This window comes from Papaver somniferum, chromosome 5, assembly GCF_003573695.1.
Source record: "Papaver somniferum cultivar HN1 chromosome 5, ASM357369v1, whole genome shotgun sequence".
NCBI classification, from domain to species: Eukaryota; Viridiplantae; Streptophyta; class Magnoliopsida; order Ranunculales; family Papaveraceae; genus Papaver; species Papaver somniferum.
In genome coordinates this window covers 154,710,343-154,782,431 of record NC_039362.1, presented here as the reverse complement: position 1 = coordinate 154,782,431, position 72,089 = coordinate 154,710,343, and the positions used below count along the sequence as shown (strand labels likewise).

Sequence of the window (72,089 nt, the reverse complement as noted above, 5' to 3'; positions counted from 1 at the left end):
GAAAGGATAATGGTGCTTAAACGTTATATCTAACGAAAGAGTAAAGCATAGACTAAGGGGAGTAACGTATCATATGCTGATGGAAATAACAAAGACGTGCGTATTGAAAAGCTACCTATCTTACCTTTAGGAGGAGTATTAGCTTTGTTATTATAATGTCAACAACGGCATTTAAAGGATTGAATGTATACAGGTTATTGTGCTGTTGAATTTAGGAATCAAGCGTATGTGTAATGAATTCTTGTAATTTGTTTATCCATATGATGTAAGAGTTTTGTCACTAAAATTGACAAAGGGGGAGATTGTTAGAGCATAGCTCGGTTGAACCCACCAAGCGTTGGTACGTCAAGTTTGGTTGTCATATTTTAGTGAAGAAAAACTCATTTAAAGAGTCGCTTGATAATTTACTAGAGTCAACTTCATATAGGTTAGCTTGAAAGTATTAGGATATGAGACATTACAAGTATTACGTGAAGACTTGAAGAATGTGAAGAAGTAAGGAGCTACAACGACGACATCATCCTTCTACTTGTGGTTAGTAATATTTGACTTGAATTGTTTCATTCCCAACGTATCTTTTAAGTCGTGCATATTGAAAACATAATTGCGAAGCTGTGAATGATTATACTCTAGTTAGACGTAGTATTAAGGAATTACAATACGAAGTATAACGCTTATCTTTTGAACTTCGTATATAAGACATCGACATAATCGTATGAATGCTATTGTGATTATGTATGGGTATGGGTGAAGATTAATTTCGTCCTAGGAAACAATGTTTCATAAACTTGTTTTGTGAATCGAAAGGGAAATTGCTAGGCTTATTGGTATTGTTATTCATTGCAAATCTTTTGAATTACAAATATGTGTGTTTAGTATAACCGCTCATAACTTGTTTATGTATCTTGGTAAAACTGTTCACAAGGACTGACTTTTGTGTTGGTATGACTTTTATTAGTGAAACCGATCTTAAGTAATCACCTAAGATGGTAAGATCGATATCTTGTGACTAAATACTAGCCATTGGGTAACCGATCCTAGTATTTTCGGGTATTATTTACACCCCTACTTTGATAATATTCGGTTTTGTAAATTCCTTGGTGCCCAAACTTCCTTGGTCTATAAATATTGAAGTTTGCATTTCAAGCAAACTAATCCTCAGAGCCAGCAAAACTACCTAGTTGTGTTGTTACTGGTGGAGCCGCCTATTCGTAGAGGAAAGTAACCTAATTAGGAGAAATCTCTTACGGCCGCTCAGTTTAAAGACTTCTTTGGAATTGAGAATCTCTATTAGTACCGTTGGTGGGAAACTAGATAATTGCGGTTTATTATTAGTTTTCTATTGATTTTGATTGACTAACGGTGGTTGAACTTTGATTGCACCTAGTTTGTTTATGCTTGAGAATCTTCTCTTCTGATATAAGATTCACTTAAACTAGATCGAAGTTTCGACGGTGATCTTTAGAATGTTTGTAGATCTAAAGACGTCTTGTGATAATATATTGTTAACAGACTCCGTTCTGTGTGTGATTGATCACAAGAGATTCAAGTTGTTTGTGTGCAGGTGTTTATTGAAGATCAAAGAAGATTTGAAGACAAAGAAGATATTTTGGGTTCATAATCTTTGGTTTGCACAAAACTTGTTTCGGCTGGAAAAGGATCCAACTATAATCGGTTTATCTTTGTGATAGGTTGGATTGATTAGTTGAGTAGATAGGCATCAATACGTTTCTTTGTGATTAAAAATATTGATTGCATAATCTTAACAATTACTTTGGTAGTTGTTGAAAAGATAGATGTAAGGACCTGATAAAGGAGTTTATTGGGATAAACGGAAGTCCCTTTGGTCAAACTCATATCACTTGGTTGAAAAGAGTTGTTACCGAACAGATTTGTTGTTCCTTTACTGTTTGGACTACAAATCAAAGGAATTATTCCAAGTGCGTGACTTATTGCAAGTTGGAGGCGCAGGGATACAGAAGGAACTAGGTGAACTATAGGTTTAGTTGCTTGGTCTCAACTATACGAAGTTGGTTTAGATTTTGTATAGCGGCTTAATCCTGAGAGTATTCAATTCTAAACAAGGTCCCGGGGTTTTTCTGCATTTGCAGTTTCCTCGTTAAAAAAGTCTTGCTGTGTTTTTTACTTTTCTATTTCCACAATTATAATTGTTTTATTATAATTAGAAGTAAAATACACAAACTTTAATTCATGTTTACTTGATATTAATCATATTGTGTTTGGTTAAGTCCTAACATTTTATCTAGTAAACATACTTCGTTGTTGTATTGTCTCGATCTTGTATTCATAGTCAATCACACAAGTTATCTTGTTGTCGTATTCTCTCGATCTCGTATCCATAAACGATCACACGAAGTGTGAACCGATTAGTTGTATTGTCTCGACTTAGTCCATAGACAATCACTTTCGGAGAAAGGATTTATAGGTGGAAAAGTTTTAGATTGAGGTATATTTGGGTACCCTCGTCTTTTCAGTATACTTTCTTTTTACTTTTATTTATGTATAATTTCATTGTCTCCTAATTGCAGGATCATAAGAAAGTTGTACGTTGCCAACACCAATCCTCAAGTAAATGGCCTTTGGCTTTGGAATGTGAAGAGGTCCAACAATTAGTCAAGGACTCTGGGCTATATCCTTTAGTTGAAAATTATGTGGAGTTTTATTCTGTGATCAATTGCTTCATCGAGAGGTTTCATGGTGAAACTGATACCATGAACTTCCCATTTGTGGATATGACCTTGATCCCTAAATATACTCAGAGCATTCTAGGCTTATGGGTTGGCGGAAAATCAGTTGCAGAAGGAGATAACTGGCTGGACCTAGAATGGTCGAAGTTACATGCTTTGACTAATAAATTGTTTGGATGGGACTGAAGAATTGTAGGACAAAGACATTGGAACTAAAGATTCTTAAGGAAATGTTTGAAGGGACGGAGGATAAACGAAAGAATGATGATTGGGATCCCGTACAAATTCGTTATACAGCTGCTGCGTACCTGTTTTTTATCTTGGGAACTAGGGTATTCCCTAACACTAGTAGGAACATGGTGAATGCAAACCACCTAAAATACTTGGATCTGTTGGAAGAGGTCCTTAGTTATTCTTGGAGCACCGTGGTAATTGCACATTTGATGACGGAGATGATAAGGGCCTCTAAAGCTGTTACCAATCAATTTTTTGGGAATTTCACTCTACTCCAGGTAGTTTTTTTAAAAAACTCATGTTCTTATATATTGTTCACATATACCGTTATTATTGGAAAAAAAAATTACTGCTTCTTATATGTATCAATCTGCATTGGCATAGGTGTGGGCTTATGAACATTTCTCAACATTGTTCACGAAATACAAAGCCTTGACGAAAAAAGAAAATTTCGAACCGGATGAGCCTAGAGCTCAGAGATACGAGTTCAACAATACTATGAAGCCCAGTAACAACCGTAGACTGACATATATGAGATTGGCTCTGGATGCGATGACTACCAAAGAGGTTGTGTTCGACCCTTACAAGGAGGATAAAGAAAACCGCCACATGTTGAGGTTCTAACGCTACATATTACAATGGACCGTTGTTCCACCTAAAGGGATACGTTATGGATGATCCCGACGTGTGGCGACAACTTGGATATAAGCAACAAACTATGTTGAAGCAAGTCTCGTTTGAAAGGTACTTTGTTCTCCATGCTCAGTGTTATTCAACTGCCTTAAGGTTGAAGGTAGACTATACGCCAACTCCAAAACCAACACATTGGAGGGATAGGGAACAACATTGTTTGGTATATACGAGAAATTAGGAGATTGCGAAAGACGGTGATGAAGCCGATCTTGGTTACATGAAGAATTACCTGGAATACTCACATCCTTTTGTTATGCACCCTGATGACATTGAAATTCCACCGCAGAAAAACCCTCTTGTTCCAACTCCTACAGAGGAACCACCTACAATTTTTGGTGACTTCGGAAGACCGTTGGATTGCTAGTAAGTATCGTTATTTTCTAGTAAGTATATAATCTTATACGAATATATATATACTAATTATTTGTTGGATGTATGATACTAGCGGGGTCGGCTGGGCAAGTTGAGGAAGATGTTTCGTTGCAAGAATGAGAAAAGAGAGGTGTTGACCCCATAAGCAATGAAGTAAGTCAAGGAAAATCTGAAAAAAATGGAAGATCCAGATACAAAATCTTTGTTCGTGGAAAGGAAAAAAAGGTGACCGCCAAGAAGCCTAGGACCAACTTGACACTAGTTTTGGTTTGCGACTCATGTTGAACTCTTTAGTTGTTTGGTTTACGTTTGGTTTGTGGATCAAGAACATTTAAATACAATTCAGTTGTTTGGTTTACGTTGAACATATTTAGGCTTTTAGAAAAAGTTTTTTTCTATGTTTTCAGCACACAATTGGATATGCGCCTGTATTGTGTTAATATATGGCACTAGCGGAACTGCTGTCAACGTTGTTAAGGCGTTATACTTTTATGACAAAACAGATTCCGGCATTGAAATTCTTTTATAAAACTATGTCGTCAAATAAGGCTAAATGTCAGTCCAAATGTAATTTTCCTGTAAACAATTTGGACTGTGTCGGCATTGAAATTTGTATGCAATCCATGTCGGTAGTCTGATTTCTTAAAATAGGAAATTTTGCAGAATGACGGCATTGTAAAGAAGATTTTTATCAATGTCGTCATTTTGTGCACCCTTTAGTAATTTATGGTTTTCAGTTTGCCGTTGTTGATTTGGATAACCCTAGAATGCCAACTCACTATGTTTATAGATAAGTTATGAATGTTTTTTTTTATTTCATTCCTAGATAATCAATTACATTATATTTGAAACTTGAAATTACAATAGACTTAAAAACATGTAAATGAAGTATTTTTTTTGTTTAAGACGATTTCCCATTTTTTGGCCTTTTCTACAACTGCGGTACCTTTGAGCCTTTCGCGAATATCTTGGAAGACAGAGTCTGGAATCTTTGTGTCAAGGATCATCTTTGTTGATTCATCTGCTATTTCATCATGATATTTCCCCTTCATAAAACACCCATCACACCCACCAATAGGCTTGCATTGGTCCTTGTGTTTTTCTCTTATTTCAGCTTGTGCAACAGCTTTGTCTAACCATTGAAACTCATCGCATTGTGGGTGATTCAAACACCTTAGAAACCTTCTTCTATCGTCAGGATCATCAGTTTTTGCTACCCAAAACCAGCATGTCCCATCACATTTTCTACACTTTGAATAAGCATATGGACAGTGCACGGCTAAATGAGAAGATGACTTGCAAGTTTGAGGTTTGACAACTACAATGATAACTCCATAAATGAAGATTTTATTAGTGATACATCCTAACTATCAATATAGTATTAGTAATGTTGTGCATACTTACTTTAGAATTAGAGCTTGATGATTATTTGCAAATAGAGCTTGATGATGAATCATCCATCGCATGCAAATCTTGAACCGTGCTTGGTTGATCTGGTGTTCTACACTTGAGTTCGTGAAAGGAGGATTTTTGTTATTTGATGGATGATTTCAATAAATTTTTCCAAGATAATGGGGGGTACTATATACAATGAAACCCCAACGGTCATAATTTTTCAAAATACTAGCCGTTATTTTTTGAATTTCCCGTATGCCGGCATGGTCGTATTTTTTTTCCCATGCAGTTTCCATCGCCGACATTGAACTGGAATACACTACAATGACATTTATATTGCCGGCGTTGTATGTTGGTATAGAAAACAACGCTGCACCATTACTGGATAACTGTTTGGTTTTTTGTATAAAATAAATTCAGCACCGACATAGATATCAAGTACTAATCAATACCGACAGATTTTTGCCGGTATTCGCTCTATAACAATAACAGTGCCGTCTTGTGTGATTTCAATAAAACTAGCCGTTGGGGTATTTATATATATATAAATATACCTCATACTTTAACCCAATTTCCCCAAAATTGCTCATCCAAAACCGTATGTTATCTATATCCTAGATGTTAGGTCGGTGGAAGTGACCTTAACTTTTAGTTGGTTTATTATTTCTAAAGACTAGAACTTATTAGCTAAATTATGAAACCCTAAACCCTACCTATGTGTATATAAATAGCCTAGTAGAGAACCTACTCATTCCCTACCTCCAACAAATTACATTGTTTGATTCCGCAAAAGAATTGGCAATCACCAAAGCATGGTATGCTGAAAGTCGAGTTCTAGCTCACTCCTCGTACAAGTCCTTTTGGGCGAAGATATATAACAAATTTAGGAAAAATTATGGGAACCCGAAAAGAAGAAGTATTCAACAATTCGAGGATAGGCACGAAATCATCCTAGGTGCGGTAGTTTCCTTTATGAAAATCAAACACCAGATTTTGAACGCTACTTGTCCCCTCAACAAGTTGTAAGTATTTTTATGTTTTATTCTACACAATCTAATTTTACTAATTTGTAACAAAGTAAGTTTGTGTTGTGTTTTTGTAGCACGAAGATGTGGAAGCGCGCTACTTAGAGGAAAAGCGGGAAGCATTCACATTTGATGAAAACTATCACTTTATGGTATCCAAAGTTTCAGAGTACCACCAGCACTAAATGGTCGGTGAATTGGACTCGGATTCCTCGGAAGAATATTGATAGTTTTAAGAGTATTTCTGTAGGTTTTGTGGGTAGATATTTATGTAAACCCTCACGGGACTACAACTCGTCCACTAGGGTCACCTAGGGGTTCAAAGGCATGATGCACGTGCTAAGTGCATCCGTGATTCCTACGAAAAAGAGTAAATTTAAAATAAATTAGTTTCCGACATAATATTTGAAAGACGTGCCATGTCGTTATTGGTTCCGATGTGGTATTTATATATAAAATTGTTAGAGCACTGCTCGGTCGAACTCGTAAGCGTTGCTATCTCAAGCTTGCTTGTCAAGTTTAGTTGATCAAAACTATATACTTGATTTCTAGTCTACTTATAGCTATGTCTCGGATTATGATTGATTGTGTGGTTGAACTTTAGACTTCATGGCGTTCATCGATTGAAGACGAAAATCTACTGAGGAGAGCTTGGAGGAACTTCATCAACAAAAGGTGTGGAGACTAAAACTTATCTATCACTCAGAAATCTATTCTATTTATCTTCTAATGAGACTAAGTCGTATAGCTACCTAGACTTTTACATTATACACATTTGATATTTCGAGCTGAATTTGTCTCGCTTATCTATTTCTCGAAATATGTATTGGAAGCTTTTTTATTTAACTATGTTCATCATTATTCTTGACGAGTTTAGTTGGAGACAAATTTATTTGTTGGGAACTAAATATTAAGTCAAAAGATGATCATGTGAAAATTACCTTGAAACATCTTACATGATTTGCGTGAGACAATCATTTGATGTCGATTTGGAAAGTTTCGTATTGGTCATTCGATCACTTGAAAATTACTTGAAGCTAACGGTTGGTGTGAGACAGTCATTGTCATCTTCTAAGGATGTTCAATGATTGAAATGGGAGTTTAAAACAATTAACCATGTCTAGATACAACACGGTATGCATACCTAGTATGCGAACTGTATTATTATAATTCAGGTCTGGGAGCCTTGTTTGCGTACCTAGTATGTGAACGGTTTCACCTGAGTTAGGTCCGGGACTGTTGTTTGCATACTTGGTTTGCGAACGACTGGACAAGACCAAGGTCTGGAGATGTTGTTTTCATAACTGGTTTGCGAACACAGTGGTTAAGTTCTAAAATCGGTTAAGTATGATTCTCACATAGTGGTTAAGTTCTAAAATCGGTTAAGCATGATTCTCATACTCATGAACTAAACATGTATGAATTAAGAAATGCAATATTTGCAAACCGTGGCTTAATGTTCATAATATTGATTGTTGTATAAGTACTTTGTACAATTATGAATCAATCCGATTTTGTTTCAATTTGTTAATACATATTTATATGAGATAGTGAACAATTGAACAACTCTATTTGAAACACAATTAGATTCATATGATTATCTTTCATGATTGATTGATCATCATATTTGACATGGACGTGTTATATGAATGTGGTTAAGACAAAAGTGTTCATATGGCTAACTTCGGTTAACTGTTATTGATCCAACTCAATATACACGTTTAGGTACGGTTACCCATATCTAAATGAAGGTATATTTCATTTGTGTGTAACAAGATAAGACCATCTAATGTTGGAGATTGATTGATTTATTTTAAAGCAGACTTAGCTTGAATCTTAAATCAGGAGTTCATCTAACGGTGAATATCGAATGCTTTGTTACTAAGCTATCTTAGATTTGAATGTAAGCAAACCCTGATTTGAAAGGCTATATAAGGGAGAACTCTAGTAACTGGAAAACCTAATCCTGGCACTTTCTTGTGTCCTAGTTGCAAACTAGAGTCGATTCTTCTTTAATCTAGGTTTTTCCAAAACTATGTTAGGTTAACGACTTGAAGACTTCATTTAGGATTCATGAAGCCAGAACCAACTATTTCCTAGTTGCGTATTCCGATCTTACTTATTCTATCGTGTTGAGTAAGATCTTCTCTAAGATTTGCTCGAGATTTATCTCCGATAGGTAAGATATAAAAAGTAATCACAATAGTTCTTCGTCTTAGACTCTTGTGATTCCGCAATAACTTTTTCTGTTAATCAGTTGGGTTATTATGAGATGATTGATATTTTTGGGTTGCTCTTCAGGAGTATAAGATCAGATTATCGATTGGTTCATGTTAACCTTGATTTATCAAAAGACGGATTTTTTTATAAGTCTTCGACTTTGGGTCATAGAAACTCTTAGTTGTGGGTGAGATCAGCTAACGAAATCAAGTGTGAGAATCCGGCATGGTTCTAGAGGAATAAGGAACGTGACTGTACCTTAATCGGTGTGAGACTTGGTTAAGGCTCTACTACATTCCAGTCCGAAGTTAACTTGTAGTATGCTAGTGTCTATAGCGGCTTAATACAGTGTGGTGTTCAATCTGGACTAGGTCCCGGGGTTTTTCTGCATTTGCGGCTTCCTCGTTAACAAAATTTTTGGTGTCTATGTTATTTCTTTTCCGCATTATATTTGTTTATATAATTGAAATATGACAGGTTGTGCGTAGTTAAATCAGTTGGTAAATCCGACCTTGTTCGTTGGATATAACTTGATTGACACTTGGGCATTGGTCTTTGGTACCGTCCAAGTTATTTTTCTTATCAAACAGGCTCACGGATTTCTATTTGTTTGGTTTGATGATTGTATTGAGAGATAGAGATAAATCTCTTGATTGGTGCTCTCGGAATTATATTGGAGTTTGTCCAAACAGATTGCCGAACGAATTATTGGATGTGGTTGTTATACCCCCGCTTTCTCAAAAACTATGCCGTCAAACGTGAAAATTGTAATGGTTTTTTGTATAAAATAAATCTTGTCCCAGATATCAAATATTGATCAACGGCGGCTCAGATTTTCCGGCATGCTCGATATACTTATTACAATGTCGGCATTAATGAAAAAGTGAGGGATTTCTGTATAAAATGAATCAGGTCCTGGCATAAATGTCGAATAACAATCAACATCGGTACCTTTGCCGGCGTTGTAAGTAAATTTGATATCGATGCCGGCTATAGTATGGTGACATATAACGGTCATGTTATCCTTGCCGCTAGTGCAGCAACAATGCCGTTATATTAATTTTGAAAACGAGTCGTTGGGTCCTTATCTATCTATATTAAGAGAGATACCCATTCTAGTTGTTATCTAAAAAAAAAAAAAATTGTAAGCTCCACTCCCCTATTCTCCAAAGGAAAATCCATCACCGACTGCCGTGTTCATTATTGCTATGGAAGAAGAAAAACTTAAAATGAACAAACCATCGATGCCAATAAGAAATTCATCCTAATCCACCACCAACTCAATTGCCCTTATACAAGAAAAACTTACAAGGAAGAAAGAAACCACCAAGTCAATTGCCGTAATGGAAGAAGAGATATTCAAAAGGAATAGAGAAGAAGACGAGACAGGAAAATATCACAAAGAACCTAAAGAAATATATAAACGTGTAAGACAAGAGAAAATAGAATCGGATGTTGTGGAGGAAACCAAATGGATTAAAAATTTCTACATGTGTCGGATCTCCCGGAAAAACACAGTCTTTTAAGTCTTTTTTGGAATCCTTTTATTAGTGGTCCTTACATGCCCAGGTTTATAGACGGTAAGTAAAAGAAACACAAAATAGATTATGGGTGTGAGTTTGTGGCGGATCGAACCACTGCCCTCAGAAAATTATGTCATAATTACAACGAGTTTCTCGTAAAATACAGAGGGAACAGGTTTACAGCGCATGCAGCATATACCAAATGGAGAGGAGAGCCTTTTAGGCATTTGAAAGCTGCTTTGTTTAATGTATCTTGTTCCAAGAAATGATGTTTGTTGCAATTAGCTTAGAAGCTTTCATTTTGAGCATTTAATATTTTAGAGTTGCTTTAGTTTCGCGATTAATATGCAAGTTAAGACCATCATTATGGGAAAATTTCGGAGTCGGTGTTGTTTGAGATTTCAGTTTGGGTTAGTTGCAGTATACCTGTATTTGACATATTTCCGGCGTGGTTAGTTACCCCACGACAATACCGGTATCACTGTCGGCATTACATTTGACCAAAAAAACAACACCAGCATTATGTACATTATTTCAACTGAATCATCATACTACCGGCGGAGAATAGGAATATAAAACAATGCGGAAATATGACGGTTTGCCAAGAATTGATTGCCCCAGTAGCTCTACATGAGCTATGAGCCAAACTTTATTTGATGGAAAAAAAAAATCAAGAATTGATTGCCGCCGGCGTAGAATATGAATATAAAATAATGCCGGAATTATGACGGTTTTCCAAGAATTGATTGCCGAAGGTTGTTCCAATAGGCAATAGCTGATTTAGTTATGGGTTTTATTTCTAGTGTAGCTTTGAAAATGTTGCACTGCAGGCCCATAACTTTTCAGTTCTCTTTTTTTAATTGTTATGGCTTTTTTAAGAACTATAATTTTGGACATACCAAAATCTTCCAAGGCATACTGAATGAAGACAAAAAAAGGTTGTGAAATAACAAAATCAGATAACCCCTTAACCCAAAAAAAATTTAATGGCAAATCTGTCTTTTACGTATTAGTGTTAATAATCTTGATTAGTGATTAAATATTTTGTTTAGTGATTAAAATAATTTTCAGAATTATAAGAGTTGTTTAGATGAAAAATTTGAGGAAAAAAAAATCAAAGTTTTGGTTTGGTTAAGAAGGAGAGAAAGAGAAGGAGAAAGTGAGAAAATTCTAATTCTTGATTCAATGGAGGATGAGGAGAGTCATCATTCATCTAAAAAACCTAGGAAAATACATATCAACTACAACAATGATCCAGAAATGGCTGATTTCTTAGATTATGAGAATGATTTTACACCCACTCAAACTCAAACTCAAACACAAACTCAAGATGATGATTTTTATGAGCCAAATCCTGATGATGAAGACATTGATGAGGAACCCAATGCTTCTAATACACAGGTATACTTATATCCTATACTTAATCTCACTTCTATAGCTCTCAATTATCAAAAGTTAGGTTTTTTGAATCATGGTTCGGCGAAACAGGTTGAGGTTCGGCTCACATCTATGAGCCGAATCTACCAATTGATGAACGGTTCGGCTTACTGAATCTGTTTACTGCATGTGCCGAACTGTTTGCTAGACACTAGTTCGGCTTATATGAAAGTTTCATAGTAAGCCGAACAACATCCTGAATAGCTCGGAAAAAAAATAATTACCGGTTCGGCTTATATTTCGAAAATCGTATGAGCCGGACATCAATTTGTTATTTTTTGGGTTAAAATATTGTTATTGGTTCGGCACATATTGAGAATATCGTAATAGCCGAACCTTGTTAATGTGCTAGGTTGGGCACATATTATGATTATCGAATACGCCGAACCCCTATGCATCTCTATCTATGACTAGGTTCGGCTTGAAATTTCATGAAATTTCATGCCGAACTGTTCATATACACTTACAGGAAGCTTTTGTAAAGAACAGTTCGGCTAAAAACGCAACTCAATTTTGAGCCGAACCCAACACTGTAACCGTCATTTAATCGATGAAAAACAGCAAATAGGAGATTGGGTTTGTAAAACTTGCTTTCTTATCCTCATTTCCGGAGTTGGAGATGCAGTTGGTTCAATTTCTGGTTCAATTGGTGGTTGATTTTCAGTTTCTACACCTTCATCTTCAATTGGTTCTTCTTCTTCAATTGATGGATTAAAAGAAGATTTGGTTTGCCTAGTCCCTGCTTTTCTTTGTACGAGTCATTATGTGGTTGAGTTTAATCGACGATCAAATTTTTACGAATCGACAATTAATCACGATGATGAATTTTTTTTTTTTCGCAGGAGGGGGAAGAGTTCGGCTAGAGGAGGAGGAGAAAGAAGAGATGGTAAGGGAAACTGATTTTGATTTTTTAGAATACTGATTTTAGATTTTTGTATTAAGGGTATATAGGTAATTGAACTACCCATAGGGTACCCCTTATAAGGTCACCCAAGATGGGACTATTGTTTTGTATGCCTAGAAAGATTTTGGTATGCCCAAAATCAGGGTTCTTTTTTAATTGAGTTTATTCAACTTTTTTTTTTTTGATAGGCTAAAGCCGGACCCAGGCCCTACCCAAATCCAGCCAGCTGGACTAGCCCCACTGCTAGACCCAACCCGCCAAATCTCTCTATATACCTATACAATAATTAAATACAAACATCTACTACGGTGGGGGTCGAACCCCTGACTTCCTCCTTATTGGAGTTGATGCGATACCATTGAGCTATGCTCTTGCACCCGAGTTTATTCAATGTTTTGGGACACAAACTTACTGAAATTTTCTGATCAAAAAGAAAAACTTACTGAAATTTTTATTAGCTTTTGATGAAATTAATTTTAACACCTGAATCCCATATTTTGTAAACAAGAAACATGCACCTGTGAAAAACTAGTTCTATTCAACAATATAACGATTTTGTATTCAACAATATGACGATTTATTTCCACAAAGCTCAGTTATCTTTACTTCTCCTAAAAGAAAAGGAGAAGGAAAAGTACAACATGGGATGAAACACCTTTTGAAGGAGTGAATTACTGGACTGATTAGCCAAGGGTACATTCAATAGAATCATACTCTTAGTTTCAGCCAGTAGTTTTTGAACTTTAGAGAAATAAAAAGAAGAAAAGATGGGGGAAAAAAATAAAAAGAATTGACAACACATATTAAAGATTAGAAAGGGAGAACCTCAACCCTGTAATCATTCATACCCGTATTGCGGACGTTCTTGAAACACTGTAGAAGCGTTATTTTTATTTTCACTCTCACCCCTATCACCGTGCAAATTTTCTACATTGCCTAAGTCTAAATTCTGTACCCCATTTCTTGGACTGTTATTGCTGCTTTCTTTCCAACCCATCCCGTTATTCCTCCTGGCACTCCATGGTGGACCATTTCTGCGATTACTGTTCCATTTTCGTTGCCTAAAATACCTCTGTCCCAAATTCCCACTGCCTGCAGACGAATACCTCATTGGCTCATCAACCATCCGTTTACAGTTGTTACCCCTTCCCCAGGTAGCTGATCCCTCTGGAGGCCTTGCCCTTCCAGACGTGCTTGTCATATTTATATCTTCTTGATGCCAATTGCCTTCACGCAGCACTTCTTCCTTGCATCCTCCTCCATTATGTTTCATAGTTGATGATGGTGAAGTAAGAGAATTGCTTTCTTCACGAGGAAATCGAGGTAATGGCGGAAATGGATGGAAGGGTATGGATGGTGCAGTTACCCAACTATCCAAAACCCCTGCCTCAGTTGTACCCAACTGCTCCACAAATGATAGAGGGATCCCGTATGACACGGTCAAGTGTGACATATACCGACTCTGTATGCACCCAGTAACCAGTTCACAATAACCACAATCTGTGTTAGTTTCTCGGAGGAAACTACTCGGAGAGGCTGTTGAAGAAGAAGTATTTGATACAAGTGTAGGGCTGCTGCTAAAGGGAGCTGGAAAACCAGGAGGCGCGTCATCATGGATTTCCTGCACCAAGTCACCTTGAGAAAGATTAGATTGATAGCAGCCATTAGGAATATTTCTCTCTCCAGCAAGCTCCATATCAGTGTGGTGCGCATTTAATTCCATCTTTTGTTTCCCTTTCAGGTTCTCATCCACCTCTGTTCGTTCTGGAACTTTGGCATTCACCTCTGGTTGATCCCACCGGCTTTTACGCTTGCGTATATTTGCTCCATTATTTCTGCAGCCATCTGTTGCAGGATCAGAACTCCCAATATGCAAGTGGGAGTTTATGTCTTCCATGGGTTTTACACCATCATTATCATGCCATCGTTTACGGGATACCGATGTTCGATTGAAGCTTGAACCATTGTGTAATTCTAAATTGCCATTTTCCCTGTTTGGGTAACCATATCTTCTGTTTGGGCGAGGAGTACATGTTGGACGAGGAATCCACGTATCTCTGAAGTTCCTCGCAATTTGATGGACCTGTATGGATGCACAACAAACTGGGTAAAGCTCGTACTATCATACTGAAATATCAAGAGTTGGGTTCTTGACGCTAAAAATAACTATCAAACGAGTAACCTATGAAATTCGACAGCAACTGCCAGATACCACAGGTAAGTACGTATAAAGCACAGGGCAGAACAGAAACACCAGTTCAGTAAAATCTCAAAATCAAGTTAAGACATTAAGTACACAAACAAAAGACTTGAGAAAAGTGAAACAGTTCTCAATTAACCAACAAAAGTAAACAAACTATAGAGAATAAATAAGTACCTGTACGTCGCTGTGTCTTGTCAACTCCAATATAGACTCCCTAAAGCTGCACATTGAAGAAAATATAAATCAATCTTCTTAAAGTATCATGGAGCTTCTCTAACTTCCAAATGTAACTTGCATATCTCTGGGATAACACCAAGTAATCAACCTGGCTACAGTAGGAGGCAATGTAATATAGGACATCAAATGCCAAATTAACAAAAAAAGAACACGTCGATGGAACAGACATATTTACTATGTATGTCAATCAGATGAAAACATGTTCCAGAAATCATGCAAGGCTGCTGTTCATTAGTGACAGAAACGCCTTGAATCTCAAACACGGAGATTTACAAGTCAACATTTTCAAATTTCAAAACATCTGAATTTAATCTTACTAATGGGCCTAATGGCAAGTGATAACAGTGGACACCTCTCTAACTGCTGACAGTACCATACTGAAAACCATTCTTGAGATGAGGTTCACTAATTAAAATCAGCATCGGTAAAAAGCAAAACCATAAATATTAAATACACTACAAGATATAACGGAAAACCAAGTGAGCACACTGATCTGTAGATCCATTGCGCCAGAAGCAATGAATGGTCTTACAAGATCTATCTGCAAAGTCGGGTCATTCTTCCACGATAAAAGCACAGAGAGAGAAGCACAAGTAGATAATACTCGCTAATCATGATTTTATTCACTCTACCAGTAAACTAAGAATGTACTAAACAACCCTTAAGAAAAACATTAGCAATTCATTTTAAAGTAACGAGGACTTTGTAATCTCAATTTCTGAGTAGACAACGTAATAAGCATGTGAATATCATCCTGTTACGCAACAGTAACGCCTCCATCCTCATATTTCATATCTGCTGCCGATAATGATAAACCTTCAAGAATAGAAAAGAGTATTGCCACCAGAAACAAAACAAGAGCAAAAGAAACAGTATTTTAACCTTTCAATTTCAGCACGAGGAGGAACTCTATTAATCTGTTCTATGGTAAGGATCTTCTTCACAGCTAGATACTCTAAGGCCTGCACATTAGACAGGTAAGCTAAGAAATCACAGGCACATATAAGTTGTAACTCAAGGACATCAATAATACAAACAAGGTCCCCACAAAAATTCATCATAAATGTACATCTTAGACACAGTTAGAATATTTAAAACGACCACATGCAGTAGAGAAGCAAAATAATTTATATTAACATTTTAGTAGGATTCTATCTATGGCATCTCAAAAAAGGGACCCCATTTTCTAAGATACAGACGCTACATCTTCAAGACGAAGTGACGAACATGCCAACGTTTAATCTACTCACATCCCATGATCCCTGCAAGTCTCACATAGGACTGATGATATGCACCTAGCAACTAGGAATGATCTTTGGTATGACTCATTTCAGAAGTCAGTATCTCATTCCACCCACACATCTTACCATCCTATCCCGATTTAACCCTTTTAGAAACATATATACCCAATTATATAATCAAACACATGGGTGAATCTTTCACTCTGGACTTCAGCTACTATCAGTTTATGTGAAATGCATATATCATGCACTAATGGAGGGTATATGCCTTTTCCTCGAAAATAAAACACCTTAGACTTCGATTATCATTCACAATTCTGTAACTGAACTGCAGTGATCGGAGTAAAAAATGAAAAATCCTATCCTGGCTAGTGCGCCAAGGGAGCAAGCCGGTTGAAGGTGTTAACAGTGTAAAAGATATATCCGATAGTTATACACAATCTGGTAGATTCACAAGCCCGATCGTGTTGCTTTAAAACTTTTAATGCCTGATAAACATTTTTCTTGGATCCAGACCTAGAAGGTTAGGGTTATGGTTTAGTTGGGCCACGAGATTAGATTTAGGGAGGCAAACGTCTTCATCTCTTTATTTTGATTAATCAAGGAACCCTATATAAAGGTGGTATCTGGACTTATGGCAATGCAGACTTTGAAAAACTGACATCTTTAGTCATATGTGGCATAAAAGGGTATTCACCACATTTACTATGCAATAAAAGCAGCTCGCCTGCTACCAAAAGAAAATTTTAAGTGTCCGCTTTTTGCTATTTGTCTCTCCCATCTTCCTCACCATATTCAGCATTTTCTTTCCTCACATATGCATGTTTGTATTAATATCAGTAATATTATGAATGTGTAAGTCATATGGAGTGTGCAAAATACACGAGAATTGGCCTGCTGGCTCAGAGGGAAAAATAAAAAAATGAAATGTACTTAAATGTCATGCTCTCTTTTTTCTGGGCTTATGAACGGTAATGATGTGGTGCCGTACTCGCATGTATAACCAACAGGTTAGAGAACTTTATATTACGTCCTACTGAATAATTTGTTACTTAACACCTAGTGACTGAAATTCTGTATTAACACCTAGTGACTGAAATTTCCTAATCTGATATATTAGTACAAGACAAATCAATGTTCCTGTCAAAGAAATGAAGCTTTTGCAGGTTCATCTAATGATTTGAAACACATCACACCACAAGCATGAAGTTAATCCCCAGCCTGTATCATCACTAGCGAGCAATGGATGGGAGCCACTAAGCCCAAGGTGGGTAGGTGTGTTTGCGTTTTTTAGAACCCTGTGAGCCACAATAACCAGAGAAGTTCACTGTAAACTAACCTTAAGAAGCTTCCGGATAATGGGAGTTTTATTGAAGTTTCTTCTGTTATGCTTCATCACGTTGTGCAGCATCTGCAGTCCTGCAGGGTGAAAAAGAATTATAATAATGATGCTGCATCACTTCATAGAACAAATCCCAAAAATAGCATCCTAGAAGGGGGAGGAAGCAGTACCGTTTTTGCTAATTATATCAGCCAAAACCATCCTTGACTTTGTTTTCAAGAGAGCGTCAAGAATTATCGACAGATCTCTTGTGCTACAAAGGGGATAAAATAGCAACCGTTAACCCAGCCCAAAACCAATAACATAGTTGAAACTGAGACCCGCAATAATCAGGTAGCAACATCTAAATACCTTTGAACTGCCTCTCCATTAACATTGTCTCCAGAAGCTGCAGTGACAAGCAAAAGCTTCAAGTATCCTTTAGTTGCATCCTGTAAGTAATAAGGACAACCACGTAAAAAACACATCAGAGACATAGGTGGAAGCAGATTGACTTAAGGATATTTGCTTGGATATTTATTCTAGTTCCTTCTTGCATTAAAGTCTTTTACATTTTGATTTTAAGGATATTTGCTTGGTATAATTATTACGTATATATGCTCAACAGGCGAGAAACACACTAGAATAAAGTTGTATCCAACATAAAAAATACACAGCTTACTTTTCGTTTGCTAATACCCCCATCAGAATCTAGCAACTCATTGAGTTTATCTTCAACTGCAACATCAGGTAGCTAGTGAGATCTGTGAAAAAGGTTGACATATAAGACATTTGGCAATAAAAGAAAACTGATCACCTCCTTCTAGGCGATTACTAGAAGTAGCTTCTAACAACTTCTTGGGTTTATTGGCCACGAACCGAGCTTTGCTGCTGGTTACAGCAGAAGAATTGGACTTAACCTTTTTGACTGAAACTGATGGACGAGATGATTTCACGACCGGCTGTGGTTTTGAAATATTTGACTTCTCTTCAAGACGCTCAGAAATTTGCTTTTTGTTAGCTGGATCAGAATCTGATAGGGATTTGCTAATAAGCTTTGTGGTTACAGAGGTTTCCAACGGTTGAGTAATAGGCGCACTGCTTGTAGCATCCTGTGTTTGTGATGATGGAAAACCTAACGAGGACTTGAACATAGTGTCCTGTGTTTGTAATAATACCCCTGGACCATGAGGTGGAAATTCTCTGGCAGTACCTTCAGCAGTTATAGACACCAATGGTTCGAAAGAAGATACAGAAACGCTTCCCTTCTCCGGAGACTGTTCCGCCTGTTTAATAGAGGATGTACACACTGTATCAGAAGCATTCACGGTACACTCTCCGTGTTCTACTATAGCTCCATCAGCCAAGCTAGAATCAGAATTTTCATCCACAAAGTCCACATAATAACTATCTTCAGTTATCATCGACGGCTCAGGATATTCTTCATCTGAATCACCTTGGACGACAACTTCTGTATTCGATGGATCACCGCCAATATAGCCTCGGCACACCGAAGAACCACATTTACATCTTTTGGCAGCAGCTCCAAACACACGAACATAGTTGTAATCAAAGGTTACCTCCTCACCCTGGTACCAACAAAATTAGCAACTGTCAATTAGATGCTAATCCAGAAGCAAAATACTTGATGAATCAATGAGAAATAACTAGGATACCTTCTTGAGATCCCTTAGAGCGAAGAGTCCAACACAAACTTCTCCATTCACCATCCACTATTTCAACAAGATATTAAAAGAATTAGAACTCGGCCACCATCGACAGAAACAAGAACAAAAGACTTGCACTAAAACTCGGGAACAATCCTATTTGAATAGCAACCTATTTTGGTCATACATGCAATTCTGACAAGTTAAGAAGTTCATATGTCTATATACACAGGCACCTCATAAGTCAATAAGTTCGTGAGATTGTAATGGCAACTAAGCAGAAATTTTACTATAATTTTCATACACCCCAATTATTCTACGGCATCAAAGATAAAATAAACCAAAAATGAAGGACAGACAGACAGACAGACAAAAAGATGGAAAGAAGGAACGTAGAACGAAGGAAAGAAAAATTGATAAATAAACAACATACGGTAAGAAGAGAGAAGTCGTTCGAAAACTGCACCCATACAGGGTACAGCGTGTTTTGCTTTTGATTACTTCTGAGTTGTATCCAAACATATCTAATCATCCGTAATAGCTCTACCCAGATATGTAACAGTGGACAGGAGGTGGATATCAATTTAACCTAATTTGCTATTCTTCTGCCACTCATTCACTCAAACTCGTTTGTCTAATATTGCTATTTTTTTTCGATTCAGTCTCTTTTTTGTTAGTTTGTACCACATCTAAAACACCAGCATGACCTAGTCCAATTAAAAGAAACACGAACTAATCCTTCAGAACTGAGCACTTCATATAAACTATATAAGATCATAATTCATGATGCACTGATCCAGATGTTCATGTGATCAGTTACAAGCTAGCAGAAAGGATCTTCAGATTATCAGGCAATAACTGATGTTACTGTTTTTTTATTTCTTTTCCTTTGCTTTCAATGTGGTTCCTTGTATGGAACGAGAAACAAGCAAATGGGCTTGGGTTGATAAAACCAGCTCAATTGAGAACTCCCTCCAATTTTTTCCTCCTAGTAAACAGATCCAAACACAACTGATAAACAATATTGATAACTACAAGACCTAAAGCATTTCAACCATTCAAAATTTTGTACCACGCCTGTCAAACATGGAGCATCCTAAACAACACCATCAAACTAAAACTAAAGTTAAAATCAAATTGGGGATATTTTTGAAAAAAACCAGAAGCAATCAGCCTATTCTACACCATTAGATCATATTGCTACGACAAGTCAACTAGCAGATTCACCTTTTCCGTACGGCAATTAGGATCACAACTGTGGTTGATGAAACGGCCCAAATTTCCTTTTCCACATGCATCTATTACCTGAAAATGATGAGACCAACAAGTTCATGGATTAGACAGAATCAAACAGATGATGTATGAAATGTGGGTCAATGCAGCAACAACAACAACCACGACCATATGGCCTATGAAATTATAGAAATGCGCATCGCAATGCTACCTTTGTGTGCATGGGTAACTGAATTATACGACTAGCAAATAGATATGTGAACAATGCACAAGAAATAAACCCAGAAAAACTTGTCATAATAAGATAAAGAAGCTCATTTGATGTGCCACCAAATGAGTAACAAAACAGTCCAGCATACTTATAATGGAGCAGACATAATTTAAATGTGCAGAATGCTAACCTCACTGCCATTCAATGTCATGAAGTAGAAATGCTTTTGACCTCGAGAGGCATACTCTTTCTGTCGCACTTCGTAGCTATGCACGTCAAGCACCTGCATGACAAACATGACCCTGGCAATCAACTTTACTGAAGTTCAAAATATAGATTTGTATGATGATCCCTGGATCTATGAACCAGATCAGCTTTCAGGTGTTGGATCTCCCCAGATAATATTTAACAAAGTTATTTGCCTATTTTAGAATAACATATAAACATCCGAAAGCCTAACCAAATAAGTGTTCATTTATTATATTCTTAATGGCTGTTATAGACGAATTAGATTGCTCCGACTGAAATCGAATGTTCCTTCCATCAGAAAATAGGTACACGGGTTTTCATTTTGCATATGTTGTTTGGATCTACTATGTGTAGTGTTTCCGCCAAAAGGCTCCAAAATAATACCGAACAAAAACAACAGACAAGGATCTACCACTTAATAATGTACAGCATACAGGGAGAAGTTGTGAGATGTCAGACGTGTTCCCTGTATCCGTTCAGATACCACAACAGAGGTGGGACCAGTGCTCCATGTACCATTGGGAGGACTCCATTACCAAGAGTTATTCATCTCTCTATGGTGGAAGAGTTGAGTTAGTAAGGATACAATATACACCATACACAGTAGTCAGTACCATCCTTGCAGATATTAAATCGCTCTAATGCTTCCTATCTAATAGCCATGAAATTTCAAAGTTTTCTAATCCATCCAACTTAAGATGCATGTTACACCAACATTTTCTGGTGCTATATATTTTATATGATATGATATTTTCATAAGAGATTGCTTAAAAGAGATCATTGAATTGGTCTCAGTTAAAAACTTTCGGCAACGAATTTTATGCAGACAAACTCCGTCTTACATAAGCCCAAAAGGCAAACACAAAGCCAGTAAAAACAGCAATGCCACTACAATAATCAGCAAGATGTAGAGGGACACTATTTTAAATGCAACCAATATATACCATACAGGTAACTGCCTTAGCAGACAAATGACTAGTTGGTGCATCTCCTCGTATATCTAATAAAGTATCAAAAATACATTTCTATTTCTTGAAGCAGTTTTAGTGAGTAATTTAGCATATACCATCCAGCTTGATCAATAGGTAATGGATGTGAAAATTAGCTCAGTTTAGAAGCAAAACACAGCCCAAATAGAGTGCAATTCCTCCTCTACAATGATTTCTGGGAGATTTCTTTCCGTTAATAGTTAAGCTCACCAAGGAGCAGTCTCTTAATCTGCTCTTAAGGATTATCAAGACTCTGTAACGTATGCCTCCTTTTGGAATGAGAAAAACAAAAGAGTGTATTGCAGTTTACCTCTCCAACATATTCAATAAGAAATGCCCCTTCAGGTACATTTTGCTGCAACTGCAGCCCAAATCCCTTTTTTCCACAACGAAACCACTGAAATTTTGCATATTTGCGTTTCTGGAACTGCAGACAAGCATATGTATATAAGATGCTGTATTTACTACAGATATACATGAGAATAAGTAGCAACTGCTGAACTTACTTGCTGATTTGAACAAAGATCGCCACAAGGGCAGGTCCCATGAACACATTCAATATTAAGCAGCCGATTCAGGCACTCATCTCCGCAACCAAGCTGGCCATCTTGAGGTGGCTTGCAGTGACACACCATTATCTGTTGGAAATTAATAGATCCAGTATTAGGTATAGCAGCTGAAAGACTGAAACTCAACAGCTAGTTAGAGTTCAACCAACACTTCTGGATAAAAGCATGGGCAAACTCTGTCATTTTAACAGGTACAGTACTCTTCCTTGACATTCTAAAGTCTAGATAGTCAGATGTGAGATCTCCAAATAGAGGCTAATACTACTATTTATAATGGGATGACAAAATAAAAAGTACATAAAGTTCTATAAAATTACGAAGCTATCCAAGACACATTTAGTTGTTATAGTGTAGACTAGATAAGCATTGGAGATAGATTGTAAATTACATTAACGAAAGAAATCTAAAAATAATACATAAGAAATCAGTAGTTCAAACCTCATCAATGACTTGGGTTTTACGTTTACGATGTAAGAAAGAGTTGGTCTTAATAAGCGTCCAGGAAGCTGGTTTGGAATCTAGAATAGCAGCAGAGAAGTCTGTCAAGATCAAAGACCATACAGATCCACAGTCACCCAATAGATTCCTCAAAATCTTAAGTAGACATGTATACCTGATATCTTCTTGGCTTCAACTCCCTTACGAGTTGATTGTGCATTACAAACATCTTCCTCACAAGATGCATCTGATATGTCCAGCTCCGCATTTATTTCTGCATTTGTCTTCTCTTGAGGAATTGAACAGTCTGCAAATGCCTTGTCCATGTTCTCCTTGCACGTCCTTAATTTGAAAGGAAAGTTAAGAATCAGAACTATCAAACTGTACAGATTCTCGGGGATCACACCTATCTTACAGGCAGTAAAGATTGTAGGACCAACTACAAATGATTATTAAGCTTCTAATGTGATTTCCAATATCCTAAAATGCATATAATTCTAAACTACAATAAATACGCAAGCATCTGTTTTATTATTGTCTAGTTACATTTGTCTATCTTGGTCCTATTACATAATAGTCTAACAAACTTAAACAAGATAAACATAATTTGTGTGCATACTACTCATCAAGAGATAACACATTTTAGAAAATGACACAGTGCCATGGCATGCCTACCATTGGCAGTTTGTTTCCTCTATGGAATCGGCAAGTACAGCTGGTATACAACGCCACTTATGACAATCGTCGCAAAGAACCCATGCATTTCTAGAAGGTAATAACTGCTGGTCAAAAGCATTTGACACCGATGACTCAGAAAAGTCTTCAGGTGCAATTTTGTTGTCAATTTTAGGTTTTTCTTGAGCTTGAGCATCAGATGGGGCCCCCATAATATTACTACCTGCAAAACCATGTGTGAGGTTTGGTTACTGACTGCAAAGGTATGAAATAGTACATATGAATTAACCATTTGAAAACAAAAGCTACAGGTTAAGCAGAAACTAACTGTTCAATTCAGGTAAGCCTTGCAATTCTGAATGATTTCCCATCTTTGGAAAGATATCAGCACCTTCATCAGTTTCTAGTTGAATTTCTCCTTTAGACATAGCCAGGGACAAAGTACCCTCCTTCTTGCTTTTCCCCTTGTTAACAGACTTCCGGGAATCTCCTTTCTGCTTTGGAGGAGTGCTTCCAACCGCTCGCCTTGCTGAATCAGGGGCACGTGATCTGCGCTTGCTAAGTCCAGAAATGGATTTAGGACATTTTGGAAGCTTCAAACCAGCAGGTTTACTAGTCGGAAACAACCCCCCAGATGTTTCAAAGCTCTGAAGAATAGTTTCCACTTTAAACCTTTCTCCAAGTTCATCAGGTCCTGAGACAATAGATGATCCCCCGGGACATGCCTCAATGCAAACAGAGTCATGAAGCATGCTTTCTCTTGTACCAGCAGTATCCTCCTGGACTAAGTTAATCACTTCTGAATCAGGTGATGTTCCGGGATCTGTGTACCTACAATCAACAGCCTCTACCAAGGTCTCCATCTTATTTTGTGAGGAAACCCAAGAACAATTACTCAATGTGCTTCCAACGGAAATATCATGTGCCCCAGTGCTCTCTACAGAAGCACCTCGAAAAGTGACAGAGTTTTCCAGGTCTGCAGTATACTTATCCCCATGGTGAAGAAATTCCTGAACCGACGAACCTTGAAAAGTGACTAAATTTTCCAGGTCAGCACCAGTGTCATGAACAATTTCTGCCATCTTGCATTCGACATCATTCACCAATTCTGAAATTTCTCCAGAAAATACTGGTTTGGAGGAAATCTCACCAGCAACAATTGGCACAGACTCCAAAGATTCAATAACATCAGGGGGCACAACATTAGGACTTGTTTGACCTCGATCTTCCTCCTCAATTTTAACCTTCAAACGAATACGACCAGTTGTAACACAGGATTTTGCTTTCCTTGGAGTGCGAGAATTCCCACCAGCTCGAGAGCTCTTTCGCCTTTTACCTACTTGTCCATTATTTCTTTTATTGGACCTTTGTTTCTCCATTTGATTGAACTGCGGCTCAGGTTCAGGCTCATGCTTAACAAGACCATCATGTTCCGTAAAGACATCCATAATATTTCCCAGTGTTCCCCAAATTGAGGAGCGTGCCTGTTTAGACGGACAACTTCTTTTCCCTCTGGAGATCTCCGAGGAAATAGCAATGGGTTTAGCTGGAACAATGCTATTGACAAGTGTTCTTAACCGTGCAGTTTTTCTTCTTGGAATCATGTCACTGGATTTACTTTGCTGCGTCCTTATTTGCGGAGATAAATGTACAATGTCTGTAAATGTGGATGTGGAAGCAAAATCTGCTTCAACAGTATCTTTTATTTCATTGAATGTCTGCACAGTAGAGTCAATTAAACTACAAGCCGAAGCATCAGCCAAACTATCTATTTCCTGATGATTTTGTGTCACCGAACAATTAAATGAGCTAATACTCACGACACCCAAGTGCTGAGATAACAGTAAAGATGCCGAATCTTCAATGGCACACTCAGAGGCCAAGTTGGGAGGCCCTTCAATTAAATTACAAGAGTTATTCTCCTGTGTATCCGGTAAATGGGTCATCCCATTGCTCTCAGCAGGTAAAGCATTATGTCTTTCTTCCACATTCTCCTTGCAAACTTTATCCGCTTCATCTGAAGGTACAAAAATCTCATCATCCTTGTACTCATTTTGCTGGGTGCGATTACTCTGTGGACTTTCACTTGTGTTAAAGTTGCCTTCTTCTGTATGTGATACTTGGGTTGTTAGCGCGATTGAGGACCCAGGCAAAATATAATGCTTCTCTTCCGACTCACCTGAAGGTACAAACATCTTAGGATCCTCCTGTTCACATCGCTGGGTGCATTTACTCGGTGAAGTGTTCAAGGGTGACTTCAGAAAGCACATTTCTTTGTCTTGTGCCGTGCTAATTATGCCACCCTCATGTTGAAACACTTTCCTTCCCATTAACAATTCCTGAGTGCCCACCAAACAACATAACTGACCCACCTGAGAACTTTCCTCAGGACAAAGCTCACTTACACAAGCTTCATCCTGTAATATTTTCACTGATAAAGAGAGATCATTGTTCCAGGACCGATTTTCTTGCCCATCCCTACTAACCGACACAACATCTTGAACAACGGAGGAGTTCACATTGGTAACTGCATTACTACATCCAGGAGAAAGGAACACGGCAGGTCGATCCTCTATATCTAGAAATGAATTAGATATGAGACAAGCTTCTTCAGAACACATTCCCTCTCCAAAACCCATGTCATCTCCATCTCCATCTCCAGTATCATCATAATCTAAATCTAATGATTCCGTAACCCGTTCAGAAAGATGTTCAACAATATCACTTTCACACCCCTTACTAACATTTCCAACTTCCTCTGGCGCTGTTGTTTCCACTCCAAACAAACAATTGGAAACCGATGACAACCCAGACAAAGGCTCATCATCCATATCACGAGGACCATTACAACCCATTTCAAATTTACAGACAGACCTTCTAATCCTCTTAGGTTTTTTAACAATTAACCCAAATTTGCACCTCCATGAAACGAACTAACTATAATCACACTGTGTAACAGATAATTTGAACATTATTATTAACTGAATTCCAATTATCAACCGACCCCTTTCAATTATAAGAGAGGGGGATGAGAGAGATAAAACTGGAAATCATATCCATACCGTTTTGTGTTGACTATCTGTGGAAATTGGTTGATGATTACGAACCCTAAAATCACCCCTCTTCTTCACCGTCTCTGCAAAAAAGACAAATATGGAATGAATAATCGAAACCCTAATTTGAGGAAAAGGATTAGAAACGAATATGATGATTGAAGGGATAATCCAAATACATACACATGCGAGAGAGAGGAACAGGAGAGAAAACAAGCGCAGAGAGAGAAAGGGCGAAGAAAATCGGTGTCTGACTTAGAGGGGTCAAATAAGAGCAGGCCTTAGCATAGCCTGGCCTGGCTAAACATTAGTTTCGGGCTTGGAGCCTGTCGAAACTGGCCTAATTTAGCCCGAGCCCGTATGGTGCCTGCCCCCATATCCCACTATTAGAGGGTTGTTTGTCAAGACACAGGAAGAGTTTTCGTGTTTGTGTAAAACAAAGTATTCGGCCTACGGATGACGCTCAACCATTTTGTAGTTACCCAGCATTTTGAATTAGTTGGACCTACAACTTCTACGTGTGTTAATATAATTATCTTAAATTAAAAGGTTTAGTCGGGACCTACGGCCCAAGGTGAATTTCCACGGTACAAATTGTCAAGGAAATACCCTAAGCAATAAAGAAAGAAGAATCCATGAGCTGTCACTAAAATAAAAATCAAAATTATTGAACATAATACAATATGAATGTAGAAAATACAATTAAAATTGACATTTTTTTATGACAGTTTCTATATCATTTACCCTATCATTATTGCCAAGATTATACCCTTGATCAATAAACAATGCAAGTATGAGTGGATGTAAACATAATGTTACAACTAATTAAAAAGTATAAGATTACAAAGTTTGTTGCATCTAAATGTGACTCCATGTAAACTAATGTAAGCATTCCAAAATTTCCAACAACATGTTCATACTTGTACTATAAATATGATGAGCTACGAATAATTTTAGCATAAAGTCATTTGCAAATTGCAGCTATTTTCAGAAGCTTGGTTTGCACCATCTACAATAAACCTCGACCAAATGTATATATATTAACACCAAGCAAAAAAAGATTGACATCGAAAGATTACAGATTTGTATTGTCCATTCTACCTGCAATTCTCGAAAAATCATTTGACCGCAAAATACAATAAGCACACAGTTCTAACTGTATTATCAAGAAAAATCACGTCGCAAAGGAAACTATATATGTACTGACCGGATGTTGCATTTAACAATTGTTACTGGAATGTCACAGAGTACCGAAACTATATAAATATATGTAAACGTGCCTCATAGCTAGGGCTGTTCATGGTCGGTTTTGGTTCGGTTTCTAGCCAAACCAAAACCGAAACCAATACTATTGGTTTCTAAAAATCTAAACCAAACCAATCCATTAACCATTGGTTCGGTTTCCAAATGGTTCCAGTTGGTTTCGGTTTGTCCCAGTGGTTTTTGGTTAACCAATAATTATGTCAAACCAAAAAAAAATACACAAATTTACAGATAAAAAAATCGTAGTTGCCGATAGTATTGGTTTACACAAATATATAGACAAAAAAAGAAAAATCAAGAATAGTTAAAGCCTACTCTAATTCTAGAGAGCAAAAGAAGATATATAATATATCTTAATTTAGTTATTGACAAATAAAAAGAAGGAAGACGGGAAAAAAAAAGTCGAGTAACAGCAGCTGTAGTTGGGGGTGGAGAAGGGAGGCGGCTGAGAGAAAGAGAAAGAGGGAGAGTATCATAATGAAATATTAGATTTAGGGTTTCTATTTATCCTCTAAATCAATGGGTATAATCTAATACTTTTAAATCGATGGTAAAAACTAAGTTTAAAAATTAATCGGTTCCCCAATGGTTTTTGGTTCGGTTTTCAGGTCAAACCAAAACCAAACCAGTAATGTTGGTTTTTCAACTTTTTTTACCAAACCAATCCAAATCTAAATGGTTTGGTTCGGTTTCTTTCTTATTGGTCTGGTTCGGTCGGTTTCCAACGGTTAACCGACACCATGTTCAGCCCTACTCATAGCGATCTTGTACGAGTTTTAGCTGATACGTACAATCTTGTATTTATGAGAAGTTTAAATGTATTTGGAAATCTATATTGATCTTCGTACATGCTAATACCACCACCTACACCGTATACGTTCCCCAACCACAACCACACACACGGTCACTCATACCTCCACCACCAACCGCCCCACATGCCACACCATACATTCACCAACACTGCAGAGGTTCAAGAGTTCCAAATTTAGAAGAAAAAAGTTTCAAAATTAGAAACCATAAGTACTCAAAGCATAGTTTAAACATCTCACAAAAATTTTAATAAGCTTGCCTACGTAGCAATCTAGACTTTACTGGCGTTCCAACATTAAAACTATATGGCTCAACCATAAAGAAAACATAAATAAATTAGCTACCAATTAGCTATCTGATCTCGCAATAATACAAATATCATATCTAGATCTACACATGAAACAAACACACAAACACACCTTTTTAAGTTCAACGAATTCCACTATACCCAACTAAAAAATAAATTAAAATTAAAAAAAAGAGAGGCAAAATCCAGTGGTAATTTCCCCCCCTTAAATAGTCCAGTGTTATACATGTTTAAACAAACTTGTCAACAACAACTAGTGAACAGATAGAAACACATTCACCTCCATTGCTTCTTTACCTCTTCTCTATGTGCAGTTATGATGTCTTTTACGTCAAATTCGAGACCATGCCTAAGTATAAACTTGGATTCCATATCACGGTAATTGGGAGCAACCATAGATGTAAATCTACAAATAATGGAAAAACAACAAAAATATATCAATTAGATTTCCTGAGAAAGAAATTAACCAATTGCAGCGGCTAATAAGAATAAGTCAAGCAGAAAAGATAAAAGGTTCCTAAAACATAGAAAACTTAAATCTGATAAAGCTTCTCATCCTTCACCAACATTACTTCCCGAAGATAAACATGTAATTGCTACGTACATAGAAGATAAACACAAAGATGATTTACAAGCAAATTACATCATCTACTGTTGACGAGAACACCAAGAAGAGAAAAAAAGCAAAAACAACATCGTCAAAACCTAGATCTACTAATGTTCATAAACCACCATCAAAGACGCAAGAAGAAAACAAGATCATACAAAAATGGAGTACTATACATTTTCTTAACTTTGACTGGAACCTAGATGAGACAATCTCTGAATCACTTGGATTTCCTGATGAAAAACCCTAGAAATTGAAAAAAAATGCTACCACTCTGTTTTTTTGTTGTTGTTAGAAGCGCTCGGAAAGAAAGTTTGAATGATGCACTGGAGTAAAAAAAATTCTGGTTATAAAGAGGAGATAGGGACAAAAGTGGAAATAAAACGTTTAGTTCCCAACGATAAAAATGGTTCTCTCTCTATTATTTTTTCTCACAAAGTTGCATTTAATGCGACTCACAAACCCAAACATGCCTTGTCATCATGTTGAGTGTCACTTTCCAACCAGCTAAGCTAGCGTTTCGTTGGCAGAGACTTGCAAGAAAAGAAATAGCATCAAAATAACTTCTTGGGTTCAGAAAGAAAAAAACATTCTAATATTTTTTAGTTGCCCGACTTCAATAATTTTACCAATTAACGAGATTACTTATGTAAAAAAGGTGTAGCAATAAATGTGACTTCATTTACTGCCCATGATATTCTTCTTTGAGGTGGTGGTGATCACTTACCCGGTCAGTCTCATCTGATCTGCAGGCAAGCTTTTTATTGGATTTTCATGTATTTTTATTTTGAAAAAAATATACCAATTTAGTCATACATTAACATGTGTTATAAACGTGTAATTATGTTAATAGTATCAAGAATCTCGTTTATTATTGGGATGCCCTTGTGTCTAGTTCTATAAATAGCGACTCTAATGTTTGTCTATTGTATTGATGAATGAAATTTCTCTGTTCTTCTTCCCCTATAATTTGTGTCTCTTGTTCTCTATCTTCTATTTTACAAGACGTTATCACGCACGTTACTCTACTAGCTAATTAGCACGCTCATCGAGCCATCAAATAATGATTGGAGAACAGGTTTATTTCATCATATCACGTCTTGAACCACTGTTATTTATTTTTGTTATTGATTCTTTTTCATATAACGGGTTTAATTAACCTTTTTGTATTTGTTGATATATAGGTATATATCACCGACACCGACGGATATGGGTACTAAGGAATATTGTTTCTCTAATACCTTTTTCTGTTGGTGGATTCATAACCACTACCGTTGATATTATCAATCGTTTCCGTCCATACCTAAACGTTTGAAGAAAACAAAAATCTTCCGATCTTAACTAGTTTTGCGTTATTTTATTAGTTATTGTATTTTTATTTTATGTAAGATATAACTTATCTACTATTGTTTGGTATACAGTGATTCATCTTGGTGGGCTTGATGCCATGGTGTCCACGTACAAGAACACCGATTTTTAAGGATTTTCTCTTTGTTATAAAGATATCAAAGCTCAAATATTCTCTTTATTTTACACTTTATACTGTATAATATTACATATTGCTTTCCACTTCATTATATACGTAGCCAGTTTATGTATATGTAAATATAAATGGGCAATCGTCTTTGAGTTTGTTTTGTCTTTTCTCCTCTAATCTTTTTTCATAGAGAAGAAAAAAGTAAAATCCATTAAAAGATGGTTTACAATTTTCATTCCTTTAATGAGACTGTAATCACCAAAGTTGGTGCTATTATAATTTAATTATCTTTACTATAAAGAGTCACGGTAAGGTTGAAAAACCTACGACCAATAATTTTTGGTATATTTTTTCATTAGACAAGGATCATGTGATTTACTCATATGGTTTATATTTCTTTACAAGAAACCATACATCGACCACAAAAGTGGATTTTTCCATTGCAATGACTAAAACGACGATTTTTTTTATTTCTTCGATACGAGAGTTGGTAAATCGTATAAACTAATTGGTGCTAATTTTTTCCATCCTTTCCATAAGATTGGCATATTTTCTAAATTTTTGCCAAAAGGAGAGAATTTTTCGACCACATAATAGTTTTTGTTCTTTCAAAGTCGTAATGATAATGATTTCTTTATTCTCTTAAAAAGAATCATAAAGCCAATTGAAACTGGTTTCTCTGTAAGTCCTAGAAGGATGAGGTGTCATTATCATGTATTCACAATTCCAAACATAAATGAGATGGAGAATTGTTGCATTCCCGAGGGATATTTTGCAATTTTTAGTTCTTTTCCTTATATTATTCTCCAAAATTTTAAGTTGTTCCACTTGTAGTTGGAATTGGACACTAAAGATTAAAGGGTGCGCACCCGGCTTGTTAGCGTATATTATTAGTCCTTAAGCGACTTAATTGATCTTTCTATAAATTTCTTTTGCTAACATAAGTGTCCATAATTTTATTTTAATTTTATTTTTTTTGGATAATTCACATATCTTATATGATTTTGTACCAATTAATTTTGGGTTCTAAATGTACTCCATGGTTGATGTTAAATATGTATGTCTATTAAGACTACATTTTTTTTATGTCGCAAGACATTTCATAATGAGTATATGTCTCGAATTAATCGGATAATACTTTACGAAACTTGAAGTTTTCGTATATGAGATAAAAAGAAAATTTCCACCAAGATCAGGGGGAGGGCATACACTATCAGAAGCTTGTGTTAATTAACTTAAAATTTATATCAATTTCTTTCCAACATGATCAAATCGAAAAAAGTTGTCACTATCAATAGGTGTGAAATGTCTCACTTTGCTTTTATATAAGCTTTTGCCTTGAAAGGCAAATCCAATCACATATAGAAAAAAAGTATCATTTTAGAATAAGGTACAGTCCATCAAAACAAGATCCACATTCCCATAGTTCATATCTCCTCACTGGAAGATGGGGAGATTATAATTCCCATGGGTGCTGGTACCAGTATTTCTGCGAATTTTTCAAGATATGCATATAATAAAATAGTATTTCTGCGAATTATCCTCATTGTCGAATATTAGTTTACAATAGCTACTGAAATAATAAAAGATGGTGGTTGTTAACCCCTCTGCAGAGAAATATCGACATATGTGATTGGTTGGCATACAATCCAAGTTAGGTTGGATTAATTTCTCGATTGATGCAATTTTGGATCCAAACTTAACACCTTAAACATGCCAAGCCTATTAATCACAGGTTGGTGTAGTGATATTACGCCTTCATATGAGAAATATTTTTGTTGTAAAAAAGATTTGAGGGTTTTATTTTTTCTCAAACCCTATGACTGGTTTAATAATTGCTCTCTTTCTATGATGCATTTGGCGTGGTAGTCCTTGAATAACTCGTATGTATCCAAAGACCGTATTCGTATTTGTAATCCTTGTAGGATTCAAATTTTATTCTGGCAGCTACCTGACTCGATTGTGTCAGGTTTAACAATTCTTTCTGTGTTTTTAGAAATTTGGTACCAACCAAAAATCCGGATTAATTAATTGATGTTATCAACTTTACAGATCTCTTGAGGAGTCTTTGAAAACACAAAAATCCACGCTTTAGCAACATAATATTTGTTTTTTTCTTTTCTTAAATCTGCAGTTTAATATTATGTTTGCTTAAAACGTGTCTATCTGATATAGACTAGAGTTATGATGCTTGTTTTCAATAATACTTGTATAGTTGAGTTAGCATTCACAAGTCGTCAAAAGTTAAACTCTTTTTCCTTCGTTTCAGGTTTTGTCCCATGTGGTTTTCCTGACAAGGTTTTAACGAGGCAATATGTTGGTGAGGTTTAATATCTTTCAAAATGTTTATATTCGTGGTCTTTTTCCTTCGTCCAAATTTTTTCCTATTGGGTTTTATTGGAAAGGTTTTAGTGAGGGAATTTAATTCAACATGATGCTCATCCAAGGGGAAGTTGTATCAATTTTGGTTGTTTAGTGGATGCCCACATTTGATTAAACCAAATCAACTTAATCATCTCCTAAGAAATTGGATTTCCTTCTCACAAATACGATTTTTGTTCACGTATGATAAGGTATTCATATCTTGGCACTTTGTTGAAAAAACTACATCAACTATTTCTGCAAATCATCTCCAAGAAGTTAGCAATCCAAGACTCAAGTACTTAATGTATTGAAAGAAACATGAAGACTCGAGAACACCACTATTAGAAGACTAACACAAAAGAAGACTTCGTCAATTGGAAGATTTCTCATGAAAGCATTGCAATCTCCAGCATTCAAGAAATTAGTTTATCGAAATTGGTAAGTGTCGACTCGAAGATTTGCAAGCCAAGATTTAACTGAAGTACTTATCAAGGGGAGCATCATAGTAAAAGGTATTTTATTGGAGTATCACGTTGTACTCTTTTTACTTCGTCAAGCTTTTTTCCCATGGGGTTTTCCTTGTCAAGGTTTTAACGAGGAAACATATGCATGTCCATCTATGTTCTAAATTTTCTCATAATTGTAATCTTTTCCCTTCAGTCAGGTTTAGTCCTTTCGGATTTTACTGATAAGGTTTTAACGAGGCAATTAGCTTAGACACAATGTCATCAGGGGGAGTGTTATAAATGTGTAATTATGTTAAAAATATCTAGGTTAAATCTCATTTATTATTGGGATTCCCTAGTGTCTAGTTCTATAAATAGCGACTCTAATGCTTGTTTATTGTATTGATGAATGGAATTTCTCTCTTCTTCTTCCCCTCTACTTTGTGTCTCTTGTTCTCTACCTTTTATTTTACAAGAACATGGTATATTGGTATAAATCAAATTATTTTGTAGAAAATGATGTCAAGGATGAGACATGAAGTATCATAATTAATGCCAAAGCTGCTACTCTAACCACAACAACTTACTATTTCCATACACCAACAAAAATGACTCCTACCCTTTCCGCTAATACAGTTATGGTACCACAAACAGCAAATCCTATCCATGTCTTATTTCTAGGTGGGTGCATATATATTACCCTTTTTACTTAATAATTTCCCTTGTTTGGCCTGTCTAATTTCCTTCAATACCAAGGGGTTTTCGTTTTCGGTAGGAGTAAAAAGATTTTGTTAAATACTTAAAATGGTCAAGTTTAAGAGTGACCACAATTTAGTTACGGTAAAACTGGCATTTTTCATCTTATCTTCAAAAATGCTCAAGTACTGCAATGCATTGGTTTTATGTTCTTTTGTTGTATAAAATTGATTTCTTAATAGATTAAATCACATCCTTCAGTTTACCTGATCAGAACTAGAACAAGATTATAATTTTTCTTGAACCTTAAAAAGATTCCAAACAGCCTTCACTAAGGTTCTGATCCATTGGAGCAACATTATTATAACAATTTGATGGAGAAAAAAGCACAGTTTGAGCAACAGCTGCTGCTTGAAATTTCTTAAGTGGGTTATTAACCATACTAACTAGTAATTTAACTAATTGATGTCACCATAATAATATATTAATTAAGTTTCACCATTATTTAGGCCAAACAAACTTTCGAAAGAGACAATGTTATTTAATCGATACATGCATCAAAAATAAAAATAAAATCAGTCCAAATGATGAGTGTCTTTAATACACTAGTGTTAAATACTTATTCACTGCACGTGCTATTTAAAAGTTAAAGAATAGAAGATATAACTAAAGCTAGTGAAGCAGTGCAGATTAAGCTTGTCAGTGGCGCAGGATAAAACAGTCACAAGTTTAGTCTATTGTCTGCACGTGTGAACTAATGTGTGGCTGTTCTTTACTTGTACGGACAACTATAAATGTTGTCCTTGTTTTACTTTTCTTCTGTAACGAGATTGTAAGATTTTCTCTGAGAAATAATGTCTTCTTTTCATCACCATTAACACCATGTTATCATGGTATCAAACAAGTTAGATTAGGGTTTCATCATCCTTTTCTCTTTTTCGATCATGTGTATTCACAGTACTTTCTCAAGTATCTATTGCTGCTTTGTTATTATTCATAGTTTGAAGATTCTATTTCTTGTCGTGGTGTTTGTTGGTGAATCTTCAAGTTTTTCAGTTTCAAGATCTCATTCTCTCATTCTTGATTTCTTTCGCTATCATCTTTCTTTCATAATCTTCACGATTTGTGATATTTTCTTTACTTTCTTGCAATTTTTTTGGCTATTTCTTTCTTCTTGAATCTTAGATTTGGTTTAAGATTCAAGAATTCACACCCATAACATCATCTTCAATGAAAAATCCTACAACAATTACGTTTTCCAAGGTTTCACTCAATCAAATCAACAATTTTGTTACTTTGAAGCTCAAAGAAGATAACTACTTTACTTGGAGAAATTTGATGCATCCAGTTATTCAGCGATACAAATTAATGAAGTTCCTAGATGGCTCATATCCTTGTCCACCACATTACTCACCACCACACAATGAAGCTAATGGAATTGAAAATCCTAACTATGTTGATTGGATTGAAGAAGATTCTACAATCAGAATGTGGATTAACTCAACCATTTTTGATTCAGTTATTGCCTACTTCTCAAGATCTACTTCATCTTATCATATGTGGAAGAGTATTGAAGAAAGATTTGCAAGAGCATCCTCAACTCATTCAATTCAGTTGTGCACCAAACTTCTCAATATTTCTCAAGGTGACAAATCAATTCCATCTCCTATTAATGAAATTAAACTCTTGTCTGATCAGTTAGCTGCATCTGGAGAGACTGTCTCAGATAGATAATTGGTGGTTATTACACTCAAAGCACTCAATTCTGATTATATTCCTTTTGCTACATCCATGAGGCATGTAAATCCGTCAATTACTAGTATTGAATTACATAACAACTTGCTCAGTGAAGAAGTTGTTGTTAGTGGGAGAGCTAAACTCAACAAAACTGATTTGGATACTAAGGCCTTTATGGAAAGCAATTATAGAGGTTCTTCTAGAGGCTAATATAACATAGGTTATTATAGAGGTAGAAACTCCAATGTTGGCAGATTTCCGAATCCAATAATTTTTGCTAGGCACAATATGGGAGAGGATATACTAAACATGAGACAATTCCTTGTCAGATATGCAATTCAGATGAACATCTTGCACCAAACTGCAATCATAAATTGAATTTTTCTTACAAGGGAAAAGCACCACCAACAAATCTCAGTGCAATGTTATCTGCAGGTGATATTTTTGATAATGATGAGTGGATAGTTGACAGTGGAGTAACAATCATATCACCTTAAATGTTGCAGCTCTTTAAGAAACTACTCCTTATGATGGCACATAAATCATTAATACAGCCAGTGGAGCGGGTATGCAAATTTCTCATACTGGTAACTCTAGTAAACTTGTGAATGATCATTATTTTCAACTAAATAATATACTTATAGTACCTCAGGCTTCTCACAATCTACTATCTGCTCACAAATTCACTTCAAACTATAACTACTCTTTAACCCTTGACTCTCATGGTTTTTCTGTGAAGGATCAGATTTATGGGAAGATTTTCTTCCAAGGACTACATAGGACTGGTCTCTATCCTATCACCTTCACCTCTTCTCCACAAACTCTTTCATACATCACTGACGGTGCCATCCTTCATAAAATATTTGGTCATCCCCCATTCCAAACACTTCAGAAAATATGTACTGCTCTAAATTTGAATAATGTGTCAAATAAGACATTTCATTGTATTGAGTGCAAATAATGTAGGTCACAAAAGCTTCCATTTCAATTATCTTGTACTGAAGCTAATAAACCTTTACAATTGTTGGACATGGACTTGTGGGGTCCTTGTCATGTTGCATCATTGTCTGGCAATTTGTACCATGCAAACATTGTTGACGAATATACAAATTACTGTTGGGTTATCGCATTGATCTCAAAAGATGATTTTAAAACTGTTTTTTGAAAAAGAGGGGGTTTAACAACCACACCCAATATTTCTTTTGGCAATCTGTATGGACTAAACTTCAATAATATTCCGAGAGTGAAAACTCAATCAAAGAATAATACTAAATAATTTATCTCTTTTTCTCAAATCAATCAGCAAATCAAACAGATAGAAATCTATGAGCCTGATTGATGTGAGAAATACTTGGACGGTACCAAAGACCAATATCCAAGATCAATCAAAATCCTATCCAACAAACAAGGTTGGATTTATCAATAATGATTGATTAACGCATAACCTGTGATATTTCAATTATAAAGATAAACGATATAATGCGAAAAGAAATAACAGAGACACCAAAATTTTTGTTAACGAGGAAACCGCAAATCCAGAAAAATCCCGGGACCTAATCCAGAATAAACACACACTGATTATAAGTTGTTACACCAATTTCCTACTACCTATTCAGAATATATGTAATACCCGCTTCAACACTAATAAAACTCCTAGCAGAACACCGATTATCTTTAGGAATTATTCTCGTATAACTTATAGCAGAACACAAATTCTCTTTAGAAGTTATTCCCAATAATCTTCTGGCAGAACAAAGTTCTCTTTAGAAGATACAACCACACGGTTTATACTTTTCGATCTTTTTGTTTTCACAAAACACCGAATCAATTTCTCATTAGATGTAAATCAAGGTTTTGTAAATCTTGTGTTTGTTTTGAGAAAAAAATTACTAGGTAAAGGTAATATCAAAACAAACTTGTAGATTAGGGATAATTATACTCTTCAAAAATGGATGAGAAACCTTATTATTCTACCACAAGAACATCTAGAATAAATCTAGAGATATCTTGTTTAAAACTTCTTAAGGATTTTTACGAGATACCTTAATCGAAGTTTTTCTTTCTAGTTTCGATTTCGACTAACAATTGTTGGTATACGATCGAGAAGTGAAATCTATCAAAACCTAGGGTTTATGATCAAAAACTCTTGAATGGTCTTATATCAGAAGAGAAGACCTTAGAATAGACAAGAGGTGAAAAACCTAGATTACAAGTTGTACAATCAATCACAAAGATTAAATCCAACTCGACTTTGTGATCCCCGATACAAATACTTTTATCTCACTCTTGTTCACGAAGAACAAAAGACATGTAAAACAACCTTATGAAGCTTACACCAATTTTCCAAAAGGGATGAAAAACATGTAGCACTCACGAACCCTTTATTTATAGTGAAAGGTAGCTTGAAAGCTAAGCAAAACTATTTTTTTTTTTAAAACTATCCTAATTTTGTGAGTCTTTCCTAAGTTATAACTCTTGCCAAAATAATTAAATAAACAATTAGTTTAGCAAATATTGTATTTATGTGAATAAATCACAATTTATATATCTTAGGAAGGAATCACAAACACTTTAATATGATAATCAAATATGTTTGGAGTAATAGCTATCTTGCCTAGATAAGGAAATATCAAAAACTTGACCAAAAATGACTTCTAGTCACGTAATTGGGATCAAGTTCGTGAACCGTTACAGACGGTTCGTGGATCGTTTCCTACTAACGAATTGTAACAATTACAGCAACACTTATAATTGTTACTTTAATAAATCGCTCATAACTTCATCGTTATAACTCTAAATTGAGTAATTATTGGCTCGTTGAATTCGTAAGATCATTCACTATAACATGAGAAACTTTATAGGGATAAAGGTTATTTTCATCAAAGTCGTGAATCAAATAACCTCAAGTATATATACATAAATGTACATTTACCATCATAGGAATTGTTCCATAGAGTGAGCATTTGTTTCGATAGATTAGAAAGGTAGAATTGAACAATAATCCAAATGAAATCAATTACCACGTACCTTTGTTGATGAAGTCCTTGTTGATGTCTTCTTATAGTCTTCAAACTCCATCCTTCAAGGATAGCTTCGATTCTACTTCTTAGACTTAATTTAGTCTGAAACTATCTTTAGTATACTAAATCAAGAATGCATTTTGGCAAATAAAATTGAAAACTAACTTGACATACCAATGCTAGTGGGTTAAACCGAGCAATGCTCTAACAATATCCCCCTTTGTCAATTTTAGTGACAAAACCATTTTACATATGGATTGTACTTGTTAAAAGCATTACAACTCCAAAATCCGACATGCTTGATTTCCTTTGTTCTTCAACTATGCGTGTGTTCATCCTGTACTTGTTGAAGATCCATCATAGTATTATTACACAACATCAAAGTTTAATTGTATCACAACTTTGACAATAATACTATGGTGACATGTATCACTCCCCCTTAGTCAATACTTCATCTCACAATGAAAACCACTCCCCCTTACATAATGATCCGTAAACCATATGTATTTGTAGTGTGAACTACACATTAATTTCCCCCTTTTTGTCAATATAAATTGACAAAGGTACAAAAACTAGTGGGATCCTCATGAAATTTTCATAGAGATACTTCATGACCAAAAGAGAACAACATACCAACTTGTTTCGATGATTTCACATAGCCGAAACTTAGTATATTCATCAAGGAGTTTATAAAGATACAAGATAACTCCTACAATATTCCACACCCGCACTCCCCACAAAGATTTGGCAATTAAGGACTCTCCCCCATAAAATGTCATTCCCGAAAGAACAACAAGAGTGACATTTCTCTAGGGAGAAGGATTTAAATACTGGATTTTAGAAATCCCACAAGGAGATACGAGCTAAGGACCAATCATTGAAAGTCTCTCATGAGATTGTGTTCCTAAAAAATAGAACTATCTCATGGTAATAATACACAATATATAATCATGAAGATCAAGTATTGTGATCATCTTTTTAGAAGGAAGAATAACCTTTTCCACAAGGATTTGCACCAAGAATGGTTATTATAAGCGTGTGAAAAAGTTTTTTTGACAATAAAAACCAACATCCGATGGCTTTGATTATTGCTTCTAACCTGTTATACTTAAGAATTTAAATCACAAATCAAGTTAGGTAATTAAGAATCATACAAGTGATATTTAGCCATATTCATCTTTACCATAACTAGTTCAAATGAATCAAATGCAACTAGTTATAGAGTTGTTCAATTGCTATATTCTCATAGAAGTATACAAGAACACAATTGAATCAAAATCGGTTTGATTCACTCGAATCAATTCATGAACATTATAGACGCAGTTTGCAAAGAATGCATTACTTATTATATAAATGTATTAGTTCATGTCACAACCGATTTTAGAACTTTAACCACTCAAGTACGCAAACGGGTACGTATACTTAAGTAGCCGGACCGAGTTTGGTTTTCGCCAGCATGCGAACGGGTACGCATACCTCCAAACCCAGCAGAATTTTCTGGACTCAAACCTTTCGCCAGTACGCGTACGGATATGTGTACTTAGGTTCTCGGACTTCTCAAACCAACAGGTACGCATACGGGTATGCATCCTATGGTTCCCGGACATGGATTACATATATGCAAGAGTGCATAACATGTTTATAATCCAATGTTGGTTAAGTGTTTTAGACTTTATTTCAATCATTGAAACTTTCTTAGAGGATGACAATAGCCGTTTTCACACACTATTAGCATCAAAGCAATTTTCAAGTTATTGAAATAATCATAACGAAACATTCCAAGTCTACACCAAATGATTGTATCATACAAACCATGTAAGATGTTACTCGGAAATTTTCACATGATCATGTTTTGACTTTTGTCAAGAATATAAGATGAACTTGGTTAAAGCGAAAGCTTACCAACACATATTTCGAGAAATATGTAAGCGAGTTAAACTCAGCTCGAAACAATAAATTGTTCCACATATTCAAAAATTACCGAACATAATATGTGTGCCCCAATTCTTTTGCAATTCTCACCGCATTTACTAGGGCTTCTTGGTGAGGATGCACTTCCAACACAATCAGGTTGTGTTGAGGTGAACAAAATCTTGCTCACCACAGGTATTCGAAAAAAAATCATGCATGGACTCTAGGAATTTAACAACTTCCTTGAAACTTTCAATAACTGTTCCATACCTTTTTAAGATGTTATCCCTTGTCGAACTCTTGTCTAGGAGATCCTTCTTAATGGCACTCGCTGCTTTATTGATCTTCTTTGGTACCCATTTCTGAGCAGCTTTTGGAGCAACGTATTTCTTTTTCTCCCCAATATAATTATGAAACTTCTTGTGGGATATACTAGAAGAACTGATATTATGAGACTTAGTTTTTCTCCAGTTTGGAACACCAGATCTTGTCATCTTAACAGAATCAAATCCGGTTTTATCTCGTTTAAGAAATCTGCAATTCCTTTACAAGTGACCTGGTTTTCCACAATAAAAGCAATGTTTAGTAGAATGGAAAAAGTTATGTTTAGTGTTACCTGAATGTGTATGTGCTTGCTTTGGAAGTTGACAAGATTTCCCCTTTTCCTCATCAGCAGTTGGTAGAGATACTTCACTTATGTCAACCGTGGAAGGTTTTGGTTGAGAAGAAACTTTAACTCTGACAAATTTTACATTTTTGCTAATACCAGGAGGGTATATTCCTTCATAGACCGATCCTCGTGTATCACGATGACTTCTACATGCTCCCAATATTGAGGTTAATTTATATGAGCTTTTATTTCTAGACAAACTCTCTTTTAAGATCGAGTTTTCTACTTCCAACCTTTTGACTTTTTTAAGCGCAATTACTAGATCATTCTTGGATGATTCACATTGAATTTTGAGATCTTCTTGTTCCGAATCAAATAACAATTTCATCTCAATGTTCTCCAAGTTATCTAGCTTTGCTTGAAGAGTAATTTCGGGATCTCGACCTCCGGCAATTTCTTCTTTAAGTTTTCGTATTTCGTTGAGATAATCTCTTGCACCAATAGAATCAAGTTGGTCTTATAAGTCTTTATTCCGACTATGAAGTCTGTCATATTTAACTTTCTCATTGAAAATGGTGCTTTCAGCTTCCGAGAGTTTCTGATGACATTCTTTAAGAAGATTATTAGCAACTGGATCTACATGGAACATTTCTTCGTCAAAATCAGTATCCGAAAGAATTTTTCCAGAAGCTAATGCAACCTCGCCTGTGTACTCTTGGTGATCATAATCTTCAGCTCCATCATCAAGAGTAGGCAAAGCTGCTGCATATGCCGATTGTCTACGACTCCAGCTAGGACATGCTGAAGAAAAGTGCATGAAACCACGACAATTAAAGCATTGTACATCATCATTAGGAGATGTTGCACCTTTAGAAAAACTCTTTTTCCTGTCTCTCAAGATTTTTCTAAATTTTCGTGGAGTAACATCCTTAGCATCTGGCGAACCAGATTTATTCCTAGAGGATTCAGAATTGTTTGCAGCTTTAAAAGAAATCATCTCTTTTCCAGACCGGTGTTCATTATCAAAGATCTTTAACTTTCCAGCAAGAGTATTCCTGGAGAGTGTAGAAAGATAGTTTGCTTCTTCAATGACATGTTTCTTAGACTCGTATCTTGATGGTAGAGACCTGAGAATTTTGCACGTAATAACTTTCTCCGGAATAGTTTTTCCTAACGGATATGAGGAGTTAACTATTTGAGAAAGTCTTTGGTTAAACTCATCAAAAGTTTCATCATCATACATGTGAAGGTTTTCCCAGTCCGAAGCTAGGTTTTGAAGCCTTGCTTCTTTCTCTGCGGCATTCCCTTCACGGTTTCTAAGATATCCCAAGCATCCTTTCATAAATTTAATAAAACATTTCAATTCATGATAATACTGGTACTTACTTGCCACTTGGAGTGGGAAGTCTGCCGCCTCTTCCACGCAGTTACCGTTTCTTCTTACGGCAAACAAATCTAAACTTTCTTCCAAACTGGAAAGTTTTTGAGACCTTCCGAGACCAATGATTACAAAGACCATAACTTTATATAATAAACTATTTTATTTCTGAACAATGCAACAACCACGTGCAGATTTACTCCTAGCAAGTGTATCAATAGATAGATCAGAAATCTCCATCCACTGACTAATCGCTGAAGGAAATCCAATCAACGCCACTTAGCAGAATAAACCATGTATTCCGGTAAGTGAAATCCCATATTAGCAGACAGGAGATCTTTCCCAAGCTCACGAATTCAACTGAAAAGAAATCCATTCCAAAAACAAAACGATTAAAAGATTTATCACTTTTTATTAGGAAACCCTAGATATACCAAAATAATCAACTTAGGTATCTACCCGATTTAATCGTCCGTTTTGCAGATTTTCTCTCTCCGATTTAGGATTTCAGAACGGTAGGTGCAGTTCGTGCGCAGCTCCACGAGTAGTAAAATATAAATGATTATATTATTTTTGGGTCTCATGAAAGTGCCCTTGATTGTTGATACCATAGGGTCCTAAAAATGCCTAACGCAATATTTTTTTCTTTTTTTGATTAATAACCAACGCAATATTTGATTCTGGCCATAGTGCACCATCCCTCTTATCAGTCCACATAACTACAATCACCCTGTTCTTTAATAAAATTATACTTCACAATCTCCTCCTATTTTTATATGCCATCATGTGTTCGTTGCTTGAATCTCTAGTGCAGCTAAAGTTGATCCCACAACAATTGGTGGAGCAGAATTATTGCTCATTGCATCTACAAATTTTAAGAAATTCAAACAGGAAACTAACGTAGATATTTTCATATGTAACGAGTACTCTCAGCACAATTCTACTGCTACATTAGCTAGCCAATGTGGTGCAAAACGATTGCCAATGGTTGCATTTACCATTATTTCTAGGAGAACATTCATACCTACGCACATAGTATAAATCTTTCCAGCAAGAAAAAGTTTATATCTCGCCACAAAAATTTCTAATTAAATTTGTTCATCTGACTTCTTCTACTGAAATACTAGTCGTCTTGATCAGCAACCTGGTTTTGTTAGTCTTTGCATCACAATCTACAGCTTTCTTTGGGTTCTTCTCTTTGTGGGTATGGTAATTTGTTCAGTATAATCCACATCAGCCATATCTTCATCAAAATTGTGAACTTTCTCGACAGATTCGTTTTCTCTAGCTTCCTTTATCTCATGGACTTTTGCTTCACTACCGCCATTAGGCACTCTAAATATATATACCTGCAAAAATGCAATTATCATTAGAATTCTCCTCCATATATAATATCCATCCATCACAACCTTATTATGTAAAACAAAAGCTTGTTTGCAGAGTAAATAGTTCAGAAATTTGAAAGCAAACAAGCACGGGTTACTTTGTTCAACCTAGCATCCTGCACTCAATGTAACAGTTTACCTAAGGGTACTAAATACCAACATATCCTAACATACCTAAGGTTTACTTTGTTCAACCTAACATCCTGCACTCAATGTTGGTACTAAATACCAACATCCTGCACTCAATGTAACAGTTTACCTAAGCGCAGGTTACTCAGCAAATGCCAAGAGTTTTTGTTTACATCCATTAATTTATCCTAGCTACTTAAACCAACATATCTTTTATCTCTAGATACTACCCAAAAAGGCAGATCAAATACAATTATCATAAGAATTCTCCTCCATATGTTATATCCATCCATCACAACCTTATTATGTACAAGTACAACAAAAGCTTGATTGCAAAGTAGATAGTTCGGAAATTTGAAAACAAACAAGCGCAGGTTACTTTGTTCAACCTAACATCCTGAATTCAATGTAATGCTAGATATCAACATCCAGCAAATGCCAAGAGTTTTGTTTAGATTCATTAATTTATCCTAGCTACTTGAACCAATATATCTTTTATCTCTAGACACTATTCGAAAACGCAGATCAAATCTACCGCTAGGAAATGGAATAAAAACCTTCAATTCATCTTTGTTTATAACTATTGAATCATGTAATCTGTCACTATATATTAGTGAAGCAAAAAGCAATGAATTTAAAAGAGGAAAAATGAAGATTGGACAATGCAGTTTAGAAAAGGATTGAACTTAATAGTAAGAAATGGGTTGGTTGGTGATGCTACCTTTAATCTTCTAGGCTGAACAAGCTCCAATACTAAAGCATCCCCATCATCCAACTCATGATCCTCAACAAATGGTTTCCACCCACCAGAAAGAACTGCGAACTCCCCTAGGTATTTTGTGTCATAGATTGAGCCTTCCTCATCTTCCAGCACCATTGTCAGTTTTTCCTTGGGAATGTGATAGTTACAGAATTCCTGTGGCATTTTCTTAACAATAACACGATGGGAAGAGACAATTATCAAATTATTAGCTTTCCCATTGACTGTGGACAAAACAAAAAATGAGAATATGGAGAATCAAAGTTTCATATATCTTGCTAGCTTAGCAGCACAAAATTGCCGGATACATGTGAACTGCGCAGTGATTTGACACAAGATGGGTGTCCAGACGACAAACGACTTTCAAATCTCTTTGCACGCTTTAGAGGATAAGATCGTTGCATTTTAGTAGCGATTCTTCTTGATATATAGCTGTTAAAATAGTTAACTATTTAGCATAAGCAGCTTAAACATTGAGGGTGGGATCTCAAAAGACAGATTAACTAGACCTCATCTAGTTAGAAATTTTACCTTGTTGATGAACTTGATCTCAACCTTTTACGCCGGGGACTGTCGGGAACAAACTGAAACATTCAATGAATTAGTCATTTCTCAAAGTTGATTAGGAACATTAAACACTTCATAATCACCTCAGACAATATTCTATTGCTCACTAGAAACCCCGAAATAAACCATTCCACCAAAAACCAAAATCAGACATAGATGTAGTCTTACCTCTTCCACATAGGAAGCTTCAGCCCGGGGACGTGTAGAGCGTCTCAATGGACCAGGAGGGTTTATAGTTGTTCTCTTCACTTTTACTTGATGTTTCTACATCATTAAACAAGTAAAAGAACCCAAACTTATGAGTTAATCAAAACATATATAGTTCAAATCATGACCTTCTTCTCCTTAGTAATTGCTATGAGAAATTCATTCGAAAAACTTACCGGCAGAGACTTGTTTTTGATTTTGATAACCTCTTCTTTTAGACTGTTGACAAACTTTGCAACGCCCAATTCCTTGAAATTCAAAACATAAATCAGAACAAACCCAAATATTTACTAATCTGAAAGAGGGATTAAGGGTTATCATTGAGGGATATACCTGAAATCTTCTCATATTTTCTTCTAATCGTTGTTTCCGTGCCTCTTCGTAGGGGTTGTTTGAGGGACCTTTCGCCATTAGAACCGATTTCTTTCTTCTTTACTCTCTGGTTTCTTCTTTACTCTCAGAGTTGGGTTTTTTTTTTTTGGGGGGTTGTTGTTATTTCTAGGGTTTGAAAATGAAAGCAGAAATTGAACCCCAGAAACTGAATTTGCCCCTTTGTATTGTGATTTCGATTTTCGAAGAATTGGCGCACTTTTTTTGCTTGTTTGAATGGATTTTGGAGCCAAAATGTATGGAGTTGGCGCACTTTTTTTTCATTTCGTCTTTTTCAGTTTTTCCTTCGATTCGGGTCCTACGTAGTCAGAACAGGTAACACGACGTTCAGAATTCAGATTCCGTCAGTATGTAACTTGGACCTGGTTATATGAAAAATCTCGTGGTTGGCCTAGCCACCTCAATTCTGCATTATATTTTTTTACTCGGTCAAAAATGGATTGATTAAAAAAGCGAAAATACAAAGGGGAAAGTCTCTGAAGCCTTAGCTAGAAAGGCAAAAGCCAAAGAGCCTATTTGAAACGATAATATAATTTGCCAGGCCATTCTACAGAGGGAATGAAGGTCGGCCTACCCTCATAAAATTCAAAGATGTCTTCGACTAACAAACATGCCCTCTGTGAACATAGAATGTTGAAGAAGAATTGCTTCGCTAAAAGCCATTTCTGTCTCAGCTGCCAAGGAAGTTCATTTTTCTGAAAGGCATGTATACAACTCATCGAATCAGAACGTACGCAGAGATTTTTAAAGTCCCGCTTCTGAGCCACAACTGCTCCATAGATAACAGCTGCTCAATTCTGCATTATACTCCACCACTATCAGGTACCCTTCGATGTTGGTAAAGAACACAATCGATCTCGATGTACAAAAAATAAAAACCGTCAAATCGGTACCAGCAAAACATGGTTTAGTTCGGGGAATTACAATTTCAATTTTGGGGTTGATCTAAAGTTATAACTGGGACAATCATAAATTTTAGTTTCATGACAGATTTTGAATCACAGTGAAGCATTTAAATCATGATGGAGTGTTTGGGGACGATTATTTTGAATGCAAAGCAACGGAGGAACCACAAATTATTAAAGCAATATTTGAAGTTGATTGTAAAGTTATATTAAGATCTCTTAACGAGGAGGAGCCGCATGTTCATGTTCAATTAATTCTTGTTCATTTAATAAAACAAAAATTTAATAACAGTATATTTTGGTTTGGCAAGTCTGTTAACAAGCTTGGTTATAATATATAGCTCATATTCTTGCAAAAACAAAACTAAAGGATGGTGCAATCAGTTTTCATTTTTCAAATGTTTTCCCAAAGTACATTACCAAGCAAAATGGTACCCCATTAGAATCCATGCATTACCACTCTGGTATAGAATGACTATTGTGGGAACTAATCTTAATTTATATATCTTCTTTAGTACCAGAAAAAGGAAATTAAAAATAATAGTGTTTAGGTCATTTCAACAATTCGTATTATATGGCTTAAATATGAGTGAAGCTCCTCCCTTATTGAAGGTTTCTATAAAGCTTTGTCTATAGATGAGTTTTACTTTATTTGATGGATGTCTTTTCAAGCTTCCTAAACTCGGGTTAAAGATTGGTCAATGGATTTTGGTTTGAAGTATGACTTTAAACTGCAGGAATAACAGTGTTGAGTTTCTCGACCTTTTCCCTTAGGATTGGTCAGTTTAGTTTTTCAATGGAGACGTGGAAAGGATATAACTCAGCAGTAGAGTGTCACCTTGACGTGTGATGAGTGCTAAAAAGTGCATATTTCTATATATTTTTCTTGGCATTTAACTCATCTTTTGTGCATTAAGCCCAATTTAAGCCAAAAGGCTTCATAGCCCAATAGCAATTTAGGAACCCAATTAGCTAAAACACCTCCAAACACACCCGATCTCTGTGGATCGACCCGTACTTGCACGAGCTACAACCGACGACCGTGCACTTGCGGTATTACTGTAGGCCCCCGTTTTCATTGCGCTTAATTTATACACCCTTTCAAGGCCTGCCAACGTGGTGCAAGTCATCAGTTCGAGCCTGATTATTCCTAAAATCTGGATTTCAGACCTTTTCCCCAGCTATGAATTTTTTTGAAGAGATTGTGTGCCACATAAGACCAGTAATAATATGATACAAGATTTCCTCGGGTCACATGATAGAATTTGGACGATATGTTAAGTTTTGCTTACATGGCATGCTTGGGTCATATTGGTAAATTTACTTTTTTGGATTTATTCTGCTCTCATCACATTGTGTACTGGAAAATTAACCGTCGAAAAGAATTCTTAGTTCAAATTATAGGCTTAGGACATATTCGTGAACAAAAAAGAAAAAAATAGATTACATTTATAAATGATTATATTGTGGTTGCACAAACAAGGTTTTAGGAAGCTTAAAGTCAATTAAAACAATTTTCTGGATATTCATGCAATTATTTGGAAGGAAAAGAAAAAAACAGTTTTTTGAGATTTGAAGACGATGAAGTTCGCACTAACGTAAAAAAACAAAACAAGTGTAAATAGTTTATGATAGTTAACAATTTTTCAATCCATCTTTCAAAATTGGATAAATCATTCAAACAATTGTATTTTCTTAGATGCTAGTCTAAATTATGTAAACGGATGATATCTTTTAAACTTTTGACTATTAACCAAATCATATGAATGAAACTGTAACTTGGGATATGCAGAGATAAGGTCGAGCGAAAGTCAACTGATTTATCCCTACGCCATTAATGGTATTCTAACTATTAATTTATGCTCCCTTGTTTTTCTTGTCAATCTTTGTCGTAATTCGTTGCTAGTTATTTTTAGACATCATTTTCTTTTTTATCCCAAATTTTAATTCGCCTTTTTTCTTTTCTTTATGTTTTCTTTTTATTTAATGATTATGCTTGTCTTCTTTAATTTTTGTCGAGCATCTGTATGTAGCAATGTTACATCATGTAAACAAGAACTCATGTTGGTATATTTCTCAAGTTGGTTTTAATTATTTGCAGTGGTGCATCAGATTCTCATGGTTATTTTTATCAGCAATTCGATTACCTAGTTACTAGATATTGGAACGATAATTCATCCAACATGTTATATCAAATTTTTTCTGATTTACCATATTTTTGCTTATTATACCCATTCAAATTTCTCTTCTCACAAAACATCTCATACCTATATTTTTTTCTTCACGCTTACTGAAAATACGGGGGTATCAAAATACCCCACCCATTTTTTCTTATACAACCTGTATGGACTAAACTCAAATACAATTCCTAGAGTTAAAACTTAATGAATCTCAATCAGGAATTATATGAAGAGTTTATATCTCTTTCTCTCATAATTAATATGTAAACGGTGACAAGTCTGTGAACCTGATTATACCATGAGAGTACTTGGACGATTCCAAAAATCAATATCCAAGATCAATCAAGTCGTATCCAACAATTACGATGGACGTATCCATTTTGATTGATTTACGTACAACCTGTAGTATTTTAATTATAAAGATAAACAATATAATGCGGAAAAATAAATAACACATACAACAGAAATTTTGTTAACGAGGAAACTCCAATAGCAGAAAAACCCCGGGACCTTGTCAAGACTTGAACACCAAACTGTATTAAGCCGCTATAGACTCTAGCATACTATCAAAACTTCTGGACTTGAATGTAGTTGAGACAGAATCCATCGTCACAGTAATTCAGTACAGTCGAGCTCCTTACGCCTCTTGAATCTCGCAAGACTTTGTGCAACTGATTCCCTTAGCTGACATCTTTTACTACCTAAGAGTTTCTTCAACTCAATTGAAGATTTTAAACCAATCTGCTTCCCACAGATAAGCTTATATGTGATTTATGTTATGATCAAAAGATCAAGGTGAGATAGAAAATCATTTGAAACAGACAAAGTCTAGAAAACCTCAAAATCCGGTACTTACGACTCCCGAAGAGCAGCCTAGATTATCGTTCACCTCACAGGTAAAACATATTCCAATTTCAACAAAGAATCGTTATAGAGGAATATACTTGTGGAATCATAAAGTCTGAGACGAAGAAACTTTGCGATTTCTATTTATCTTTCCCTGATCGAAGTAAGACTCAACGGTCGGTAGCAAGATATACACGAACTATCAAGATAAAGATAGTCACACTTGGCATCACGAATCCCTAAGTGAAGTGTTTTTAGTCGCTAAAACTAAAAAGGTTTAAAGTATAAGACGACTCTAGTTTACAACCAGGACACACAAGAAAAGTGTCGGGGATTCAAAGATCAAAGATGCTTGAGGTTCTCCTTATATATACTTTCAAAACAAAGGTTTTTTAGATTTAAACTAAAGTAACTTTGGAACAAAGAAATCAATATTCACCGTTGGATGAATCTTTGATTTGAGATTAACACAACAAAATATACACTCTGGTTAGGATGAACCGTAACTGAATTCTTTCATTTTAATATAAGTTCATTTCTTAGCTCGTGCAATTCACTTCTTCTTTCAACTATTTAGTACTTCGGTTCATTCAATTGGCGCATTCATAAAAAAAAAAACAACAGGACCAAAGATAGGGACTTGAGTTTTGGACAAGTCTAACGAATACGAGAAAGACATCGGAATGATGGTCGTGTACAATGACTCGTTCATGAAAGGTTAGTCGAAACTATCCAGACGAACTATAAGCTTAACCATTTTCATATAAATCTTTAAGACTTTAATCTTGAGTCATAACCATAGGTTATAATATGATCCAATATGTCTTAATGTGTTTTTTTAGAAAGTTGTTCAAATGCCTATTATCACATAGAAATAATTCTGATGCATCTGAAAATATTCGACAGGGTAAGTACATGTACCTACATCCAGTTCGTGAGTTATTTTTTCATGGTACGTGTATCGGGTTTGTATACCCTTAAGACAAAACGATTTCACGAGTTCACGAGTTCACATAACTTTTTTGGTATGCATACTAGGTATGCTTACCAACACGAGTTCACGAGTCACATAAATTTTTGGGTTTGCATACTTGGTATGTGTACCAAAAGTCGTTGCCGAACTATAGATACGTACGTCTACTGGGTATATGTACTGCGGTTCCGGACCTATAACAGTTGCGCCAGTATGTAAGCTGGTACGTGTATTATCCTATATCTATATTTAGAGTAGTTTTATATCTGTCTAATATTCAATTTGAAACATTTACGAATAATACAATGACACATATCACTATTTAGAGTAAATTCTCGACTACAACGATTATGCTCAATAGTGGAAGGACAAAAGTTTGGGATTTCAAACTTTCCAAAGATCATCAATACATATAAAGGTCCTTGGTAAGAAATTTCTAATTTTCCCGACTAATACTTCTTCCACTAAGTTGATTTGAGATGGTTTCACATGATGGATTCTCTTTCCTTGGTCCCGGAAAGGAGAAAGTTCTCGTGGGGGGACTTGTACTAGTATCCAAAAATTCTCCATCAACTTCAATAACTCTTCTTTCAATCATGGTTCTACAGTAAAAGTTCTCAAGATTAACATCATGATATTAGCATAAAATATTCTTGTGAGAATATCAAATCATTCACCATAACCATCAAAAATGTTACCAAGGTTATACTTTTCAAAAAAAGATAGTTCATTAGCATGCATTTCATCCTCGAACAACTTCTTTTCTAAGATGAAACCTCTTGAAAGAATTCCGTCATAGCTTTTGGAACAATCTTCATTAACAAAACTATCATACATGATGTTTCATTACTAGATTCACCTTTTTCCTTGAGAGTAAATGTCAGTTGAGAAGAACCCTTATACTTTGTCTTAGATTTTCCAACATCTCTTTTGATTCTAACCATGCTTACTACAAACAGTAAATATTAAAGGAGAAGAATAAGGATGAAACTTACTTGAATGAGCTCTTTTTATGAGAATAATCACCTTAATTGATGCTCTATCTGTGAAATAAAATTGAATTAACCAAGAGATATCAAGGTTTGTAGAAAAATTAGCACCAAAGGCAAGAGAATGGAAACCGGTTCCGTAACCCTAGCGTTTTCCTTCCCATTCGTATACTATAGAGAAAGAAGAAGATAAGGAAGGTTCGCGAACCCGCGGATCATATATGAACGTTTATGGACTTGCCCAGTTCCTGAACGACTAGCTAAATTAGCTATATAGCAAAATAAAATTTGTTAGATTCCATCACAAAGACTCACTGATAAGTCTTTATTAAAAATAAATTAAATCTATATTTATGGAAAAAATTGGTTAATTGATACATAATCCGATAAGAATATGTAATTGACTAAATGCACTGTTTTTTCCAAAAGTTTCTACGAAAGGATAGTTGGTTTTTCAATCAAACACAGATCGTAGTTTAAACATCAACATAATGTTTAGAAAAGTATGAGAGCATTCTTAACTTGGCTTGTTAACGATAATTCGCATGAATCATGTTCTCGTCTCATACTTAGGAGTCATATAGGCAAGGTGAAAAAATTGTTAAGAACATAAGATTTGTTGATACCCATATCAATTCATAAAAGTTCGAACTAGCAGTCGATGTGGTAGCACCAAGTCAATCTGACTTTCTTTTACAAAATCAGGTGCAATTGAAAAACATGACACCGCAAGCCCAACATGATATGATAAGTCTCTTAATGTCTATTTCGCAAGAAATAAATAATTTCTTCATAATCATATGAAGCATCAGAAGGTATTCAGAACTCACTGGACGCATCTGATAAGACATATAAACGAAAGAATCACAATTATACCAAAACATAAAAAGAAAAGAACTACTTATCTGTTATTTCCACCATCTCAAGCTACATACATAATAGGGTGGTTCTGATTTCTTATTACCAAAAAGTTGGGTGAGTAAGAAGATATTCATGAACCATCTCAGAACGATATTTATCGTCTCTTGTACTTGAAGCATAATCGAAAGTATTAGAGCGCTGCTCGGTTGAACCCAAAAGTTTTGCTATCTCAAGCTTGTTGTCAATATTAGATGAACAAAACTATGTATACTAAGTCAAGTCTCAGACAAGGTATAAAATTTGGTAGTTGAGTATCAGACATCACCCTCGAAGACTGGAGATTGACTGAGACATTTGGATAACTTCTTCAACAAGGTGTGTGAAGACTGAACCATTCAATTTTACTCACTATCTTTATGAGACTATTTCGAATGACTTCTAGTAGATTTATTGCAAAGAAGAAATTTCGAGTGAAGCTAGTCTCGTTAAACATCTCGAAATATGATTCAAGCATTGGATGTCCATAGGTCCTTAACAATATTAGCTCTAAACAATTTATTGATTAAGAATTAATTTTTGTGGATCATTTGAAAATTGCTCAAGCAATGATTTTATCATTTGGGAATGTTTCAAACATCAAAGAGAGAAATTCAAAACTTATGTAATTTCAACTCAGGGTAAGTTGGCGAACCATCTCACAAACCAAGGATATCTGAGTTTCTGGAATATATGAAGCTTGGCGAACCAGTTCTCAAATCTTAAGTTCAAAAAGTGACAGTTCACGAACCATGGTGATCTGAATTTTTATATTAGTGAAAAAGGCTAACAGTTGGCAAACCCATTTCACGAACTGTTGTCATATGAGTTCACAAGCGGAAGTAGGGTTAGCGAACCCGGTTCACGAACCGTAGCACCCTGACTCGTGAACTGCCTTACGGTTCACGAATCGTTTCACTAACGGTCCAGTAAATATTAACAAAAGCTCAAATACTTTTAAAAAAAAAATATGTTTAACATTGTTATGACTCTCATAAACACCTCTAAGACATCATTATTTACTAAAACACCTTGCGTATGTGTATCATGATTAAAATCTTAAGTGTTTAAATGAACACGCTTTTGCTTACTAGTTCGAAAGACATATTTTCCAAGAACAATCATTATACACGATTCATGTATCCGGACCACTGGGTATATTCTTATATGTTCTCACATGCTTACTTGAAACCCTAACAAGAGCTTCACATCTAAACAGAGAAAGTGTTTGCTTGAATCTCAAGTTATCTCAGCTTGAATTCCGAGCAACCCCTAGGCTTGAACATCTACAAATAAAGACACTCATTCAAGTAGAAAATTTAATCCCTGACACTTTATGTCCTAGTTGATTGCTAGAGTTGTCCTCTATTAACCTATGTTTCCTCAGAGAAATATAATTAGGTTTACGACTAAAAGATTTCATTTAGGGATTCGTAAAACCAGATCCTACTATCTTTACCTTATAGTTCGTGTATCCTAGTTTTATTTTTATTTTTGTTATCGAGGTTTTCGTAATCTCTTTCTCTTTCGGGCAAGATAAATAGAAATATTAAAGTTCTCTCCGTCTCGTGTTGAATTTTATTCTCACTATTCCTGTTAAGTTGATCAACAACACTCTTTAATTTTGTAAAATCTAAAAAGTCACCACTCTTTAATTTAAAAGTTGTCTCTTGGCTAAAAGAAAATATTCTATCAAGCGTTTCAATAGTATCCGATTGCAAGACGTTAGTAAACACTATCAACTTGGTAAGCAAAGCTTCTCCTGGCCAGCAGAAAACACTTTGCAGGAATCCAAGGTAATGTTGAAAGATCTTCCTCAAGCTCAGGTGTTTATTATACGAAAGTTCAACTCTGCTGTTGATTTCCTAGCTAAAGAAGCAAGGATTAAAAACATTCAGCATATGTCAACCAAATTGCAACAGAAGATCCAGGAAACTAACATTTTATCTAATATCTTTGATAATCCAGGAAACTAACATTTTATCTAATATCTTTGATAAAAACGAAATTGTAAATCTCATGTATTACATTTGGTAGTTAATAAAATTCTTTTTTCCATAAAAAAATAAATAAAAAGTCACCACTACTTAAAATAAGTCGGAGCTAAAAACTACTGGAATAAGAGAAGTAGAGAGAGCCGACGAGAGGAGTTAGCTGAGAGCCTGAGATGGTCAAACAAATTCGTTTCCCACTCTTATCAATACTACTCATCATCATAATTTCCTCTTCAATTCTTCCATCATCCTGTAATCAACAAATCACTAAATCTCCAAAAATAAACAAAGTTTGCATAATAGGTAGTGGTATTTCAGGTTCATCACTATCTCATTTCCTTAGAAAGTATTCAGATGATCAAACTTTAATAGGTGAAATTCATATTTTTGAACGGAATGGAATCGTTGGAGGAAGAACAGCTACAGTTACCATTGGTGGAGATACATTTGAAGCTGGTGGATCTATCATTCATCCTAAAAACTACCATGCTTTGAATTTCACTCATTTGCTGAACCTGAAAATCAAGAAACCCTCTGATGGTTCATTGGGGATTTGGGATGGGTCTCAATTTCTCATTAAAACCCTTGATAATAAAAATAACAGTAAACTTATTTCTCTTTACAATTCTTTCCGCTTGTTTTTCCAGTACGGGCTCTCCCTCCTCAAAATGGATCCATTCATTAAGGTCTGTCTGTCAATTTATGTATTCAGTTTTGTTGATAAATTTTTACATGAATTTCTGAATTTTGATTTTTTGTTGTTGATGTTTTCAGACTATGCTGGGCAATTTTATGAATTATTACACTGATCTTGAATCACGACCAGTTTTTGAGACTGTGGAGGAGATGCTGAAATGGTCAAATTTATATAACCTAACTGGCAGGACTCTACAAGAGGAGTTGATTGAGGCTGGCTTATCTCCTAAACTCATATCTGAACTCATTACTGTAAGTCTCTCTTCATATTTTTGCTATATTTTAATGTTTTGCTTAGACATTTTGCTGACCTTTATCGTCGACTGTGAAGTTTCGGTGCACCGATTGAGCATATGTTCTGTTGGTCCTGTCTTTTCGGTTTGCTTCAGTTTCGGTGTAGGTCGAGGGATTACCCACCTAGTCAAGGGGCAATACCTGCTTTTGTATTTATTGAATCATGCAGAGGTTGCCTGTACATTACACAGCTTGTATTTAAAATGTGCTTGTACCATTTCTCTACCTGAAATCAGGTAGCTGTCATGTTCTCGATGTAGGCAACCTGAAGTAGACCTTTGGATGTGAATATCTGATGAGTGGGAGATGGTTAAGGGATGTGTTGCCAACCCGGCTTGCAATATTTGGTTTTGTTCTTGGACCCTCGGTGCAGGCTTTCATGTCTCTTTTAGTGTGCAGAAAGCAGTAGCACTGACATAATTGCTTCAAAAAAAAAAACAAAGCTTCGCTACAAGATTGCAACTGGTTTCCTGCTCTTATTTAGTCATTCATATGCTTGCAAGTTCAATTTTTTTTCCTAGGCTGGTAGATAATGCGATGGACTTGGTTTGGGACTTGAAGCACGTTCGAAGTTTCTCAATGAGGACATGGAGACCACATAAATTCATATGAATTAGATTTATAGTTCTTAGAATTTAAAGTTTATGTGCTGCTCTTCTGCATAGCATTTACTCAACATCTTTTCCCCTTACAGGAATATGCTTTGCTAGATAGCCAGAGATTCATACAGTATCGTTTTTATCCGTGTTCTGTAGAAAATAATGTTTAGACAAGCCCAATAATCCATGAGCCATATATTCGCCCGCTTGTGCCTATGCTATATAATCCCTACTAATGCATGGGTTCCTATGTGTGCAGGTAATCACAAGAATCAACTATGGGCAGAGTATGAGTATCAGTGGCCTTGCTGGCGCGGTTTCAATGGCAGGGAGTGAAGATGGATTATGGGCTGTGGAAGGAGGGAACTGGCAGATTGCTGCCGGCCTTATAAAGCATTCAAATGTTACATTACACCTCCATGAAGAAATTGAATCTGTTTCCGATATCGGAGGGAGTTATGAGTTGAACTCCACCACAGGGAATACTTATTCCTGTGGAGTAACAGTCGTTGCTACACCATTGGATGAGGTTAAAATCCGCTTTTCCCCACCGATCTCAATTCCTGAAAGGAGGTTACAACACACATGCTACTTTTGTTAGGGGCATCTTAAACCCTGTGAGTATAATATTCATTCTTCGTCTTACTTAAGTTGCACCATGTTGCTGGTCATTTGAATGAAAGTGATGTTTTTGAAGGGTTATTTTGGAATGAATTCGGTCGCGGACATTCCAGAATGTGTGGGCACCATCGAGGATTCCAGCCTACCTTTTACCAGCATTTCTGTTCTCAAGAAATACAGTGAAGACGATATGACTTACAAGATTTTCTCTCGTGCACCCATGGAAGACCCATTACTTGATCAATTATTCAGGTATAGTTTATGTATCATCTGTCTATCCCATCATATGGTTAGTGGCTTAATAACTAGTATCTCTTAGCAACGCAACGTCGCAAATTCTTTGCGACAAACTGGTTGTTCTGAATATAGAGTTCATTGCATACAGACTTGCATAGATTCTAATTGCTATTTCCTGATGTCTACAGAACGGTGAAGGAGGTGATTCGGATAAACTGGGGTGCATACCCTCATTACCATGCACCTGAGGTATTTGCCCCATTTGTGTTGGATGGGTTGCATTTATACTATGTCAATGCCTTCGAAAATGCAGCCAGCACAATTGAAACTGGCGCTGTTGCAGCAGAAAATGTTGCGCGGCTCATATTATCACGTTACTGTGGTCATACATCAAGTTCATCGCATTTGAGACAGTTCGTTTCTGAGGTACATGTAGAGCTGTGAAGTAGGTGTGCATGTATATATATAGGTAGATTTGCAGTTAAACCTATACAGAGTATAAGTTTGCTCTTGTTATGTGGAAAATTTGTTCTTTTTTCTAGGCATAAATTTTTTGATCAAATGAACATATGAGAGATCAAAATCTCAGAATGAATAGCTTTTCCATTGTAATTATACTTTTATGACAATAGAAAAGAACTCATATTTTAATGACTCAGATTCACAGTTTCCCTTCCTGCTTCTTCCCATGATCCTACAGATTAGATTACTTTCTGGGAAGTGTTTCCACAAATGACTATTTCCGCAAATAGAGAAGGTAAACGAACCTAAAAGTCACATTTCCTCATGTGGGCTCCTCACAGCCCATGTGGTGGGAGATATTTCCCTGATTTATAAACTCGCAACAAAAGCAGTAGATTGTAGAATGGAGGTTCTTAGTGACAATCTGCATACTACATTCGCTGCCAACTCTTGAACTTAGCAAATACGAAGAATAAGTGGCAACTTCTCCAACAGTTAAGCCGAGAATCAGTGACCTATCTTTGCAAGACAAAACTGTTTACCTTCTTAAATTTAATTTCCCTGTTTTTGGGATACAAATATGCTATCACCAACTCTTCCCAATATAATTAAGCGAAAGCACTATTTTACGCTCGACACACCAAAATTTCCTAGGATAAACACTTCTATGTAAGTTATATCAGAGAAAATAAGAAGCAAGTTATCTACAATTACTGCATTACCATGATGATAATGTTACAACAGCCCAATAAGTTACTCTCAACTTCCCTTGGAATAAGAAACGAGAGTTTGAACATACTAGCACACTGCACAAAACAGACAGCAAAAAGGGTATTAGATATCAGAAATGACCATACACGATTTTCCATAATCCAACAAAATAAGATAATCAAACACACCTTTGTCATATAGCGGATAATCCGAGATAGCATACAAGTGTCTCATCCTTCGAATCTCAATTTACGTCAAGCTTTTCCTACGACAGACTTACGAACTCCAGAGGCGATTAGAACCAATTTGAGACACTGAAGTCCCGAAGCTTTCGGAGGTGTCTCTCCATATCTTGTCTAGTTTTAATCCATTCTTCTCTTTCTATAACAGTTGTTGGGTCAGCCCTTTCACTCTGGAAGTAGGACAATCAAATTAATTAACACTTTCGGAGTAAGAGGTATGAACTATAAGAAAGGCTTATCAGTGCAGATACTCACCCTATCAATAATTTTGAAAGAGTTCCCATTGTCACGTATGATAAGCATGTCGTTCTTCCTATCCCTGTCTCGTCCGCCTGGAACCGTAACCTAATGAAAGCAATCAAAGCTATCACCATCAAAACAAAACCAAACCTAAACGCCTCTTAAACCATGCATTATTCTACAACCAAAACAGCATACAGAAGGAGCATACTAATTTATCGAACCATCTAACTGTAAGAAAGAATCATGACATATACATCCCTTAGTATCCATCATATAAAGCTAAGATTTTAAGGCAAGAATCGAACTATTGGGCATAAGAGCCAAAATAGAAGTCAAATTCTCTCCAATACATGCTACTAAGTAGATGGGAAGGTGATACACTTATATATCCAAGAAGATCTAATTATTAGGAGAATCAGCTCAAAGAAGTAACTGCCTATGATATCTAAAAAAACATATAACAACTACAAGCTATGTTAATTTGATAAGTGTTATTAATTCATCAGTTCTAATTTTTAATTTTAGCAAAACAAAAAATAGTAGCAGATTCGAATAAATAGCTCGTGCAAGCACGTATACAGGCAAATAAATGGTTTAGGCAAGATTAATATTCTTTTGAAGATCACTAAGACACACCATCGTATTATAGACGAATGAACTGAGAATTCTTAACAATAGGTTATGACCCCAGCTGTTTTCACCCTTTAATTAAGCCAGAAAAGCGATTCAGGTGAACTTTAGTTCATATTAGAGGTTAACAAACAAGCCATTAACTTTTCACATTGTTTATACTATATATGGTCAAGAGATTCCACATGCTCTCCTCAAGGAATACACAGGATTTTCATCTAGCCAAAGGAAACATAAAGTAGATAATGGTTTAGTGATCCAGAAAACTAGCCCCGATTCATTGTCAACCTTTTGGTTAAACTATAGAAATATATGAAGAAATAAGATCAAATTGCTAGCTCCAGTGTAGCTTCCTAAAGTAATATCCTTAACAGATAGAAACATACCTGCTCCATATGACAGTTTCAAAATGTTGAGAGGTTTAAGATAAAATAAACATATATGCAACAATAATTGGTGTTGAAATGTCAGGAAAATGACTCACCAGAACTTTTGCTCTGGTGATTGACTTTGTTTTTGAGTCGATAACATAGATTTCTTCAAAATCGACTACGAAATCAGGGTCACCTGATCTCCTATTTCTGTAGTGTTTTGATAAGAACACCTGTTACAGAAAATTCCAAAACACAAAAAAAACATCATCAGCACCAAGAATACCCAATAATACATCCTAGATCCTAATGAGCTATTATACAAGCTTGTACAGCTCAAGGTAAAGTAAGTAAACAAACTTGGAGAGCAGCAAAAAGTAAAATACTCAGCAATTTCTACAATTAAGGTGCTACAAATAGATTCAAAGGTTCCACCAGCATTCATGATTTAGAATAACTAAACATGGACCACTTGGCAGAATGATTGAGTTCAAAACGAATTCATTTTGATACCTAAGTAAAAAGCAATATATTAACTCATAAGCACCAATATACTTGAACGAGAAGCTGGATGAATGACAACACCAATAAGACATTTTAGTCCAGAAGTTCAAGTCCCACCATGTAAGATGGAACTAGCCAGCACATAATCCAGAACAATAATTGCAGCAAATAAGCTTCAAGACACTCTAATAGACACCTGATTGACACCTGATTATCCACAAAATGTGTTTTGCCCTACCATTGTTCTCAAGACCATCTGGGTGCAGCCTTGAATTAGTTGAACTGTAATGGAATGTGAAACCACAGCAAATAAATATATTGACACAGCCATTTCTACTGTTCCCCTGCTCAAATGGTATTCTTGCCAATTCTGACATATCCTTTTACTTTCTCCAGTAATTATCCATACCGATTCAAACATCTCAACATAATCTAAACCTTTCTTCAGAGAAAATGTGCACCAACCCAAAACGAAATGCATGGAAAATACAACATGCCACATACTCACCAAAAGAATAAAAGAATTTGTATCACATGATCTTTGAAAAGACAATGTAAAATCTTATAATGGGTTCCATTGTGACATAACCTGTCTTAGTTAACCTCTACGTATAAAACTCGATTCATAAATGCAAAAGTTAACCAAAATGGATTACTTTATCCACCTTCCAGGACAGGCATGCCCTGTGATGATTTGTTCATCCGTCAATAAGACACTTGATTGATTTAAGCATTTGGCAAGCACCAATTTTGAAGGAGAGAATAAGGAAGAAGACTGAAAACTACATATTTAATCGAGAATAAGGCTGCAGAGTCACTTATCAGCCCTGAACATCCTAGTTTTCCAGATAATTCAAAGGCAGAAGAAGGAGATATTTCAATCTCATAGACATTCTTTCTCATTTCCTCCCCTACTTCTAAATTCCTTTTTTCAAGTGTAACAAGGATCTCATAAAATCTTAGCATAGTAACACACTAAACAGTAATTGGATGAATTAAAACAAATTTAAAATCAACTCTACTTAACACATCAATACTATATCATGCAAATAGCCATATACTACAAGAAAGACATGGCATATCCTAAAAAGGTATAGTTAAACAACAATACCTTCGCAATTTCCCTTTCTGACTTGTACATTGGATCACGAGGTGCGTCAATTGGAGGCTCAGTCACATTGTAGCATCCATAATCGCTTTTTGCACATCGAATATACTACCATTTCAACAAGAACAAAATGCAAGGAAACAAAAAAAAAGTTAATAAATTCTTATCCTTGAAGGGAACTCACTCTACCCATACATCTTGCACAGTAAAAAGATTTACCTTCTGCGGCATTGGTGCTAAAACCCTAGGGATTGAATAAACATCTGTATCTGGAGGCGTTACATACATCTGCAAAAACCACAAACATCAACCAGGGTTTAGGGTTTAAACATTGAAACCCAAATTACCACACAGAAATGACTAAAAACATTCAAGAATAATTCAAAATGAGAGAATTCTCACCTCACGGAAATCATAGACATCATTATCAGGATCAGGAGGTTTCCTAATGAAAAAATCACACTCTAGTAAACATATCTTATGGAATTCTTCTTCGTTAATCCTATAATCAACAACCATCTCAGAATCCCAACCTTGTGTAGAAACAAAGCTCTTACTCTGTTCAGACATTTCAATTTCATCCCCACCGGTAGAAGAAGTAGAAAAGCGTGAAACAGTAAGAAGATTTTCATACTCTACATCGTAATCTTTTTTGTTATCAACTTCTTCCATTTCTTCATCTTCCATATCATAATCATCTGGACTTCCTCCATCTGCGTCTCCATCATCAGCTCTAACCCTAAAATCACGGAAAGTGGATGGTTTTTTAATTGGTGCTGTTGCTGATTTAAGAGGCTGAAATGAGATAGATGAGTTTCTGAAGAGAGAAAAGGAAGCAGAAGAAGATGATGAAGAAGAAGAAGCAGAAGAGACTGTGAAGGGTTTTGAAGGAATCGGAGCTGAAGGGAGAAGAATTAGAGCACCACTCATGGCTTTTGCTTCTTCTACTTCCCAAATTGAGACATGAATATCAGATAAACTATATAAGTGAAAACTACTGTCAAGACCCTGAAATATTGTCTTTCATAATTTTCCGGCCCTTCTAAATAGATTCTTTAGTTAATACTCCAAAACTTTAGCACCTGTTATTGTCAACACCAAAACTTAAAAACTTTTCTGAAAGCCCGTTCATGAAGTGCTTCCAAATGGAGGATGCAAAACGCAAATTGTACAAACGGCTTATGGATTGAAGCTCTATTTTCACTTGCAATATGCATGATCTTGCATCAGCTGACTAGTTTGTCTTGTGTTAGCAGTTAGCACACAAAAAGGTGAACTTTGTGGGATTTGTGAATCCTGCACAGGCTAGCTAACGAGGTGAATTCTCCCCATGAATGGTAAAAAGATTTTACCAAAAGCTCTCTCCATTTTCCCACATCCACATTCTGCTGCCCTTTATACCCTCCATTATCGGATTTGCTTCGAGTACACCAGTACCATTTGGCATTTGCCATGACAGAAATGAAACAGCCACCCTGCCGGTCAAAGCATTTAAGTGCAACATTTCTGGAGGGATTTTTATCATGTTATGTAAGCTTTAGATTAAGTCAGTGACGAAGTAACCAGGTTATTTTGTATTTCAGTGCCTAGCAGTCGAACACTGATGTAGAGTTATGTTTCCCAAATACTTCAATACATTATTTGAAACTAACAAGATTTTACAGGACAAGACCAAAGTTGGATTTTGACATGACAATTACAAACAAAAAAGTACTTGATTGAGAACCACAACAGATTATATCTATGTGACTTCAATTCCTCCTCCGACTTCTTTACTGGGAAACCACCTTTCATTTTCGAGGTTAGAAAAGAAACAAAAACCGGTTCAAAACTAGTTGCTTCCGCAGGAACTACTTGAAATCGACGTAATATTTCCACAACCAACATCTTCATTTGCAGGAACGCCATCTCTTTACCCAAGCAAATCCTAGGCCCTGCTTGAAACACTGGATATGTAAAGGAATCCTTGGCTACAAAATATGACTTTCCAGTGGCTTTATCTATCTCTAACCATCTTTCCGGCTTGAATTTCCTCCAATCAGAACCCCACAAATTGTCCATCCTTCCCATTGCATAAGGTGAATATATGACTCTCATTCCCTTCTTTACAATAGTACCATCTGGTAAAACATCGTCACTCGCTGCTTGTTTACTGTCATTGGGCACCGGTGGGTATAGTCTCATGCTCTCGCTAAGTGACTCATGGATGTAAACCATTTCCTTTGCATCTTCATAACCAGGCTCGTCTGATATTTCGTTTATCTCTTTAAGTATCTCTTTTTCTACTTTGGGGTGGCATGACACCAACCAGAAAAACCATGTCAAAGCTGCAGAAGTAGTGTCCTGACCAGCTAAGATGAAACTAATAACAATGTCAATTACAAAATCGTCATCCAAATGATCATCTCTTAAGAACCTTGATAAAAGATCAGTAGCCTCTGCTGAGGACTTTTCTTTCATTTCTTGTTTCTTTTGCCTTATAAGTTTTCTTGCAGCTTCCCGCACTGTTGAAGTCGCTTGACTGAGTCGCTTCTCCGACCCAACATCGAAATATCTTTTAAGCTTCCAGACAAACGGGAACACATAAGCAAAACGCTTGCTGCTAATTTGTGTAGCATCTTCAAACCCAATAGCAAATTCGGACCTATCAAGTGAAGGTGAAAGGTAGGCAGGATCAAACCCAAATGAGATTTTACAGATGTTGTCAAAAGCAAACCTTTGAAGAATATCTTGAAGATCAAGAACCGAGTTTCGGTGAGCTGCTGTTTCGAGAATGGGAATTAATCGACCAAAAAGTTCGATCTTAACAACATCTTCGATGAATTTACGGAGAGATTTGGTGTTAAACTCATGGCTTGCTAATTTCCTTTGAAACTTCCATTTAGCTCCATCAGTGTTGAAAATACCAGTGCCAAGGAAATCAAATAGGGTGCCATTAAGCAGTTCACCTTTTGGGTAGACAGGGAATTGGGTCTGGAGAATGTGTTTGACATTTTCAGGATTTGCAGTCCAAACTCGAGATGGACCCATAAAACCTTGAATCACAAAAGTTCTTGTAGCACAATGAGTAAGAACATCTGCCATCCATTGATTCATTCGGTTTCTATTCGAATAGATAGCAAAAATAGAACCAACCAATGGGTAAGATTTTGGTAACTTTATAGACGAACTGCGGATACTAATTATCCAGATAATGGAAATAGGGAGGATCAATACAAGGATAAGCCATGAAACTGAAAACCCAAGATCTAACATGATTAATGGTTTTGCAGTTTGCAGAAGAGGTGTTTGATATGAAAATTTCGAACTGTGTAGTGCTTCTTTTTATGTGTTCTGAAGTATTCTATTCATGATAATTGGAAAGTTGTTGGTTATTTATTCTTTAGTTTATTTCTTGCATATCTCATAAATTACGTCATTGCTTTGTTTATTTATTATGGGTCAACAAAATGGAGGATCAGAATAGCATATTTCCCTTCTTTTCACACTGACACGACAACGTCGACAAGCGACTATTTCCTAAATGTACTAGCGGGTGGGCACCGTGGGACTGTGGGAGATTTTTGTAGTTTGCTTGATCTGGAAAAGTGCGTAGAGCTCAAGTTAGTGGTGTGGTGGAGAATTTATAGATGAAGAACTCTCCTAACCGCATATTATCTCAAACTCATTACTCTTAATTATCTCTTCATATTTCTGCTATTTTTTTTTTAATGTTTTGCTTACCTCTACATGATTGAGTGTGAACTAGTACCACTGCAAACTACTACGACTACCGACTGCGTGTGCTCTAGACACCATTCAAAGAACTCTCCGTTCAAAAAGATGCATTAGTTCTGCTAGTTCGTGCATTCTGTAAAACGATTGTATTTCACTTGAGTTGGGTAATTCTTTTCTTGGTAACTTTTTAGCATACCCATATTTCTCTTGAATCATTTTGTAGTACCCACTAATAAGCATGAGTGTTCTTTAGTTTCAGAAAAACGTCTATAGGATGCCTGCAAGAAGCTCAGTAGCAAGAGAATTTCATCGGCCTCTAACCAAATGAACTACTACCTTATATACAGGATTGCGAAGGAGAATGGTGCCAAAGCTACTTGTCATAAGCTTGCAATCACATTGATTCATATTCATGCAAGGTGCATTTCCTAATCTTACTTTCACTTTTCTATGTTTAACTTAAAAAAAATAGCTACGTACGATTTAGGTACGAATCTACGATGCAGGCTCATTGTTCACTGGAAAAAAAAGGAACTTGTCAACCTTGTTAGTTGCATTTCTAGTGGAAAATAAAAGCGTCACTAATATAAAATCTCTGGGACCTTTTTTTTTATGGGAAAAGCTTAGGCCTAGAAAGGTACTAAGATCAGTACAATAGAGTTGTATTGGTATTGGCTGTGAATGCACCACTCAACCTGCCAGCATTGTTCTTACAAAAAAGAGCAAAGTTAAAAGCATCATGTTTCAATTACGATGGATGATGCTAGCTAAGATTTAGTAAAACAAAAGATATGGTTTTATGACCATGTATCTACTACTTTCTTCTTGACCGTGTCTTCTTTCATAGTAATTTAGATGAAATCTTCCTTGAGCAGCTTCATGGTAGAGTAACTTAAAGCGAACTAGAATGGCCATTGATTCAACAAAAATTGCGATATTTGTGTGCTGCATTTCTTTGGCCCACTGGAAAGCTAGGTATGCTCCTCATGTTGCTCCCCCTTCTCCAGAGTGTCCTGGATGTCCTCTAGTGCCAATGATGTTTCCAGCAAAATCTGTCATAGTTAGAGCAGTGTAATATAATGAGTTCTCAGTGTCTTGTAGTGTGTACATACTGATATGATTCCCAAACCCTGCTTCTGCATTCCAAGTATAAGGAGTAATATCGTATTGCAAAGTAATGTCAGTTTCCTCAGGTAAGAGTGGGAAACTGTTCATGATATGATCCTGCATAGCATGTATTCTATTATGATTGCACATATGCTGCTTAATCCGGAGAGTAGTAACTCCCATATTAGGCTGAGTTTGTTTGAATATAAGATCACATCTAGCTTTCCAGATATACCAACAAGTAGAGGCATAAATGTTGCAGTCAGTACTAGTGTTTCTAGGGTGGAACCAGGAACTCAACCAGTCAATAAAAATGGTATTGTTATCAAAGAGAGTATGAGAGTAGCCAAGAATTTCCCGCCACACCAGAGTAGCAGCAGGACAATTTAGGAACAAATGAGACATGGTTTCTTCTTCCCCACCATTGCAACAGTGCATATAGGATTGATGTAATAAAGTATGCTAGTTGTTTTGGCATTAGTGGGAATAATTCCATGTGCACATTTCCAGATAAAGATTTTGATGACAAGAGCCACTTCCATGTTCCAAATGGCTTCCCAGTTGCCAGTTAGAGTATCATTTCTGTATAAGTGACCAATTTTTTCCTTGTGCAGCTCCTTGACAGAGAATACTCCTGTATCATTAAGGTTCCATATTATTATGTCTTCTTCATTTGGGTGTGTCTGCAGTGTAACAATCACAGCAGCCTTGTCAGCGCTGAAATAGGTATAAACTTGAGCTTCATCCCAAGTTCCATCTGGAAGAAGCAGAGATTCTAGATTTTCAATGTACTGTGGGCAGTTCTGCGATTTTGACATTCTTGAGGTGGTATTTGGAATCCATATATCTTCCCATATTTTGATATTTCTACCATTACCAATCCTCAAAGAGCAGTGTTGTTGTATGTTGCTTATGCCTTCCAGAATTCTTTTCCATATCCATGAGTCCCCATCTTTTGATTTTGTATCCATGCTAAGAACATTTCTGCCTAAGAGATATTTGGCATCCATGAGCTTGTACCATAAGGAGTCTTTATCCTGCTCAAGTCTCCATCCAATTTTTGTTATCATAGAGCTGTTGAATAATTCCATATTCATGAATCCTAGACCCCCCATTTCTTTGAGCTTGCACACTGCTGTCCAGGCTTTAGGATAATAACCAGAAGAATTTTCTATATCTTTTCCCCAGAAAAAATCTCTTTGAAGATTGTTGATATCTTCGCAGGTTTTCTTAGGCACCTTGAAACAGTTCATTTGGTAAATACAAGCTGAGGATGTTACAGAATTTGATGATTACCTCTCTTCCAACAGGATTTAAAGGTGTATTTTTCCAGCCAGTAAGTCTCAGCTTCAATTTTTCTACTCCAGGTTTGAAAGAATTGATTTTTCTTCTATGTGTGAATAGGGGTAAGCCTAGGTATTTATCATCTAACTGAAGCACTTGGACTCCCATAGAATTGCTGATATGAGGAATAAGGTCTAGATTAGTGCTTTTGTTGAAGAAAACTCCAGATTTGTGAAAGTTAATTAGTTGCCCAGATATGCTGCCAAAAATCTGCAGCAGCGACATTATATTTTGAGCTTCAGTGGTGTTTTCTTTGCAGGATATCATGCAATCATCAGCAAAGAGAAGGTGGCTGATAGAGGGTGCAACTCTGCAGATCTTGACACCATCGATAATAAACATCTCCTCAGCATGCAGAAGAGTCCTCGAAAGAGATTCCATTCAGAATAAGAAGAGATAAGGTGAAAGTGGATCACCTTGCCTTAGACCTCTAGAAGGTTTAAAGAATTTGTCAGGGGTTCCATTGATGAGGAAAGCTGAAGTGGAGGTTAAAATACACTGATAAATCTTATTACACCATTGATCATCAAACCCAATTTTCTTCATAATAGTCATTAAGAAGCCCCAGTCCACTCTGTCAAAAGCTTTTGCCATATCAATTTTTATTCCCATTGTACCAGAATTTCCTTTTTTCCTCTTCTAGATCTCATAGTATGTATAATTTCATGAGCAATATCAATGTTGTCAAATATTTGCCTTCTAGGGATGAAAGCATATTGGTAGGGGGATATGATTTTGTTTAGAAATGGTTTCATTCTCTGATCTAGGAGTTTAGATATGATTTTGTAGGTGGTGTTGCAAAGGCTAATTGGTCTGAAATGACTAGGAGAAGTTGGGTTGTCAATTTTGGGGATGAGAGCTATGAAGGTGGCATTCATCTCCTTAAGAAGGTGACCTGAGAGGAAAAAGTGTTGAACCATTGAGACAATATCATTGACAATGATATCCCAGTTGAGTTTGAAGAAGTTTGGTGGGAATCCATCTGACCCTGGAGCTTTATCATTCGCCATACTAAATAATATATCTTTAATTTCTTCAGGTTCAGGTTTTCTGTTGAGGGTTGTGTTGTCTTCAAAGGTTATGGCTATAGGTATAAGGTTGATGATTTCAGAGGAGGGGTTTGTTATTTCAGCAGTAGCCATCTGAAAGAAGTGATTAGTAAAGCAGTCTTTAACCTCTTGGTACTCAGTAATCTAGTTGCCTTCCTCATTTTGGATAGATTCTATTTTATTCCTTCTTGTTCTACTTTTAGTGGATCTGTAGAAGTAACTTGTGTTCTGATCTCCCAACTTGATGAGTTGATCCCTGCTCTTAGTTTTCCAGAATTTTTCTTCTATGTCTTGCCAATTTTTGAGCTGGTTTCTAGCATCAGCTAGAGCCTGTCCTCTGTCTGCTCTGAAGTAGTGAGTATGTATCCAATTTAAGTGTTGCTATCATTCTTCAATATTGGTTTTGGTGTTTCCATAAACTTCCTTGTTCCAAACTCTGATTTGTAACTTAATGTCTTTAAGTTTTCTGGCAATAGAGAAAGCACTTGAACCAGGAGTAATCTTTTTCCAACATTCAACAATGATTTTTTTGCAATGAGCATGATCTAACTAGGGACCAAAGAATTTGAATGGAATCTTACCATTCTTCCAGTGCGGGTTAGAGTTTAATAAGATAGGGTGATGATCAGAACCAATGACTAGCATGTTTGTGATAGTGGTGTTTGGATAGATGGCATGCCAATCATCATTAGTTAGGCCTCTATCCAATCTTTGTTCAGCGAAAGCATGGCCTTTTCTTTTGTTTGACCAAGTAAGGGAAACCAGAAAAACCAAGGTCAACGATCCAAATTAAGGATCTTTTCATTGAATATGGAAGCTTCATTGGCATCTATGGGGTGAGTACTAAACTTTTCTGTATCATGGAGGATAAAATTGAAATTCCCAATAACCAGCCATGGCAATTTATTGGAAATAGCAGATTTCTCAAGAATTTTCCAAGAATTTAACTTGGATTGAGTGTCATAAGGATTGACATAGTAGCCTGTAAATAACCAAGGGGGGCTATTGGCAATTCTGATTATAACATTGATATGGTTTATAGAGCAATATAAAACTTCTAGAGATATATTGCTTTTCCATAACAAAGCTAATCCACCAGCAGTGTCACTTGCCTCTCCTGGATTAACATACCAGAAATTGTTGACTCATAAATCATGCATAGTTTTCTTGAGTTTATCATGCTTTTGTCTAGTTTCAGATAAGAAGATGTTGTCAGGATTTAGTTTATTGAGCATGTCATTGAGGTATCTTTTAGCATCCCTAGTGCCCAATCCTTGGCAGTTCCATGCTAAGGAAGTGAAGAATTGCCAAAAATAGGATACTGTTGGATACTTTGTGATGAGCCTTCTAGTAATATTGTCGTAATGCTTATATAACAGAGCATGTACAAAAGAGAGAACATGATAAATGTTTAAAGAGTGGTAGTAGCCAAGGTTGAGATTATATACCCTTATTCCAGCAGAAGAGCAATCCAAAGTGCCATTAGCCAAGGGGGTAGGGGGTTGACCATCTGCTCCTGAGTGAAATCATTCTGCTCTTTGTATCTTTTGGCACTTGTCATTTCCATGCTGTTTGGAGCAGCATGATCTTCATTTGGGATATCCTTCTTTCTCTTGGTATCTATGATAGGGGTAGATGAAGTATTGAGAGAAATATCATCAAGAGTCTCAAAAGTAAGGTCCCTTTTCTTTGCCTTCCATGCATCTTTTTTCTTCTTATTTGCTTCAACTTCCATATTGGCTTTGATCTGAGCCAAAGTAGGTTGGAAATTAAATGGGAAGTGTTTTGGGGTATTGATGACTAAGAAAAATTGTTCAGCAGCAGCTAGGTCAGCAGCAGTAGTTTCCTCATCATTCTTCCTCAAAGTGTTGTTGTTGTTGGAAGTAGTTTTTGCAGCAGCTTTCCACTTTGGCAGTTTTTTCTTGTAAGATCCAGCTATCTTTTTTGCTAATTCTAATCTTTTGTTTCTTATTTGATAGGCTAAGACATCTGGGTGTGGAGAGTCAATAGCTTCAACAGAAGAGGGCTTGGCTCCAACGATGATGTGGGTTTTTGATGTAGATGCAATGTTTGCTATTGACTTTTCAAGATCCAACCTTTTAGCAATCTTCATTTTTGCTTCAAACACAGCAGCTGCATTTGCATCAGAGTAATGTCTGTGAATGATATCCTTTCCAGCTTGAACCATTTTTTGTCTACAAGTTATAGGAGTAGGTGCTGGTTGGGGAGTTAGTAAGTGGTGATAATCAGAATTGTTTTGATTACGAGGTGAGGGGCATGGGGGGCTTGGGTGATCTAGAATTCTAAAAACTTTGCAGAATTTAATGCCATTTAGAGCATAAGCACATTCTAACTAGTGAGATAAAGTGGGGGTTTCAAAAGCTTCTATTCCAAATTTTAAAGACTTAGTTACATTGATTGTAACTTTTACTTCCACATTTTTTTTCAAATCTGTCTCTACCATAAGGTTTTTTGGAGCCCTGGTAAACTCCAATTGGTTTAATAATGTTTGGAATGTCTGGTATTATGTGAGTTCGGATTCTCTTGACTAGCAGCCACATCATAACTTTAGAGAAGAGTTCTTCATCAATGAGTTCAGGACCCTTTTCATGGACTCCCACAAGGACCATCAACTTATCAAAGACCCCTATAGTGCCTCCATTCCTCAAACTGGAGTAGTCTTCTTCATTTGTAGTTCTGAGTATGTAG

General features: G+C 36.1%; 5 protein-coding genes and 1 pseudogene across 8 annotated transcripts; 1 reads left to right on the top strand and 5 right to left on the bottom strand.

Moving 5' to 3' along the window:
* Positions 1-13,032: 13,032 nt before the first annotated feature.
* Positions 13,033-26,837, bottom strand: LOC113283281 (histone-lysine N-methyltransferase ASHH2-like). 4 transcript variants are annotated; one of them, XM_026532488.1, is made up of 19 exons: positions 26,781-26,837; positions 26,607-26,680; positions 23,873-26,492; positions 23,545-23,767; positions 23,045-23,211; positions 22,870-22,949; positions 22,369-22,500; positions 22,173-22,289; positions 20,815-20,907; positions 20,408-20,485; positions 19,190-19,246; positions 18,331-19,102; positions 18,196-18,251; positions 17,886-17,965; positions 17,705-17,787; positions 17,532-17,611; positions 15,834-15,913; positions 14,889-14,934; positions 13,033-14,594 (listed from the first exon to the last, which is right to left on the bottom strand). In XM_026532488.1, exons 3-19 carry the CDS (start codon positions 26,397-26,399, stop codon positions 13,350-13,352), a joined length of 5,916 nt encoding a protein of 1,971 aa, XP_026388273.1. In that variant the 5' UTR covers positions 26,400-26,492; positions 26,607-26,680; positions 26,781-26,837; the 3' UTR covers positions 13,033-13,349. The 4 variants fall into 4 exon arrangements, with proteins under 4 accessions (XP_026388273.1, XP_026388271.1, XP_026388274.1 ...); XM_026532486.1 differs by having other exon boundaries at positions 23,873-26,680; positions 26,781-26,833; XM_026532489.1 differs by lacking the exon at positions 26,781-26,837 and having other exon boundaries at positions 26,607-26,770.
* Positions 26,838-44,005: 17,168 nt separating this feature from the next.
* On the bottom strand, positions 44,006-45,614 carry LOC113279903 (putative B3 domain-containing protein At5g58280). Its single transcript, XM_026528549.1, has 4 exons — positions 45,459-45,614; positions 44,400-44,572; positions 44,222-44,247; positions 44,006-44,088 (listed from the first exon to the last, which is right to left on the bottom strand). The coding sequence occupies exons 1-4, from the start codon at positions 45,612-45,614 to the stop codon at positions 44,006-44,008; spliced, it is 438 nt and encodes a 145-aa protein (XP_026384334.1).
* On the bottom strand, positions 44,158-46,917 carry LOC113278005 (B3 domain-containing protein Os06g0194400-like). The gene is made up of 6 exons (XM_026526955.1): positions 46,605-46,917; positions 46,448-46,519; positions 46,233-46,328; positions 46,029-46,081; positions 45,459-45,929; positions 44,158-44,572 (listed from the first exon to the last, which is right to left on the bottom strand). The coding sequence occupies exons 1-5, from the start codon at positions 46,680-46,682 to the stop codon at positions 45,776-45,778; spliced, it is 453 nt and encodes a 150-aa protein (XP_026382740.1). The 5' UTR covers positions 46,683-46,917; the 3' UTR covers positions 44,158-44,572; positions 45,459-45,775.
* An 8,669-nt stretch (positions 46,918-55,586) lies between these two features.
* Positions 55,587-58,544, top strand: LOC113283280 (annotated as a pseudogene).
* Positions 58,545-58,874: 330 nt separating this feature from the next.
* On the bottom strand, positions 58,875-63,130 carry LOC113283279. The gene is made up of 7 exons (XM_026532485.1): positions 62,566-63,130; positions 62,383-62,451; positions 62,167-62,271; positions 60,665-60,784; positions 59,563-59,652; positions 59,254-59,477; positions 58,875-59,160 (listed from the first exon to the last, which is right to left on the bottom strand). Exons 1-6 carry the CDS (start codon positions 63,091-63,093, stop codon positions 59,361-59,363), a joined length of 1,029 nt encoding a protein of 342 aa, XP_026388270.1. The 5' UTR covers positions 63,094-63,130; the 3' UTR covers positions 58,875-59,160; positions 59,254-59,360.
* A 381-nt stretch (positions 63,131-63,511) lies between these two features.
* LOC113279902 (cytochrome P450 94A1-like) lies at positions 63,512-65,418 on the bottom strand. The gene is made up of 2 exons (XM_026528548.1): positions 63,878-65,418; positions 63,512-63,638 (listed from the first exon to the last, which is right to left on the bottom strand). Exons 1-2 carry the CDS (start codon positions 65,416-65,418, stop codon positions 63,512-63,514), a joined length of 1,668 nt encoding a protein of 555 aa, XP_026384333.1.
* Between the last annotated feature and the right edge of the window lie 6,671 nt (positions 65,419-72,089).

Bases quoted from the DNA above. Each gene is read 5' to 3' on its own strand.
- LOC113283281 (XM_026532488.1), bottom strand. From the start codon at position 26,399: ATGGGTTGTAATGGTCCTCGTGATATGGATGATGAGCCTTTGTCTGGG. The intron at 22,950-23,044 runs GTATACATGTCT...CTGCTATTCTAG, and splicing joins TGAAGCCAAGAAGATATCAG to ATTCCAAACCAGCTTCCTGG. The intron at 17,612-17,704 runs GTACTGCTTCCT...TTCACCCTGCAG, and splicing joins TGATATAATTAGCAAAAACG to GACTGCAGATGCTGCACAAC.
- LOC113279903 (XM_026528549.1), bottom strand. From the start codon at position 45,614: ATGGTGCTGGAAGATGAGGAAGGCTCAATCTATGACACAAAATACCTA. The intron at 44,248-44,399 runs GTAGATTGTGAT...CTATGTGCGTAG, and splicing joins AGAAGAACCCAAAGAAAGCT to GTATGAATGTTCTCCTAGAA. The intron at 44,089-44,221 runs GTAAATGCAACC...TAAAATTTGTAG, and splicing joins ATGTTCTCCTAGAAATAATG to ATGCAATGAGCAATAATTCT.
- LOC113278005 (XM_026526955.1), bottom strand. From the start codon at position 46,682: ATGGCGAAAGGTCCCTCAAACAACCCCTACGAAGAGGCACGGAAACAA. The intron at 46,520-46,604 runs GTATATCCCTCA...TTGAATTTCAAG, and splicing joins AAAATATGAGAAGATTTCAG to GAATTGGGCGTTGCAAAGTT. The intron at 46,329-46,447 runs GTAAGTTTTTCG...TTAATGATGTAG, and splicing joins TCAAAAACAAGTCTCTGCCG to AAACATCAAGTAAAAGTGAA.
- LOC113283279 (XM_026532485.1), bottom strand. From the start codon at position 63,093: ATGAGTGGTGCTCTAATTCTTCTCCCTTCAGCTCCGATTCCTTCAAAA. The intron at 60,785-62,166 runs GTATTGTTGTTT...TTTCTGTAACAG, and splicing joins CAGAAAGGGAAATTGCGAAG to GTGTTCTTATCAAAACACTA. The intron at 59,653-60,664 runs GTGAGTCATTTT...TGCTTTCATTAG, and splicing joins TCACCAGAGCAAAAGTTCTG to GTTACGGTTCCAGGCGGACG.
- LOC113279902 (XM_026528548.1), bottom strand. From the start codon at position 65,418: ATGTTAGATCTTGGGTTTTCAGTTTCATGGCTTATCCTTGTATTGATC. The intron at 63,639-63,877 runs GTACTTTTTTGT...TTTGACCGGCAG, and splicing joins CTGTTGTGGTTCTCAATCAA to GGTGGCTGTTTCATTTCTGT.